Source organism: Papaver somniferum, chromosome 9 (genome assembly GCF_003573695.1).
Source record: "Papaver somniferum cultivar HN1 chromosome 9, ASM357369v1, whole genome shotgun sequence".
Lineage (NCBI taxonomy): Eukaryota > Viridiplantae > Streptophyta > Magnoliopsida > Ranunculales > Papaveraceae > Papaver > Papaver somniferum.
Genome location: NC_039366.1, coordinates 66780842 through 66852930, shown reverse-complemented (window position 1 = coordinate 66852930; position 72089 = coordinate 66780842). Strand labels below are relative to the sequence as shown.

The 72089-nt window shown below is 36.8% G+C and overlaps 3 protein-coding genes across 3 annotated transcripts; all 3 read right to left on the bottom strand.

Annotated features, from left to right (window-relative positions):
- Nucleotides 1-9503: 9503 nt before the first annotated feature.
- Nucleotides 9504-9987, bottom strand: LOC113307824 (17.1 kDa class II heat shock protein-like). Its single transcript, XM_026556279.1, has one exon. It carries the CDS (start codon nt 9985-9987, stop codon nt 9511-9513), a length of 477 nt encoding a protein of 158 aa, XP_026412064.1. The 3' UTR covers nt 9504-9510.
- A 36499-nt stretch (nt 9988-46486) lies between these two features.
- On the bottom strand, nt 46487-47533 carry LOC113312066. The gene has a single exon (XM_026560832.1). The coding sequence runs from the start codon at nt 47531-47533 to the stop codon at nt 46487-46489; it is 1047 nt and encodes a 348-aa protein (XP_026416617.1).
- Nucleotides 47534-60076: 12543 nt separating this feature from the next.
- Nucleotides 60077-60902, bottom strand: LOC113313345 (17.1 kDa class II heat shock protein-like). The gene has a single exon (XM_026562109.1). The coding sequence runs from the start codon at nt 60745-60747 to the stop codon at nt 60271-60273; it is 477 nt and encodes a 158-aa protein (XP_026417894.1). The 5' UTR covers nt 60748-60902; the 3' UTR covers nt 60077-60270.
- Between the last annotated feature and the right edge of the window lie 11187 nt (nt 60903-72089).

The following is a 72089-nucleotide window of genomic DNA, read 5'->3' as shown; positions in this document are numbered from 1 at the left end:
TTTTTATAATTTTCTATTAATAAGTTTGACTGGCATTATATCCGGAAACATTTGGCTAAAAAGAATGCCTTTTGCTTAATTCTTGATAAATTATAACAAACACCGGTACAACTTCTAAAAATAAGTAAAATCTATTTACGGTTGGCGAAAAATTTATGTCTCAAAATTATGCTCAATTTTACTATATTTAATCAAAACATATGCTAAATTTAAACAAAAATTATGCATACCTCCGATTGCATATCAGTGTAGCTTAATGTAAATACTGTCTATCAAAAAAGAATTGTAAATACTAATTGATATGAATTCCAAACTTTTCATAAGCTTAAAAAGAAGATTACATTATTTTTTAAAAAGAAGTTGTGTGTTTTTTTCCATAGTCAAACAGAAATGATTTTTTCCTTCGAAAACAATAAAAAATTGAAGCATAGGATCATAGAAATTGTGAGAGGTTAATAGAAATAAAAAAAAGTTTAAAGGAGAAAGCACCAGATTTGGAGCGGGTATTATGAGAATGACAATAGTAATCCTAACGCTCCTTATCAAATTCTCGTTTTCTCATTCTTACCTTAAACATTAATCCCACACCCTTTAACCTAAACTACGTCGAGTCAATTTCCACCAACATCCTACTATATATTTTTCGTTGGATAAATCAAGATCAGTTCAACGTAAAATCTTTGGTTAAACTTTTCTAAAGTAAGAGCAAATTATTTGCCCATTTATTTGCCCATTTATAGATGCATACAAATTGCACACCCATTCAAATCTAATCAGTTTTCTTCTCATCATTTATTCATTTATTTGACTTACGTTAACAAGGCCAAAGAAAGTATAATATGAATGATGTGATACAAATTCATACTTATGTTTCCCCATGGTCATAAACATCACGCTACGACTAGTTAGTTCAGATTTCTATTTGTTTCAACTTTGATCTTTGGGGGTCTGATACTGACATTTATGCACGAAGAAGGTGCAAGGCGCCTAAAACTGCTAAATGCTAACCCTTTGTTTTAGATGTTCTAGAATGGTGTTTGTTTTCGGACTGGAAGAAAAATGAAATTGATCCTACATCAGTGGAAGTTCATAACTTCATATGCTTCACAATTTTTTATTTATATAAGAAAAAAGAACCCGAAGGCAGTTACAAAATAGTGGAGATACTACGGGTCTCAGAGGACAGTTCCTGAGTTTCATAGTGTCGATCAGTGTTTTTTCCTTCCTCAACAGCTGCATACAAATCCCTCCTGATTTGTTGCATTAAGTTTTGGATCTTTGATCCTTCCTAGTATTTAAGATTACAGGTTGAACATAAAACTGCTAAATTTAAAGCTAAATAGTTTTGGGTGGAGTTGGTGGTACTCCACGCAGCTATTTCAAAATATGTAGAATTTTTAGAGTTTAATTTGAATTTCATGTGCCTTTGCTCAGCATGAAGTCTTCTTGTTAGCTTTATCAGGTTGCATGAGTGTGATTCCATCTCTATTCGGCTTCCCAATTCTGCTGCCCAATCAAACGTCATCTGAGCTTCCATCTGTTGAACCTCTAGATTGCTCCCTTGGAGGTGCCCGATCCCTCTTGCACCTGTGCACTCCCCTGTGAAATCAAAAAAGGATTAACCCAAGAAAACGATTCAGTTGGCTATTTAAATTAATTTTATTGAATTTAGAAAAAAGTATTCCCAACTCTACAGTAATATAAAAACATATTTATTTTGATCACATTTCCTAAAACCCCATGATTTATATGGGATAATACCACTCCTATTAGGGGTGATACCATTTAGTTGATCCAATGATCAGGAACACTCCAAATCTTTTTGTCATATATGGAATGGAATCCTCTAGTAGGAGTGGTACCAGCCCATATAAATCATGCTAAACCCAAACTAGATGGTGCACTTGTCATATTTTTGTAGGAATATAAATTACAATAAATATGACTAGAAATAGGTTTTTCCATGAATAATTTGTTGCTTGTACTTGTCGTACAACCTAAAAATAAAAATTATATTCCCTCCGCTTAGAGGTACTTTCATTTTTTTTTATTTTAGCGTTCAAATTGTAAAAGTAAAAATATCTTTTATTTTTAAAAATCGGAGGTGGTATTATCTTTTTATTTTGATTTATTTTGTTCTGTGTTTTTTCCAGAGCCAAACAAAAAATTACAATTTGTTTCTTTGTTAAGTCGAAGCATTTCGGGTGTAAACGGCAACTTGTTTGGTCAGGCTAATGAAGTCTCTAACTAGCTATGGCTCAAGGAAAGCTGTACCCTAATGACTTGGTGCTAATATGAGAATAGGTTTTACGATTTCGAACTTTGAAGTCTTTGTTACTTGTACTTAAATGCAATGTAATCGTGGATGGTGATATCCAATACACCTTACTTGTATTTTCTAAGATATTCTCAATATCTTTGAAAATAAAATGGTTTTTTGTTTTGGTTTGCCGCTATGACGGGGAAGTGTTCTGTATTGGATAAACACAATGGATGTTAGTTAGAGATGAAGAGACACCTTTAATAGGTGCGATGGTTCATAAAAAACACAACCATTCCCAATAGACACCTTATGTGTCTTTTGGAAGAGAAGAGGCATCTCCAACAGGCATAATTATCCCTATAAGTAGTGAATGTATTTTCCCATTCTATATACTCAATTCAACCTATTTTCTCTCCATCTAAAGCATCGTCAGAAATCTCTCTCGTGTGTTCTTGATTGGATCAAGGGGTACAAACCTTGAATCTAATTTCTCTGTTGTAGGGCTTTCATTGTATCCTGAAGGCATTATTTCGCATACCTGTTGCAATCGCTAATTGATATTGGGAGGGTAGAAATAATCGTCTAAAAAAATCTATTCGAGCCTTGAAAGTCACGAGTACAAAAATTTCTTTGTGTTTATTTCATCCTCCGTTTTTACCCAAATTTTCCAACAGTTTTAGACGATTAGTTTCTCGAACAATGGAGGATGAAACTTCAACCGGCTCACACTGTTAAACTTTCTAAGAACATGTACTTGCTGATGCTTGCAACAAAACGTTCCCTTATGTCATCGGTGTGATATATCTGGGAGATGATTAGTCTCAAGGAAATACGACAAGATTGGGTTTTCATGGAAGAAAAAGAATGTGAACAAGCACGTTACGGAAGACTTCGGCATGGTTGCGATCTGTAACCAAACAGATAAGTCTTTATCTTTCTCTTTCAGTGTTAAATTTTGATCCGTGATGCATGCATTCAAAATTTATTAAATGACTTAGTCTAGCATGCATGATGTATGCCGTTGCATACTATTGAATCTTCCATGAACGCATCCATGATTGAATATCTTTTTGAAATAAAAAATCATGATAACTCTGTATGATTTTGAGAAATTGCTCTTCCATGAGATGGTATGAATAGTAAGTACCAAAGGGGTGTCTAAATAGAAGAAAACCCTACAGGCCATAAAGATATATGTAACAATTGGGTTTTGTTGGACTCTAATCCAGTAACTGTTTCTATTCCGATGAAAATCTCTTCCTAAAGAGACAACAGAGGAAGATAATATTTTTTTTTTTAATTTCTTCTTTGCCTGAAAGGTAACAAGAAATTGAGATCTTCTTTGCCTGACGAGGTAACAAGAAAGATCAAAAAGGGTATCTTAGCGCCTTCCGGAATGAATCATGTTTACGATTTGCAAATTTAAAATGGTGTGTATGTTTTTACTAAAATGGAGAATAAGGGTTTTACTTTTTCTGAATCTAAAGATTGCCTAAGAAATCTTGAGGTAATTAGTGGCACTTAGATCATGTTTACAATTCTGCTCATATATAGTTTGCAGTTGATATCATCATGCATGAGTTACGAACATCATAACATGGGCATGTGATTTTGATTGATATCTGGTGTATGGATTATGTACTGAGATCTTTGGATAAAATTTATCAATAGAATAATTTAATGAGATCAACATATACATTTCTGTACAATCAGCAAATTGGCTAGAGGAAATCACGTTGTAACTGGTTCGTATACTAGATGTTTGCGTATATGTCTAAGGCAGCCCAATCCAAAGGTGGTACTATAATGGATTTGAAGATGCCTTTATGAGCATGATGCGATAGTACCCTTTGGGTGACTGACCGAGTCCTTATGGTTGCTTATACTTTTATTAGGGTAAATGATCGGTCATTGGGGTTTCTTGTTCTCTGTACAACATGATCACTATTAATTAATATTTATTTTACACAAACTTTGTCGAAGATTGCATGCATGATCTTATTGTCTTCACATGTGCAACTTACCATTTTTCCGTAAGTTGGATAACTTCTGATATTATGCGGTGTTAATTATCCATGGGATGTGGAGTATAAATACTTTTAGAGTTTTCTCTAACTGCGTAAATTAATTTTACCGGGATCATCATGGTCATTCCCTATGGATATATTGAAATTGAGAAGATGAGTAGGCTTAGTCTGTGATTTTTTCTGAGATAGAAATATTCTTGTGGGCATTTGATTCGGGCTTAGAAATCAAAATGGACAGACATTTTTTGGAAGGGCAGTATTCAGAAGAGAGCCAAGTCCAATATATAGGATTTGAAGATTTCTATTCAGAAATTTTGAGTGCACATGTTTGATACAAATCAAACAAGTATGCAAATCTGTAAAGGATCGTATTTCATGACATTGAGTTGCATTTTTGGCATTTGAAAATTGTCGTGAATCGGAGGGAATTTTTTTATGACAATGTCATAAACCTTTTAATTGTTTGGTTACTTTAAAACCAAAATCGTCATAATTGTTGAGACAACAACGGTATGGCATGAACATAATTCTTGCGATAAGAATTATAGGTTCCAAACATTGGAAAATGGGATGTCTTAAATGATTTCAAAAGGAATGGAATACCGGATAATATGTAACGTATTGGAAAACTGGGCGGCCGACCAAATTCCAACGATGAGGTGTTACGATATTACCGATGCATAAATTATGAACATTTTTCATCATACAATGTAAAATGTTAAATAGACATTGTCTATGTATTTGGGTATAAATTTGTAGAGAATTGGGCATGAGTAGAGGAGTTACTCATCGTGATAACGCGCTTGCTGAAATAGCAAGTAAGTTGCCTACAAATTTTCTATGCCTCTAGCGAATGGAAGTCTATAAGGACATCTTGTGAATTAACTGTGATTGTTAATTAACTGGGAATCAGGCTATGATCTATAACGTCTTTGGCGAGACTTATAATGAAAGTCAAGACATACAAGTCTTAGACATTGGATGGTAACACATTTACTCAATAAATGAGTAATTGCAGTTAACCATTGAAACAGAAAAGAACTTGGAAGACTATACATGGAGAGTCTCCCAAAAGAAATGTTTTCAATGAAGCATAAAGAAATGGGACTAAGGTCTGTGAAGGAAGATTGATCTCCCATAGCAGAAACCCAACCTATGTTTTGAAAAAGATAAACAAGGTTCAATGTGGTACCAACAAGTTATGGAAGAGATTATGGAGCACTAATATAAAACTTTTCATTTCTAATTAGTGTTGGTTTCTGCAAGAAAACAAGATGGATATAAATCCTTAATGAGTCTATAATTATTTACAGGTGTACCGCAGAAACATCTTGGAGACTTACCTATATGAGTATGGTAATCAGGCTGTTTCTTAAGAGAAGAAGACCGTTCTCTAAAGAAGACTCATGAATCCAGGATATAAGCGCATGGCCATTAACGTGCTAAGCTACATAACACATGATTTTATGAAATCAGTATGTGTGGAGATTCCGGTTTTATCACATGGGGTACTTGGTTCAAGACTGGTTTCACCACTGAACCACGATAAGGCTTTGAATTTCTTACACTAAATGAAGGTTCAAATCCAAAAGATACCTATCATTTATGTGTTGATTTCAATAATGATGCTTAGTCTCAATTTAGCTTGAACTACGTTGGCTTTTTCCCACTCGGGTACGTAGGCAGTCACTTCAGTGATGCAGCCACTCTGATTTAAAAGTTTTGTTTTATTTTTATTTTCATGTTTTAAGGTTATTGAAAATAGGGGGAGATTGTTGTATATTTTCAATATCTTAGAAAATAAAATGGTTTTCTGTTTTGGTTTGCCGCTATGAAGGGGAAGTGTTATGTATTGGATAAACACAATGGATGTTAGTTGGAGATGAAGAGACACCTTTAATAGGTGTGATGGTTCATAAAAAACACAACCATTCCCAATACACACCTTATGTGTCTTTTGGAAGAGAAGAGGCATCTTCAACATGCATAATTATCCCTATAAGTAGTGAAGGTATTCTCCCATTCTATATAATCAATTCAACCTGTTTTCTCTCCATCTAAAGCATCATCAGAAATCTCTCTCGTGTGTTCTTGATTGGGTCAAGGGGTGCAAACCTTGAATCCAATTTCTCTGTTGTAGGGCTTTTATTGTATCCTGAAGGCATTATTTCGCATACCTGTTGCAATCGCTAATTGATATTGGGAGGGTAAAAATAATCGTCTAAAAGAAATCTATTCGAGCCTTGAAAGTCACGAGTACAACAATTTCTTTGTATTTATTTCATCCTCCGTTTTTACCCAAATTTTCCAACAATATCAATGATCCGGAGATCAAATTCTTTCTCAATGACATTGTATAATTTAAAATTGGAAAAGAAAAGAACGGATAAATTTGTAATTTATATGATGTGAAGAATATAGTATAAGATATTATTTATCTTTAGAATGGTTGATGGTTACATTTTTCATACATGAAAAGTGAAAAATTACATAATTGCGTTATTTTTTAGTCCAATCAATTTTCTTTTGTTCTTTTTCAAAGCCAAACAAATGTCCATTTTTCATAAAATAATCAAACAACCAATTAGGGAACGATGAAAACGGTTAGCAGTTCATAAGAGAAAAATACAAAGGGGAAGCAACGAGGAGAATGGCGAGCAGCTTATAAGAGAAAAATACAGGAGGAAGCAACGATCCTGAAAATGAACATATAACTTTCAGAATCCCAATTCTTGGAGCAAAGAGGAACGACAAATGATCTTGGAGCCAAGAACTGCGTTTGCTCCAACAAAATGAATGATCCTTTTCCCACTTTTACTTATAATGTTACATTCTTTCCTCCTACCCCAACTAAAAGCAAAATAAAATCCCAATTCTAAATAGCTAACAAACCATCAGGCCAATCTCATACCCCATTTTCCAAAATTACCCGGAATCAATTTCCACCAACATCCTAGTCTTTAGTTAAGGCATAGATTCTCCAAAATTAATACTATGGTAACTGCTTCACCCATTTGTATGCGTACACAAATTATGCACCCATACCCATTCAAAGCTAACTAGTTCTCTTCTCACCACTTATTCATTTACTTGACACCCGTAAAGAATGTTACGAAGGAAAGATAATAATTCGAATGATACACAGGTTCGAATCATCCACCATCTCCAATCAATGATCTTTACAGGTTCTATGAAGATGTAGTTGAGTTACACTTGTCTGAATCCAATCAGTGGAACATCAGTTTACTCAACAGATTATTTGATACAGATACTTCTCTTAAAATTCAGTCTTTCTTCATAGACTGCAGCAAATAAGATGTTATGTTATGGATGCCCTCAAAAGATGGTACTTTTTCAGTCAAGAGCACATATAAAATGTTAACTCATAGCACCAGTGAAGTTCAAGTAAATGGAGCTAACATTGACTCTGTAATCTGGAAGAAACTGTGGAAAACACAAGCAGCAAACCGTGTCAAGCTTTTCATATGGAAGTGCATCAGAGGCATTAACTCTACCAAAAGTAGAAGAGCACAATATAATTCAGAGGTTGAAACATATTGTGACACCTGTGGTCATGGTCATGAAGATATGAAACATATCATTTTTGCTTGTAAACATGCAAGGGTTGTCTGGAGAGGCATAAATGTTAACATTGATGCAGTCAGAGAAAACTGTAGCTCAGTTACATAATGGATCATCAGCTGGTTCTCTTCCTCAAAATCAGATCAAGATCAAAGACGGTTGATTATCTTAATGGTTGGAATGTGGGTATTGTGGAAAGATAGGTGTGAAGTAGTTTTTCAGGGAGTTTCTCTAAACCCTCATAATACTGTGCATAACCACATTGCTTCACATTTCTCTAAACCCTCATAATACTGTGAAGCAATTACCACATTGCTTCACATATGCACTGCATTAACCCTATTCACTTTGCATTAACTACTGCTAGCATGAAAATCTCTAGCTGAAACCTCCCATTAATGATGTGGTTAAATTTAATGTGGATGGTTCTTATATTCAAGATTCTAACAGTTTTGGCACTGGTATTGTGTTGCGCAACCATACAGGTGCATGTCTTGGAATCAAAGGGAGCTATGGAGATGGAGCACTGAATCCAGAAGCAGTGGAATGTATGGCAGTCAGAGAAGCACTCTCTTGGGCCAAAGATTTGACGTTCTCAAAAATCCAGATCGAAGCTGATGCAAAACTAGTAATAGACACCATTAATGGGAATATCCTACTCATTCAATGGGAAAATAGATATATAATAAGGGAGATATAACACTTAATCTCTAGCTTTTCTTTTTATGAGTTTATTCATGTAAGCCGTGATGATAATCGAGTGGCAGATGCTGTTGCAAAACATGTTAGACAGTCAACATTGTCAATTTTATCGGATGGAAACTTTAATGTAGGTTTTTGTGATCTTCTGGCAAAAGATCACAATCCCTGTTAATCTCAATATATTTTCTCTTTATCAAAAGAAAAAAATTCGAATGATGCACATACTTATTCTCCGCACTCAGAAACTATCGAGTCACGACTAATTAGTTCGAGCTTATATTTGTTCAAACGCTTATGCAGAATGGATTTCATTCATACCGCGCGTTTTGGGGTTTTTGGTAGGTGCAAGCTTGGTTATTGGCCCTTAATCTTTTTACTCGGAAGAAAGGGAGACGGGCTAATGAATTTTATCAACAAAATTCTTCACCTTAGCTGATGTGAATTCTATGAGCCAAGGCGAAGGGAAATGGCAAAGCATAAGAGCTTAAAATTCGATGTTCTGAAATCACCAAGTGCGCAGCGTCACTGTGCCAGATGCAAGTTGTTCAGCCTCTTTCACGCCTAAAACGGCTGGTCTAGAGTTTCATTGGATGAGTGCCAAATCTCATAGTTTACAAACTCAATTTGAAAACCAAGCCTTCAATCACAAATAAATTGCAACAGAAATAAATCTTCATTTGCTTTGATTTTTTTGTCAAAAGAACTTTGCTAACTAAACCTGCTCATTGCCAGAGACAAATTACTTCTTAGCAGTTCAACCCAACTATAAAGAAAAAAACAGGACAGTCGTCCTCACACACACAAAAACAAGCCATCTCTTGACCACATCACAAAACGAAACATGCTTAAAAAACAAGAAGAAACATACACCGAAAGATACATTCATTTCGAACAGACGGACATGTCCTCCTTAGTGCATCATCACACGACATTTTGTTACCCAATTTGAACCTGAATAGTCCTAGGCTTCTTCGGTTCCGGTGGAGGCAATTTCTGAACAGTAATGGTGAGAACACCATCAACACAAACAGCTGAAATTGTGTCAAGATTAGCATTTTCAGGCAGTATAAATTTCCTCATAAATTTCCCAATTCTTCTTTCCATCCTCACGTATTTAACTTCTTTCTCCTTCTCGTCTTCCCTTTGGCGCATTCCCGTCACTACCAGAACATTATTGTCTTCAACTTGAACACTGATTTCCTCTGATTTCAACCCTGGCATGTCAAGCACAAACACATACGAATCTGGATACTCCTTGATATCAGCTGGTGTTGATGCCATTGCTTTGGCATCCCTTACATACTTCTTTGACGGTGTGTTCACAGATTTTTCAATATCATGATCAGATACATCGAACATGTTATGAAGACCTGAGAAAATTGGATCACTGAAATCAACTATTCTGAAAGCCATTGCAATAGTACGAGGAGTGGTGCTTCAATGCAGTTTGTGGAGATTTTGATTTTGGTTATCAAATCGTTGAAAAGTTTGATTGACGAGGAACCTATGCAATGGGTATTTATATAATATAGAGATGTTTGAATCTGTTTCTAAAGTTTGCAGTAGATGCTGCTGGATCCTTCTAGGTAAGTTTTTCTATCCACTCCAGAAGCTTGTCGAAGCGGAACTTACTGGAATATTCTAGGTTTGAGCATTGTTTTTGAACCATGATATTGGGCATACCAAAAACTTTCAAGGCATACAAAGGACTAGTCCTAACTTGGGTGATCTTATAAGGGGTACCTATGAGTGGTTTAATTACCTATATGCCCTTAAATCCTATAAATTACTAATCTATCTCTAACCTTAATACAAAAATCTATAATCATAAACCTAAAATCAGTTTCAACCCCTTCTTCTTCCTCCTCATCCTCCACAGCCGAACCCACCTTCTCCTTTTTTTTTCATCGTATCATCGCCGAAATTTAATCGTCGATTCGTGAAAATTTAGTCAACGATTAAACTCATCTAGATAATGGTTCGCCGCAAGACAGTATCTCGTTCTAATCGAGCGATTGAACAACCCATTGAAGAAGAAGAAGATTTAGAGAGTGAAGAAGAAACTCAAAATCAACCACAAAATCAACCGGAAGAAGAGATTGAAGAAGAACCAACTCCAGAAATGAGAATAAGAAGGTTAGTTTTACAAACCCATCTCGTATTTGATGTTTTTGATTGGTTTGATTGATTTAATTCGTCAAAATCATGTTTCTGCGGCGGTTACAGGGTATGGTTCGGCGCAAAACAAATCTTAGATGTGCGCCGAGCTGTTCTTGAAACTGAACCCTGAAAGTGCATATGAACGGCTCGGCGTATATCTGAAATCCGTTTTGAGCCGAACTTAGTGACACAGAGACTTATATTTAGGATCGTCTTATTCGATGGTGTTAGTTTTGTGCCGAATATGTTTTGTGAATTTCAGAAATTTTGCATGTGCGTAGGATCGGCTTGTATGGTAGTATTAGTTTTGTGCCGAATAATTGTTGTTTGAATTTCAAAATTTTTGCATGTGCTTAGGATCGTCTTGTATGGTTGTATTAGTTTTGCGCCGAATAAAGGTTTCAATTCATAAGTCTAGATTCGGCTTATTCGATAGTATTAGGGTTGCGCCGAATATCATTGTTAAAATTTCATAAACTTTACAAGTGTATAGGATCGGCTTATTTATATGATATCATGTTGCGCCGAATACATGTTTGAGTTCATAACCATAGACTCGGCTTATTCGACGATATCGGTTGTGAGCCGAATATATAGGATCGGCTTATAATTGTTTTGTGGTATGAGCCGATCCACTCTCTGTGTAAGCTAATAAAAATTTCAAGACATGATTCGGATCATATGTGTTATTTCAGGTAAGCCGAGCCTTCTTATTTTCTTACAAGTTTTTGGATTTCCAAATCTCTTTGTTGTTCGAATTAGTCTTATAACTTTCATACTTGTGTCAGTACCAATGCAGCTACAAAGAGGAAGAAGATGGAGGTAACACCTTCTACTTCTAAAACTCCCGATCCTAGAAGAGGAGGTAAGAAAAAATTTGGAGCGGGAGGTAGAGGAGGAATTTTAGAAGAAGAAGCTGAACAAGTAAGAATTGAAAGACAAGAAGAAGGAATAGCTGAAGATGAAGAAGTTGATGATAATCAAGAAGTTCATCAAGAAACACAACCCCAAGGAAAACCCAAGAAAGACAAGAAAGGTAAGAAGGTAGCAGAACCCGAGAAAGAGAAGAACAATGATGATCGACGGATCACTGGTTTACACATTCCTGATGAAGATGACGTAATTACACCTCGATCAGATGGTTTGCCTCATGGTCTTATGGAAGATGGAGGAAATGTGTTGATTGGTTATGCCGATTCTTGGGCGAAGAAAATTTATGAGACTCCTGATCACAACCGTGCAGTCCGAGTATTGAGACACCAGAGAGCAGCGGAATGGAGTCTTGATGAAGAGGTTCCTGAGGTGATTGCTTACGTACAACGCAGTGCTTTATGGCCTATCATAAATTATGGACATAAGGAATATGACAGTGTGTCGGCCTCTGCATTTACCGAGCGCTTTTGTCCAGAAACTTACACATTTCAATTACCTTTTGGAGAGATGGCAATCACTCCTGATGAGGCTAGTAAGATTACAGGCCTTAAAGCAAGGGGTGTAAGTGTGGATGCTGGTTTTTATGACATGAGTTGAGATGAGCTATACAATTTGTACCTGGAATGCCTTGGTTGGGGTTCACAGAAAACTGAGTTGGAGTTTTGTCGATCAGTTAAAGATGTCGATACCGTTTGCATACCAGGTGGCAGAAATAAGAAGAATAAGAAGATCAAGTTGACTAACTTGAAAAGGGAGTTTGAGAACACAAAGGAAATAGTCACACAAGGTTTGTTGATAATGGATCCCGTCAAAGTGAAGCAAACCGGAACTGCCTACTTGCTTTATACTCTTGGTAGAGACATCTTTCCCGACACTACCGGAAACAAGGTAAATGCTAATTATCTCCAATTGGTAAGGAATCTTGAAACTTGTAACAAGTTTGCTTGGGGAACGTCTACGCTCGCTTACCTGCTGGACCAACTTGCCACCGCGTCTAGGTTGACAAGTACAAACATCGAAGGGAACTTCACTTTGCTCCAGGTAACTTTTGGGAGTTCAGAGTATGGTTCGGCTTATAACCATAAAATCTTTTAAGCCGAAGTTTTTACTTACTTGGTTCGGCTTATAATACTTGATCCATATAAGCCGAACAGTTCTCTGAGTTTGCAAACTTTATTCTTACTTTGATGTTTCCATGTAAAACTTGTTTCTATCAATTCAATTCCTTTGATTTTTTAATGTGGTTTTTTGGATGTAGGTGTGGATATATGACCATTCCCAATTTTGAACTTGGCCAAAGTATTTGAGAAAGATGTCGATTATGTTGATATTGAGCCAACTGCAGCACGGTACGCGTACGAGGACTCCAAGAAAAGGAACAAAAAGAAGTTGGTGGCAAGTTTGAGAGAGACGTTATACCGTCTTGGTGTTGATGATGTCACTTTTCAACCATATGAGAAGGAAGATGAAGAAGATGAAGTTGTTGAAGATGAGGATATGCCGGTAGGTATGTATCATGGGCCATTGTGGTATCCCGGTGGTTATGTTATATACGATCCTAGGCGAGTACTCCGTCAATTAGGATGCGTCCAAAAGGTTCCTTTGTTTGACGTGAAATTCAGGTTGTTACCAAAGAGTGGTAAGGGAACTAAAAGCACCAATTCATCTTTGGAACCAAAGTATGATCCTGATCCCACCGTTGAGTTTTGGAATAATTTAGACAATCACACATTAGATGCGTCGAAGTTAACACCTTTACTTGATGATCCATGTGAAGAGGATCCGGGCTATATGGATTGGTATAACCAAATTTCTCATCCCTTCATTATCAATAAGAAAAGGAAAAAGATAGCTGATAAGGGGAAGGCGAAGCCAATCAAGATCACCAACAAGTCTACTTCCGAAGATGTAGTCAAGGCTTTCAAGATTATGGTAAGAATGACTTCACTTTATACTATTTTCATATATTAGTTATGGTAAAAATGTCTTCAACCTCATGGTTATAAGTTGTTGACAAATGAAAAAATAGGTTGCCGCGGGTAGGGAGATGTTGAAAAAAATGAAGGCCAAACTTGGTTGCAAAACACCAATGACCGTGGAAGAACAAAAATACCTCATCAACAAGTGGGATGCAATCATCAACAGAGGACAAGGACCCGAGGAACCCGAACAAAGGCCTACCACTAAGAGGTATCGACAAGTTGGTGAAGGTACAAGCCAAGGTGATGCTACCGTCCAACCCGGTAATGATGCGTCGGAAGATGAAGACCAAGGTGGAAGAAGAGGTGGTCGTGCAACTAAGAAGAGGGGTCGTGGTTAAATGCCCTTTTATGTACACTTTTATGGTACACTTTTATGGTACACTTTTTCTTAAGTTTTAAGTACACTTTTATGGTGTTGCAAACACCTTTGCTTTTAGGTGCTGAACTTTGTTTTTAATGGTGCTGGGATTGGGTTATGGACACCTTCAATTTCATGTTTTAATGAATAGCTTAACATTTATGCGCCGAATTTATAGAGTTAGGCTTATCCTCTAATGTTAGTTACGCGCCGAATCAGTTGTCCTTCAGGTTCGGTTTTTTCTATAATTTGAGTTATAAGCCGAGCCTTAAAAATCATTATTGGTGTAATCCAGTATTGGTGTTCCTCAAGCACGATCAGGTTGATGTTCCTCAATTTCATGTTTAGTGATCCTTGGTATCCTCGTGAATTATGTCTACTGGATCAGGTTGATTTTCCATGGGTCCAAGCACGATCTACAAAGAATAACACAAGGTTAAACACTAGAAAGGGAATATAATAACAAGGTTTGGCGCATTCGATAATCACATTATGTGCCGAACTATAAACATTTACAGGTTTCGGCTTATACGATATCCTCCATATGTGCCGAACCACGAACAATATTTTAACCCAAAAATTAACAAATTCATGTTCGGCTCAGACGATAATCATATTATGTGCCGAACCTTGAACATAAGAAGTTTCGGCTTATACGATATCCTCAATATGTGCCGAACCACGAACAATATTTTAACCCAAAAATTTAAAAATTCATGTTCGGCTCAGACGATAATCATATTATGTGTCGAACCTTGAACATAAGAGGTTTCGGCTGATACGATATTCTCCATATGTGCCGAACCAGTACAATATTTCAACCCAGAAATTAAAAAGTTATGTTCGGCACATACGATTTTGGATATGTAAGTCGAATTAGTAATGATTCTATTCCGGGCTATTCAGGATGTTGTTCGGCTTACTACGAAACTTTCATATAAGCCGAACTAGTGTCTAGCAAAAGGGTTGGAATTGGAAATTATAGGTTCGGCGCATGCAGTAAACAGATTCAGTAATCCGAACCGTTCATCAATTGGTAGATTCGGCTCATAGATGTGAGCCGAACCTCAACCTGTTTCGCCGAACCATGATTCAAAAAACCTAACTTTTGATAATTGAGAGCTATAAAAGTGAGATTAAGTATAGGATATAAGTGTACCTGTGTATTAGAAGCATTGGGTTCCTCATCAATGTCTTCATCATCAGGATTTGGCTCATAAAAATCATCATCTTGAGTTTGTGTTTGAGTTTGAGCTTGAGTTTGAGTGGGTGTAAAATCATTCTCATAATCTAAGAAATCATCCATTTCTGGATCATTGTTGTAGTTGATATGTATTTTCCTAGGTTTTTTATATGAATGATGACCCTCCTCATCCTCCATTGAATCAAGAATTAGAATTTTCTCACTTTCTCCTTCTCTTTCTCTCCTTCTTAACCAAACCAAAACTTTGATTTTTTTCCTCAAATTTTTCATCTAAACAACTCTTATAATTCTGAAAATTATTTTAATCACTAAACAAAATATTTAATCACTAATCAAGATTATTAACACTAATACGTAAAGGGCAGATTTGCCATTAAAAAAATTTTGGGTTAAAGGTTATCTGATTTTGCTATTTCACAACTTTTTTTGTCTTCATTCAGTATGCCTTGAAAGATTTTGGTATGCCCAATATTATGGTTCTTGTTTTTACGAAACTAACCTGGACTTTGGTTGGTGACGCTGTCGGCCCAACCCAAATTAAAGAACTAAGATCATGTGCTGTATGTATTTTCATTTTCAATTTCTTTTTCAGGGAAAATTTAAGAAGCTTAATAATTTTTCGCTGCCAAAAAGCTAAAATAAAAAAAGAAAAGATAATTTTTCGTGATACTGTTCGACACCCATAAAAATCATTACCATGGGGGTTTCGCAGTATGCACGTGGAAGGGCTGTTTCAAATCTAATGACACAGTATAGTTGTTGTTCACTGTATAGAAAACAGTGGAGAAGAACTTCATTATTCATAGATCCTTACAATGGAAAATAAACCTAAACTAGGAAACAATTAGAACATCAATCACTAATTAATTGGCTACCGTAATTTACATCAATCACTAATAAATTGTGATTTGTACAGAAAATAATATACATGAAAATCAAGGAGAAAATTAAGGGAGAAACTAAGAAAGGAAAATAAAAGATATGGCATATCACTAATGATATGCTTGACCCATTCACCGTATATTCCAATAGCCTGACACTTAAAATTTGATTGATTTAAACCTTGATCAAGAATCAAGAATTGAAAGAAAAAAAACTCCGGCTTTTTATTGTTTTGCAAGTGATACAGAAAAAAAATAGTGAATAAGTGATACACATAAAAATTCCCAATATATAGGAAGGTCCTGAAATCCGATACCTGCCTAGAATGAGAATTTTTAACTTTGGACGTTCGTTTTCAGATCTTCGCTATATTTTTGAATCTTGCTTCTCCATTTCCAGCGTGTCCTTTATTTTATTCGTCATAATTTTAATTTCATTATAGATACTAGCAATTTTAATAGTGAAAAATACTAGAACCCCCTATTATATGGGTTCAATATAGAGAAGTCCCACTAAATGGATCCTCCCCTATCAACTTCATACTTTCATTTTTTAATATTTCTAGGTCCAAAAATTTAGATTTCAGGGCTTGGTAATAAAGTTTAGGGTTTGGAAAAATTTCGTAATACCAAAAATGCCCTTTACTATATATACCTAATGAAATAGGCTATAGGCTTCATTTCCAGATTCATTTTCATTTTCACTTTTTCTCACTTCTCTCTCGTCTCTGCTCTGAAGAAAATTAGGGTTTTTTGATCATGCCGAAAGAAAACAATTGCAGAGAGCAAGAAAACAATTCTCGCTCCATCGATATCCGCTGATGACATTTAATTCAACGTTTCTTCTAGATTTATTGTATGATTTTGCAGTAGAATAAACGAATCCGAGAGAAGATTTCAATCAACTAATCTGCAGATTCAACTCAGATTCATCAAGAAGCTAATTATACAGGTAAGTATCCTCTTCTCTTTGTGATGATGCTTCGGTTTAGAGATTTTAGTTGATTTATTTTGGATTCAAATTTCAGAAAAGTATTTCAAAACCTAAATCTTCAGATGCTTTTCAATCGACTTATCTGAATCGAAATCAGATCTTAGATTCATAATCATCTACTTACTCTGGTTGTTTTGATGTAGAGTTTTCGAAGAAAAAAAATTGAACAAAAATTTCCGATCTGTTCATCGTCAAAATCGTTGTATACCTCTATTTCTGTCTTCGATCGAATAACTGATTTGAGATTCGATATCAGTGAATCATCCTCTCTATTACCCATAGATTTGATTTGAATTTTATTCACTTTTAGTTTTTGATTTTTCATTTATACATGATAGATTACATGAAATGGTGGTAGGAATTTAGTTGAGGTGAAGTATTTAGAGAAGGATTTTTGAGCTGGTGGTGGTGTTGGAGTTGTAGGTAGTATGAGTGGTGAAGAAATAAGTAAATTGAATCCAGGCACGATTTTGTTTGTTATTGTTGATGTTGTTATTTGTTGTTATTTTAGGTTCGATTTGTTTTTTTTACATTTCAATTTGAATATGTCTGTGAAATGAACTCATAATGCGATTTCAGCTATTCTTTGAGGCGATACAAACTTAAAACCTCTAGTTCAAGTATTTAGATATAAAATCTACTGGTAATATCACAAGATCGACTTTGATTACTTGTTTCTGACTCAGATTCGACTCATTATGCTGTGTTAGAAACTCAGTTGAATGAGAAACTGTTCAATGGCGATATTCGTAAGGGATTTGTGGTTCAATTGATTGATTACATGTGTCATACTATTCAGAATCGGAAGTAAGTTTCTCTGAATTTCGATCTAATTTTAGGTTTAATTTCAGTTTTTTGGTATTACGAATCTTTGAAATGATTCTCAGTTCAGATTATTAGTAGGTTTAATCTGATATTGGTGTTGGTTAAACTAGATATAATACTGTGTTATTGTGTTTATCAGCTAAGAATCTGATAGATTTTGTGGTGTGTGTGCCTGCCGTTTGATATAGATTGCTAAGCATTTATATCATTGAATACTATGTTGAATGCTTGGTGAACTATTAAGCAAGTTCCTGAGAAAACATGGAATGATATATTGAATGCCTGCGTTTGCTTATTGTTTTCAAGCAATAAAACAGCGAAGAAATGAAGATGTTACTACAGACTATTTTCGTGGGATATATATGAAGGGGATTACTGCAATGATAGTGTGTCTGAACGATTTTATGATTGTGTTTTGTGTTGGATGTGGAACTGTTGCAGGAAGATGATACAGAGAGGCTCAGAAATTACTGGAAAAGATGTTTCTCTTTCCAACTTATAGTTTGTTGTTTATATTGTTATTGTCATTAGAAAAATGTGTGCACTTATAGTTTTGGTTATTATTATATTTTGTAATCGAATGGACATCTGAGTTAACATGCCTTAATGATGTAGGTCAAACTTTGTATTGCTTTTTGATTTATATTGTTTATGATAATAATAGATAACTGCTAATTTTTTTTCCTCCCCTACCAGGAGAACATAAAACGATGTGTTTGCATCATATATGATCCAGCAAGGTCTAATCAAGGTGTTCTAGCTCTCAAGGCTATGAAGCTCACAGATTCTTTCATGGAACTTTATCACAATAAAAATTTTACTGGAGAGAAGTATGTAATAGCTCGTGTCTCGATAAAATTTTAATGAAGATGAATAATTGATCTAAATCTCATTATTATATCTCTTTTATTTTGTTCGATAGGTTGAGGGAGAAAAATCTTTCATGGGTCGATATCTTTGAATAAATTCCTGTACGATTTGAATGCCTTGTTTCTTTTTATAACAATAGGAAGAATTGTCCATTTTTACGAGTTTATTTATGCTTCTTTTATGTGCCTCTTAACAGATTAAAGTTTCAAATTCTGTCCTTATTAGTGCCTTCATGACAGAACGTGAAGCTGACACACCTGTAACCCAGGTTTGATATCTTACCTTTATTATTCATTCTTCGTGTCACTAAAAAAATAATACATATGGTAATATAATAATTTCTGAGAAGGACAACTTAATAAGATGAAAAATTCTGTTATGCAGTGTGACTATGACCGTCTGCAATTATCAACCAAACCACAGATGGAAAGAAATGTTGACTAAAGACATGGTTGTGTACATGAGTGCTCTCTCTTGGTGTCATTCAATATCAATACCAGTGATGTAGAGAGGTTTGCTTTATGTAGTAGTGCTAGATATTTTCTTCTGTATCAGTAGTAGAGTTGACCCAATAAATATATTAGTTGTATCTTTACGTACATAGTTTCAGAAGGAAATTCATTGTTGGATATTCTCCCATCTTTGACTCATAAGAGTTGTGTCCACTATATACTTCACTTCCGTCACTGTTTTTACTTCTTAGATTTTGCGAAATTTCTGTTTTTGTACAGATTAATACAGATGTATCATGTATGGTATTCACTGTAAAGCCTCTACCTATATTGTTTTCTGTTCTGCCATAATACTTATGTGTAACTGCGGCTTACACATGTCATATGCATGTGTAACTTCCTATTACACATGCCTGTGACATATGTAACTGCGACTTACACATGATATATGCATGTGGAACTCCAACTTACACATGCATTTTTATGTGTACTAGCTGATTCTCGTATTCTTGTTGGATGTTGGTCTTGTAGGTGGTGGACTCTACCAAAGAGCAACTACCTTTGGGTTGGCAGGTGAGACTTGTCATGGATGAACCGTTGTTTGTTTCTTTTCTTTTGTTATCATATATTGTTTTTCGTTTGTATAGTCTGAGTTATCTACCTGAGTTAAGGTTCTTGTCGCTATGTGGATGTTGTTGTGTAGAGCAGGTAGGTAAGATTTGGTAACATCAGTAGGAAAAAATTGAACCGTTATCGAACACGGATAATAGATTGTTAGTTTTTAGGTTAATTGTGACATTGCTAACTTATAGAAGAAAAAGAAGACATAGTACATTGTTTTTTTTAGGGAGAAGAGGATTTTATTTGGTTTTATTTCTTTCTTAAGATTCAACCTGGGCACTGATTTTCAAACATTGCAGACTCAGCCATAGAATATTCTTCTAGGTTCAGAAGATTGTCGTTAATTTTTTTTTTTTAAATAAATTTTGCCACTATAAGATACTGCATATAAATAGGTTCCTATTTATTATCATACAGTGGATAAACCTGCGGCTGGTGCTGAGATTTGTACTCAGTTAGTGTTGGTTGCAGTTGCAGGACATGGGTTCCGATGGAATGTGTAACTGCGGCATACACATATATGTATGTCTAACTGCTCATTACACATGCATATTGTATGTGTAACTTCTGCATACACATCTATATGGACGTGTAACTGATGATTACGCATGACGAATGCATGTGTAACTAGGAGTTACACAGGCTAAGATAGGTTATCATGTGTATTTTCTGTGATCTTTGTTCTATAATTTTTCCTTACAATTGTTCTATAATATTTTTTTGTTTTTCCTTTTTGTTCATCCAACCTAATCCCTGGATGTTTATTTCGTTGCAGATATGCAAGCATTTTGGAGGGGGAAGACAAGATGGAAAGGCAAAGATTTAAACTTCATAAAAGCATAAATCAGACGCATATGTAACTCTCAATTACACTAGATAGATGCATATGTAATTCTCAATTACACTAGACAGAAGCGTGTGTAACTTCTAGTTACACGTGCTAAGAAATTATTGTAAATGAATATTAAAGTAATACATGTATTTTTGTATGCGTTCTTTTTGATGTCTATTTTTTTGATGTGTAACTTTGCATTACACTTGACATAAGGATGTGTAACTTCTGGATACACATGCCATATGCATGTGTAACTTCTGTTTACACATTTACACTGCATTTTAATAATTGTGGGCCTAGATTTAATAATTTTGGGCTTAACTTTAAATTTTATTTAATTTGGGCCTTGACAATATATAAAAGGACATGAATGTCTTTTAATAACTCTGGGCCTAGATTTAAATTTCTTTTAATTAAGGGACTCATATTATGGGTTGGGCCTTAGCCTAATTTTCCCAATTCAATATCTGTTAGAATACGAGCATCCAACTCAAAACCGATTGGAAATGAGTGGAGAGGCCCTTAGATTATAAACCACAGGATCTTAGATAACCCATACAATGTGGGACTAATAATCTCAACACCCCAAACCACTGCTAAATATGTGGTCGGTGCCTGATGGAGTTAAACTTAAAATATTGAAAGAATCGTGCTTGGCATATTTATTTCGAAAACTTAATGAATTACCTACATGGATGCAAAGGATGAAATTTTGTTAAATGGGGGATCAAATCGTCCATCAGTGGTTGACCAAAGTCACATCAGAGGTTGACAATAAGTGAATAAACATATATGCTGCTCAGGAAGTTCTACCACCCCTGTTAGGATTCTAGACCTTGTCACTAGAATAAAATTGTAAAAGAACTTGAAAACAGGGGATAAAGCCCTTTGTTCTGGGGAGAGCAACCTCTACTTTGTGAAATAAACTGAACAAACTTCTTAATATTGATAAATGATGATGTTATAAGCTTAAGATTGAGCTATATATAGCTGAATAAACTTGATAAGCAAGCAAACTAAGGAAACCTTGTAAACTAGGAAACTGAATACTAAATACGTACAAAAATAAAATACTAGGCTAATAAGCTAACTCTAATAAAATAAGTAGGGGTTGCATCGCAACATCCCACCCGACCTGAAATAAGGCTTGTTCTCAAGCCTCTAACTCTGGAAAACACGCAATGAGATCATCAGCATCTTCCCATGTCGCATCATCTTTGGAGTGACCCTTCCATTTGATCAGCCACTTTGCACCATCTCGGTTTCCCTTCTTATACATTTGCATGTCCAAAATTTCCTCTGGTTCCCATTTGTCATAGTCAATAATGGTTGGTAATGTAGCTTCAACAGAAGTAGTAGGACCTATCTTCAGTTTTAACTGAGATACATGGAATACTAGGTGTATTCTACTAGTAATAGGCAGGTCCAGTTTATACGCCACAGTTCCAATCTTCTCAAGAACTTTAAAAGGGCCATAAAAACGAGGTGATAGCTTCGAAAAAGACTGATTAACAACTATTATCTGTCTGTATGGCTGAAGACGGAGATAAACAAAATCATCAACTGAAAACTGCCTTTCAGTTCTATGAGAATCAGTGTAATTCTTCATTCGAGCTTGTGCATCCGATAAGTGAGATTTTAACAGCTTGAGTGTGTGATCTCTGGCACGTAAGTTCAAATTCACATCATTCACATGAGTTGAACCAGGTAAATAAGCTGAAATTTATGGTGGAGGACGGCTGTAAATAGCTTCATATGGTGTCATCTTAATTGCAGAGTGGTAACTGGTATTATACCACCATTCGGCCCATGCTAACCATTTGAACCAATCTTTTGGTTTCATTCCTGCAAAGCATCGAAGATAACACTCAAGTGTGTGATTCGTGACTTCAGTTTGTCCGTCACTTTGTGGATGATAAGCTGAACTCTTGCATAATTGTGTATCTTGCATGTAAAGTAGGAGTCCCAAAAATTGCTCATGAATATATGATCTCTGTCACTTGTGATGGTCTTTGGCATCCCATGAAGTCGTACTACTTCTCGTACGAATATATCAGCAATTGTACTGGCAGAGTATGGATGAGACAAAGCAACAAAGTGCGCATATTTTGTGAGACGATCAACAACTAGTAATATTGAACTCTTACCATTAGAAATTGGAAATTCATCTATGAAATCCATAGAGATGTCAATCCACACATCTGAAGGTATTGGTAGTGGACTTAAAAGGCCAGGAGGAGCTACAACTTCTGTTTTATTACGTTGGCTAATCTCACAATGTAGAATATATTCCTTAATGGAATTCTTCATGCCAGACCAGTGAAAATTTTGCTGTAGTCTATTGAAAGTTCGCAAATAACCAGAATGTCCACCCAACGGAGTAAAGTGAAAATCATGAAGAAGTTTTCTACACCATTCCGAAGAAGAAACAACCATTATTCTTCCCTTATAGCGCAGCACTCCATTGACGTATGAGTAGTGACGTTTACTGTTAGGATCGAGATGCAACTGATCTATTAATGCACGTAAATTCGGATCATTATGACTTTCAGCAATGATGTCATTAACACCAAAGAAGATTGGTTCACTTATTGCCAACAATTGGGGGTTAATAAGTCGAGACAAAGCATCTGCAGCTTTGTTTGTCGATCCACTGCGATAAATGATTTCATAATCATAGCCTAATAATTTGGAAACCCACTTCTGCTGCTCAATCGAAGAAAGACGCTGCTCCAAGAAATACTTCAAACTTCTATGGTCTGTATAAATCTTAAAATGTCGACCAAGCAAATAGGGTCTCCATTTATTCACTACAGATATAATGGCAAGCATTTCTTTGTCATAAACAGATAAGTTAAGATTCTTACCAGATAAGGGTTTACTATAGAAAGCTATAGGTCTTGCAGATTGCATTAACACAGCACACCAATGCCACCAGCATCACACTCCAAATAGAATTCCTTTGAGAAATCAGGTAGTATTAAAACATGCGTAGAAGTTAAAGCTTGTTGAAGAAATTTGAAAGCAACAGTTGCCTCTTCAGTCCAGTTGAATGCGTTCTTTTTAAGCAGCTGAGTTAAAGGAGCACTGATTTTTCCAAAATCTTTCACGAATTTTCTATAGTAGCCGGCCAAGCCTAAAAATCCTCTAAGTTCTTTGACTGTTGAAGGAATCTTCCAAGAAAGAATGCATTGTATCTTCTCTGGTTCAACGGAAACTCCCTCAGATGAAATCAAATGTCCAAGGTAACCAATAGACTTTTGTGAAAAAGTACATTTGGATTCCTTAACGAATAATTTGTGTTTTCGCAAGATTCAAACAACATCTCTAGATGTTTGATATGAGCATCAAAATCCTTGCTATAGATCAGAATATCATCGAAGAAAACCAACACAAACTTACATAAGTAAGGCCTGAATATATCATTCATTAAACTCTGGAATGTTGCTGGTGCATTGGACAATCCAAAGGGCATGACCAAAAATTTGTAATGGCCATCATGTGTACGGAAAGCTGTCTTTAGAATGTCTGCTTCATGTACACGAATCTGGTAATAACCAGATCGTAAGTCTATCTTGGTAAAGATATATGCACCATGCAATTCATCCAATAATTCGTCTACCACTGGAATTGGATAACGATCTTTTATGGTTATCGTATTAAGAGCACGGTAGTCTACACACATGCGCCACGAGCCGTCTTTCTTTCGAACCATAAGAATAGGGGAAGAAAAAGGACTAGAACTAGGCCTTATAAACCCATATTGTTTCAACTCATCCACTATTTTCTCAACTTCGTCTTTTTGAAAGTGTGGGTATATATAAGGGCATACATTCACAGGTGCAGTCTCTGGCAGTAAGGAAATTTTATGATCTTGTATACGTTCTGAAGGAAGTGTTGTTGGAGTAGAAAAAATGTCACTAAAAATTGAGAGCAGCTGTTTAATTTCAGGTAACAATTCTGAATGCTTCGCGGCAGAAGTAGTTAATGCAACTAGTTCCAATAAAATTCCATAGTTTTCTGTAGATAATAAACGTTGCATAGGAGAAACATCCATAATCATTACAACTGATGATTGGTTACCAGCAAGGTAATTAATATCGCGTATCGGTATCGTATTGGTCGGGTCCTATACACCTAATACAAATGATAATATTTGTTTTTAACAGGCGATACATCATTTAATATAAAATTTCAAATAATTATAAAACCATAGTAAAAAATAATACGAAACATACACATATCTCAAATTTCCAAAATACAAGGTGGTTTATTAGAGCTTATCCAATGGTCATTGTGTGTGTTTCCTATGTGGAAACACAAATAAGACATCCTCAATCTATTTTTCCTTAAAATTAGGAAGAGAAAAAAATCCATCTCCAACAGTATTGCATGTAACATCTTCTTTTAATTAGTATAAATTTTATTTTCCATAATTAAGATTTTATTAGAGCTAAAAGTAGTTAGTTAATATATTAAAGTCAATTCGATTAAGTAAAAGCTGACTAGGATGGTAGACAATGTCAACGGGAATGTCTAAAACTAGACATTCACCTTGAAAATGTCTACCCAAAGTCATTTATACATTGTTTTAAGACATCAGGGTTGGAGAATGATTTTAGAAAAAATGGATGTGTATCCTAGGTGGATTTTGACATTTATCTCCGCACATATGCCATTGGAGAAGCTCTTAGACAACGTTGTGATTGTTGTCCCATTATTCTAGTGAATATTTTTTGTTATCCTTCATATTTATATTTTATATTTCTCTGCCTTGCAATCGAAATATGATTTCCATCTTACATCCTACCATATAGTCATTGGTTTTATTATATTATAAATATATTACGGCTTTTTACCTTCTCCAATTGACATTATACTTGTCTGTAAAGACTAGACGCATGTTGATGAAAAATTTATTCACGAAACCGATATTATCGGTATACAAGTAAAACCGATATATCGGTCTGTACCGGCCTGTACAACCGATTATATCATTTCGTCTTTGTATCGCCGATATTTTCGATATCGTATAAGTATTTTCCGATATCCGATAAAAACCTGTAATATCGGCATGTACAACCGATATTGATTATCTTGGTTACTAGTTAATGTGACGGATGTGTCTTGAATGCTAAATTGCATAGTCAACTTCTCAAAATCCCAAGCAATTTCTCCCAACGTGCGTAGCCATTGGATTCCCAATACCGCATCACAACCACTAATCTCCAGCAGATGAAAATCAATATTAAAAATTGTACCTTGTAATTGAATAGGGACATCGCAAGATCCTTTAGTGTTTAAATGACCACCATTACCCACAGTTACACGTAAAACAGGATCAGAAGATGAAACTGCAAAGCCACATTGCTTGGTTATGATGGGATGCAAGAAATTATGTGTAGACCCTGAATCTATGAGAATTGTGAGAGGTCAAGCCTTGGTATATGTAACGATCCTCAAACTCGTCAACGCTATTTGACTGGTCTCGCGATGATCAAGAGACGACTAAGCCGTTTATGACTCTATTAATTAGGGACGAACATTAATCAATAGAAATTAATCTAAAAACAATCTAGATACGAAAATAGTATCACTAGATAGATCTCTAAAAGTTATGCACAATAGGCTACTCAAACGTGTCATTCAGACACCAGACGACGAGGAAAATATCAAACTCGTAAGAAGGAACTAGTCTTTCTGCGCCCATATTATTTGGCTGGGTGCCTTTATCATTTTTCTTTGGCCTTATCACCAAAACGTGTCGAATAGAAATCTATTTCTATTTTTCTTTCTTCTCTCTTCTTCTTCCTTCTTCTTCTTTCCTCTCGTTTTTCCTGTTCTTCGGCTGTGATTGTTTTGAGAATCAAAAACTGAAGATTTTGAGTTTGAATTAAGAGAAGTAAGATCAATAGAGGAAATCTGCTGGTGGTGGTGTTAATTCGAGTTACGAATTCAAACTCCATTGAAAAAGGTAAATCAAGGGTTTAATTAGGGCTTCTAATTTGTTAAAATTTCTTTATGAAATTGTTGTTATTTGTTAGATTGTGGATGGGTTTGTGTTTGATTGAAGTATAGATGATTCTATAGGGTTTAATTTAAGTTTCTCAGTTAATTGAATTAGATTTAGGGGTTAGGGTTTCTCAGAGGATTGAATTCGAGTTCGGTTCAAGTGATGATTCAGATGAATATGATGGTGATTGAAGTTGAGTTATTAATTTAGGGTTTTGCTGAGAAGAAGAGTTGTGTGTATGATGTTAGGATTTGAGTTTGAGATAATAGGAATTGGGAATTAAAATGAATTTGATAGAGATGTGTGAAGCTGGGATTGCAGGTGGTGTTTGGTTATTGAGTATATGGCTTTGAGGTGATGATGAAATTGTTATGTTGATGAAATGGATTATGGCAGTAGAATAATTAAGGTGAGAATTCAATTTGTGTTAGATGTTATTGGAGGATGGGGTCAGAAGAAGAAGTTAATGGAAGTGAAATCAGTGATGAGCTTAAGAAGATAATGAAGATTGATTGGCGGTCTTGGCTTGAGGCTGTGAAGGGGATACGTTTTGATTCAGCTGAATTGGTTGAAGATAGAAGATAAACTATGGATTTTTGTTAGTGTTTATTATACAGAGAAGATGAACCTGATTCTAAGATTGTTAGTAGCTTATTGGGAATAAGGTTGGGAATGTATTTCAAGTAGATTTAAAGACTGTGAGATGTTATTGTTGCTGCAGCTATAGAGATAGTGGTGCTGAATTAGTGAGGCTGAAGTGTGGTGGTATCGTGGTGTTTTAGATGAATAGTGGCGGTCTTAACTAGGGTTGAGGGTCTAATGAAGAATGAGCTGTAACTGGGTTATGCAGTGGGTAATTATGAAATTGCCAGTATTTATGTTTTTTCTTAGGTGATTGAGTATAGGAGATACAATTACAGATGGTGTGAAGCTGCATGCTAATGAAGTTGGTCATACTGCAATATTGATAAAGCTGGTAGATGATTCCGGAGAATGGTAAAGGAAGTTTGGTTTTCACAGTTAAGAGTGAGGGTATATACAGGGAAAGCTTAGATGGTTGAGGTGTTTTGTGTTTGGTTGTGTTGAAGATAAATGTTGAGATGTATACTAAGATTTGGAGTGGTAGCTAAAGATGGTGGTGTTGTTTGTGTAGTGGAGTGGAGTTGTTGAATTGGATTGTTGTAGCATGATAGAGTAGAAATATAAGGTGATGTTATTGCTACCGATTAATGTTTGAGTGAAATTGGGGATTAAGGGTTGTATATTGCATCATGTTTGTGAATTAGGAGTTTTGTCCAGTGCAATGGCCTTGGCCAGTTTATTTTCAGCTCAGCTGACTCGTCTTAGTGTTCTGACTCAGTCAATCTGACTGAGTTAAATGTGACTCTGACACACCTGAATCAGTCTTGTGGACTGAGTTAACTCAATGAGTTTCCTTATCTTGACCGAGTTAACCCAGACTGATTCCTCTTGACTTGTTGAACATTGGACCAGTTAACTTACCTTGACCTTTGAATCTGGACTTGACGTAGAGCGTTAGTTGACGCCATTGACCGTTAGTTGACCCAGTTGGGCCAGACCTTATGTAATGGGCCAGGCCGGAGTAAGCCCACGTATCATGGGCTTGGGCTTATGATCATAACTTATACATTTTGGATCTCTTGTAGTCTGAATTGACCTTTGGTTCCTTCTGCAAAGTTGTAGATAATTACAAAACATATACAATGGACTATAGAGTCAACCTAATTGAATTAGTAAACCTTAACTATGGTAAAGATAGATAATGAAAGGGTGTAGAACCATAGATGGGCTTAGAACCATTAGATAGTTCATTTAGCCTATAACTAGAGATTTGTATGAGATTATGTTATGAGCCTTGTATGAGCCTTTTGGGTAATTCTTCGAGTGCTTGTATGATTAACAGTTAGTATTTATTAACAACGATCGATTCAAAGGATGAACCAGTGGATTGAGAATCTTGAGGTAGGCGAGGCTTGTCTTTAAAACAGGTGGGAACTCTTGTAACTCTCTTGTAATCATTAAATTGCTTAAAACGGCGAGCATGATGTGTCTTATTATTTTCGAGCATGTTGAATGTAACTATATGTTCTTATGCAATGCATGTTTTGAGTGCAATTGGATGAGTATGTTTCATATATGCATTGGTTAGTCTCCTCGCGAGGATTCTCTGTGTTCTCCACGGATTCTCGCTAAGCGTTTATAGGTGGAGAAGGCCACGCACTAGTACATAGGTGAAGATCGGTACCCAATATTACTATAGGTCAAAGCAACCTATAGATTACATAGACCCTAGAAGTTGTTTGGTGGCAACTGTGGGTTGATATTACTATTTTATACCTATTTTACTATAGGGGAAATGACTCTCTGCCTTGAGGGTACCTGCAGGACACATCAGGGTATCACTAGGTAGTAGAGAATAATAAGCCCCCAGCTATCGAATATATGTGGGGAGATTGGTCTATTGCATATTATGCTTGATTGTTCAGTCTTAGCAGTATGACTGGGTTACTATGATCTCGACTCAGGAAGAAATTCTAGGTTCCTGTTAGGATGGGACCAATTGGGAACCTGCTGTGCGGGGTCTAGTCATAGTAATCAAATTTTCTTATATTCTAGACTTAGATGGTGGCGTATGAATTTATGAGGAGTACGCTTTCCATGAAAACATCATATGGTACCTGGATTCATGTTATCATTTGAGACTGGAGTTATTCTAGCATCTTCTCCTTCATCAAGTGAGAAGAGGTTAGGATGACATATGTTTAGGTTGCTGTATTTCATCTCTATAGATCCGTCCGGTGGTGGATATTTTATAGATATTGTTCATGGACACAATATCTGGGGAGGAGAGTTGGAGGAATCTTCTGCTTTGTGTTGTGTGTATCAGATGTGCAATCATTTTTCTATTGTAGAACTGTGAAGTATGCTAGTGACTGCCTGATTGTTATAAAGGTATCCACTGAGCCTCCTTTTGCGATGATGTGCTCACTCGTTCCCACTTCAGTTTTTCAGTTACCAGAAGTTATGGTGTACGCGAAGATATTCGTTTCCGTCATTTAAAGATTTTAGAGTTATTGCGAATTATTTTAGGTTTGTACATTATTTTTGTAATCACAAACACACTATTTAATTTATATAACTTAAGAGATTTTTCATTTATAATTGTTCGAGTGGTGGGTTTAGCTTTGGGTTAAGCTTTGTATAAGATTTTCTATTTGGAAGTTAAGATATATGGTTGAGATCTTTAATGCCTCATTTGGTAGTTAATCACTTGGGTTAATAAGTAGCTTAATTTTTGGGGCGCTACAACCTTGGTATCAGAGCTCACTATTAGATCTTTCATGGAAAATAATAGATAATAGCCAGTGCCAGATAGATTATTAGATTAGTTTAAGATTGGGTTGGGTTTGTGAGATAAAGCTTAACCATTAAAAAAAACAATAACTAAAAGACTTTTGAATTGATTGATCCCGATTGATTTATATAAAATGATGGATTGCTTACTATTTATTTTGTGTATGTATTTTTTGATTTACTTTTATAAATTATGAAGTAAAAATTGTAGGTTGAAACCAATTACATTATAATTTAGAAATTTCAATAGAGAATTATAGATTGATTGTATCAATTATTCAACATTTAGATAATCCAACACTAGGGAATAGTGAGGCTTGTAGTACAAGTGTGTTCTTGTGATATTTGTTATGTAGGTAGGTATTGTCAGGTGTCACGAACCTAGACAGGACAATTACATGCATTCTTGTATTGCTAGACATAAAAGGAAAACTTGTTCTTTTAGTTAACCGATAGATCCCAAATCTTACTTAAAAACTAATAGAATACCTTTCCTCGTAATTAAAATCATTAATCTGTTAAATTAGAAATGAAGTTAAGTTGTAAGAGTAGTTAAGATAATAGTTCGACCATTAATGTTAATAATAATAATAAATAAATGATAATAAGATCAATAATAATCATAGCAAAATTAATATTAACACTATTCAAATAGTATTATATTGAACTTTATCTAATTAAAATCTTATTAGTAAATATGTAGCGATAAAAGTAATAATTAGGATCAAGTAGCTACGCAAAATTATTAACAATTATCTACGGTCAGATTTTGTAAATTAAATAAAATTAGAAATACGTTCATTTTCGTAGATAGTTACTATAAGACTTATTAGGTTAAGATTTAAGAACATGCGGATATATATTGCATAAAGAAAGACTAAATTTCTTAGTAATCTTATACTCAAATTTTCATTAGTCCAATAACTGATTTTGTGAAACATTAAAATTAAACAAATACACGTGAAGAAATAATAATAGTATTTAGGTGCTTAGAACAAAAATAGATTTGAAAGAAAATAAATTTATATATTAATAGAATACCTTACCTTAAAGACTATTAGGATATATTAAAATTTTATGCGGACTTAAAATTGAAATAAGATTAAGTTGCCAACACTAATATTTGACAAGAAATATAGTATATAGACTCGTTATGAATAACTAAAATCAATTATATCAATCTTTACGTGAATGTAGAATCATATTTAAAGTTTAAGACTTAGTGTACCAACTGAACTATCAATAAATCAATAACGATAATAATTAAGATGGTGAGAATAATAACACATCCGATAATAGTATTTCATTAATTATGTTAATAGCATATTTAAGGTATATAATAATGTTTGGAAAATTTATATATTGTATAACAGTAAAATTAAAATAGCGGATATTATAGATTTACGTGAAATCAAATTTGAATTAGTTATATGGATAAACTACATCAAATTAATAAATTATTAAGTATTAGACTATCAATTCTAGCGCGGAGAACTTAGACATACCTATCTATTAGAATATAAATTTTTGTAGCTGAACCTAGAGCTACAAATTATAGATTTTAGTTGTAGAAAACCCTTTAGGTTTGTGTTTCATTTCTTGTTGTTTCGAACTCATTTAAGATGAGTTAATTTTCTTTCACGCGTTTCTAAGTAGGAGCAATACTTACATTCGGTTCAGAGATAGTTTGTCTCTATAAGGTGGGGAGTTTTGCAGTCCAGAAGAGCGGTTCCATTTTCGAGGACGAAAATGAATAAAGTGGGGAGAATGTAACGATCCTCAAACTCGTCAACGCTATTTGACTGGTCTAGCGATGATCAAAAGACGACTAAACCGTTTATGACTCGACTAATTAGAGACGAACATTAATCAATAGAAATTAATCTAACAACGATCTAGATACGAAACTAGTATCACTAGATAGATCTCGAAAAGTTATGCACAATAGGCTACTCAAACGTGTCATTCAGACACCGGAAGATGAGGAAAATATCAAACTCGTAAGAAGGAACTAGCCTTTCTGCTCCCATATCATTTGGCTGGGTTCCTTTATCATTTTTCTTTGGCCTTATCACCAAAACGTGTCGAAGAGAAATCTATTTCTCTTTCTCTTTCTTCTTTCTTCTTCTTCATTCTTCTTCTTTCCTTTCGTTTTTCCTGTTCTTTGGCTGTGATTGTTTTGAGAATAAAAAACTGAATATTTTGAGTTTGAATTAAGAGAAGTAAGATCGATAGAGAAAATCTGCTGGTGGTGGTGTTAATTCGAGTTACGAATTCAAACTCCATTGGAAAAGGCAAATCAGGGGTTTAATTAGGATTTCTAATTTATTGAAATTTCTTTATGAAATTGTTGTTTATTTGTTAGATTATGGATGGGTTTGTGTTTGATTGAAGTATAGATGATTATATAGGGTTTAATTTAAGTTTTCAGTTAATTGAATTAGAGTTAGGGTTTCTCAGAGGATTGAATCCAAGTTCGGTTCAAGTGATGATTAAGATGAATATCATGGTGATTGAAGTTGAGTTATTAATTTAGGGTTTTGCTGAGAAGAAGAGTTGTGTGTATGATGTTAGGATTTGAGTTTGAGATAATAGGAATTGGGAATTGAAATGAATTTGATAGAGATGTGCGAAGCCGGGATTGCAGGTGGTGTTTGGTTATTGAGTATATGGCTTGGAGGTGATGATGGAATTGTTATGTTGATGAAATGGATTGTGGCAGTAGAATAATTAAGGTGAGAATCGAATTTGTGTTAGATGTTATTGGAGGATGGGGTCAGAAGAAGAAGTTAATGGAAGTGAAATCAGTGATGAGCTTAAGAAGATAATGAAGATTGATTGGCGGTCTTGGCTTGAGGCTGTGAAGGGGATACGTTTTGATTCAGCTGAATTGGTTGAAGATAGAAGATAAACTATGGATTTATGTTAGTGTTTATTATACAGAGAAGATGAACCTGATTCTAAGATTGTTAGTAGCTTATTGGGAATAAGGTTGGGAATGTATTTCAAGTAGATTTAAAGACTGTGAGATGTTATTGTTGCTGCAGCTATAGAGATAGTGGTGCTGAATTAGTGAGGCTGAAGTGTGGTGGTCTCGTGGTGTTTTAGATGAATATTAGGTTTTGGCGAGAAAGATATTAATGAAGAAGTTTTATGGATAGTGGCGGTCTTAACTAGGGTTGAGGGTCTAATGAAGCTTAGTAGCCAGGAACGTCAAAGGAAGTCTGGTATCTCCCGCAGATCTGCGTATCTGCATTCCCAAGTGAGAAACGTGTTAGGAGCGCGTTCCTAGTATGCAAAAAACGCGTTCCCAGCATTAAGAACCGTGTGATTTCAACTTCCGTCCAATTCTTAATTCCCACAACTAGTTCCAAAAACTTAATTCCCATACCTAAATCCCGACATGAAACTTAATTCTCATCTGTTTCCAACAATTAAGTTCTTGGAATCAGCCGTGAAACTTAATTCTCATGCCTAATTCCAACATGAAACAAAAATCTCACCTATTTCCAACTTCAGACCTAGAAACTAAAGAGACGTGATAAATCTTTATAAGGCCTTCAATTCCATACCTTCAGCAACAAACACAAATCATCAAATCATTTTTCTTCTTAATCATTTCTTCTTCCATGGATACATCTTCAAACCCAGTAATAAATTTAGAAGAGGATGATGGTGACCAAGCTGAAGAATCAACCTCAACTCCTCTTTGGAAGTACGTTGAAAAGATTGATAAGAAAACTGGAGATAAAGGAGGAGGTGGTGGTGGGAAGAAATTCATATGCAATTTCGGGTGCCAAGTGAAACCCTGTATGGGATCTTATACAAGGGTGCGTCAACACTTGATTGGTATTTTACTGGGCTTCATACCTCAGGGTATAAACCTGTGTTCTAAAGTTTCAAAAGAGATGAGAGAAATTTAAAAAAAAAAGAAGTTGATGCAAGAGTCATGTTCGGTGATAGTGCCAAAGTAAAAAAACTTGCATTACCAAATGCTAGTACAAGTCAGATTTTCTAAATATTTATGTACTTGTTTTATTTCTGCACTTAAGTCACATTTTCTAAATATTTATGTACTTGTTGTATTTATGCACTTAAGTCACATTTTCTAAATATTTATGTACTTGTTTTATTTCTTGATTACAATATTGGAAAATTGGTAGTATAACTAATATTTTTGGAAAAATGTAATTCGCGCTCCCAACTCGCTTCCGATATCTCATTTTTTGAAAATGTTGTGTTCCCCGCTTCCGTCCTCGCTCCCGCTCCCGATATCGTTCCCGTTCCTGGCTACTAAGTAATGAAGAATGAGTTGTATCTGGGTTATGCAGTGGGTAATTCTGAAATTTCCAGTGTTTATGTTGTTTCTTAGGTGATTGAGTATAGGAGATACAATTACATATGGTGTGAAGATGCATGATAATGAAGTTGGTTATACTGCAATATTGATGGAGCTGGTGGATGATTCCGGAGAATGGTAAAGGAAGTTTGGTTGTCGCAGTTAAGAGTGAGAGTATATGCAGGGAAAGCTTAGATAATTGAAGTGTTGTGTGTTTGGTTGTGTTGAAGATAAATGTTGAGATGAATACTAAGATTTGGAGTGGTAGCTAAAGATGGTGGTGTTGTTTGTGTAGTGGAGATTATAAGTGGAGTTGTTGAATGTGATTGTTGTAGCATGATAGAGTATAAATCGTAAGGTGATGATATTGCTACAGATTAATGTTTGAGTGAAATTGGAGGTTAAGGGTTGTATATTGCATCATGTTTGTGCATTAGGAGTCTTGGCTAGTGCAATGGCCTTGGCCAGTTTATTTTCAGCTCAGCTGACTCATCTTAGTGTTCTGACTCAGTCAATCTGAGTGAGTTAAATGTGACTCTGACACACCTGAATCAGTCTTGTGGACTGAGTTAACTCAACGAGTTTCCTTATCTTGACCGAGTTAACCCTGACCGATTCCTCTTGACTCGTTGAACATTGGACCAGTTGACTTACCTTGACCTTTGACTCCGGACTTGACGTAGAGCGTTGGTTGACGCCATTGACCGTTAGTTGATCCAGTTGGGCCAGACCTTGTGTAATGGGCCAGGCCGGAGTAAGCCCACGGGTCATGGGCTTGGGCTTATGATTAGTTTTCATAATTAGACATTTTAGACCTCTTGTGGTCTGAATTGACCTTTGGTTCCTTCTGCAAAGTTGTAGATAATTATAAAACATATACAATGGACTATAGAGTCAACCTAATTGAATTAGTAAACCTTAACTATGGTAAATATAGATAATGAAAGGGTGTATAACCATAAATGGTCTTAGAACCATTAGATAGTTCATTTAGCCTATAACTAGAGATTTGTATGAGATTATGTTATGAGGCTTGTATGAGCCTTTTGGCTAATTCTTCGAGTGCTTGTATGATTAACAGTTAGTCTTTATTAACAAGGATCGATTCAAAGGATGAACCAGTGGATTGAGAATCTTGAGGTAGGCGAGGCTTGTCTTTTAAACAGGTCGGAACTCTTGTAACTCTCTTGTAATCATTAAGTTACTTAAAACGACGAGCATGATGTGTGTTATTATTTTTGAGCATGTTGAATGTAACTATATGTTCTTATGCAATGCATGTTTTGAGTGCGCATATATGCATTGGTTAGCCTCCTCGCGAGGATTGTTTGTGTTCTCCACGGATTCTCGCTAAGCGTTTATAGGTGGGGAAGGCCACGCACTAGTACATAGGTGAAGATCAGTACCCAATATTACTATCGGTCAAAGCAACCTATAGATTACATAGACCCTAGAAGTTGTCTGGTGGCAGCTGTGGGTTGATATTACTATTTTATACCTATTTTACTATAGGGGGAAATGACTCTCTGCCTTGAGGGTACCTGCGGGACACATCAGGGTATCACTGGGTAGCGGAGAATAATAAGCCACCCAGCTATCGAATATATGTGGGGAGATTGGTCGTTTGCATATTATGCTTGATTGTCCAGTCTTAGCAGTATGACTGGGTTACTATGATCTTGACTCAGGAAGAAATTCCAGGTTCCTGGTAGGATGGGACCTATTGGGAACCTGCTGTGCGGGGTCGAGTCATAGTAATCAAATTTTCTTATATTCTAGACTTAGATGGTGGCATATGAATTTATGAGGAGTACGCATTCCATGAAAACATCATATGGTACCTGGATTCATGCTATCATTTGAGACTGGAGTTATTCTAGCATCTTCTCCTTCATCAAGTGAGACGAGGTTAGGATGACATATGTTTAGGTTGATGTATTTCATCTCTGTAGATCCGTCCGATGGTGGATCTTTTATAGATATTGTTCATGGACACAATATTTGAGGTGGAAAGTTGGAGCAATCTTCTGCTTTGTGTTGTGTGCATCAGACGTGCAATCAGTTTTCTTTTGTAGAACTGTGAAGTATGTTAGTGATTACCAGATTGTTATAAAGGTATCCACTGAGCCCCCCTTTTGGGATGATATGCTCACTCGTTCCCACTTCAGTTTTTCAGTTACCAGAAGTTATGGTGTACGCGAAGATATTCGCTTCCATCTTTTAAAGATTTTAGAGTTGTTGCGAATTATTTTAGGTTTGTACATTATTTTTGTAATCACAAACACACTATTTAATTTATATAACTTGAGATATTTTTCATTTATAATTGTTCGAGTGGTGGGTTTAGCTTTGGGTTAAGTTTTGTATAAGATTTTCTATTTGGAAGTTAAGATATATGGTTGAGATCTTTAATGCCTCATTAGGTAGTTAATCACTTAGGTTAATAAGTAGCTTAATTTTTGGGGCGCTACAGTATAACCAGTGATACGCACTGTGTTAGGAAACGTAGAATCCAAAAGTGAGTTAAGAAAGATACTTGGGGTTGATACCAGAACAACAACATCGTCATTAACTTGTTGTTCTTCAGTGGTATGCTCAGTCTCAGTGATGCCTTCAGTAGAATGAGGATCCATCTCTAAAAGCAAGTAGCCCGGCAAACATGTCCAGATTTAAATGGCTCATCACAATTAAAAAAAAGACCCTGCTCACGTCTTTCTTTCATCTCCTCCCATGATAACTTCTTATAACCAGTAAGAAGTGCAAGCTTCTTGATTGGAGTATTAGTAGGAGATGCTGCAGCTCGAAGTGGAGGGGGACGATAAGGTTGGTAGGAACCTTATTGACTGTTGCATAAGCTTCTTCTTGATGAATTTCCTTTGTAAAGGATTCATTCAAAGTTTGTGGTGCAAGTAATTTGACCACACTACCAATGTGAGGTTTGAGAGATCGAATGAAGCAGCTGATCAAGTAGTCATCTGGAAAGTAAACAAAATTTAATAACTTCTCAAAAAAAGGTATGTGTTCTCTTACTGTGCCTACCTGATTAATTGTACTAATAGCCAGACGAGCATCAACAAATTTCTCAGGTGCAAAACGCGCACGAACATGAGCACAGAACTCCAACCAGGTCACAATTGTGACTTTAGTTTGCTTCCATCGATACCACACATTAGCATCCCTTTCAGACTAGAAGCAACAATAGTTATTTTAAGGGCATCATCAGCTTGATGCAAACTGAAGTACCGATCAGCATTAAAAATCCACCCATCAGGATCCTCTCCATCAAAGGTAGGAAATTTAAGATTGATTGCATTGGCTCTGGCATTAGGTGGAGGTGGGGGTGGAGGTGGAGGAGGAGGTGGAGGAGGAGGATCATAAACACCACCAGTATTAGGGACCACCTGAGGCAGAAATTCAGCAAAAATTGCACGAAGCGAAGTGGCTAGTTGGGTGTTGATAACTGTTGTAGTTTGCGTAAGCTGAGTGTTGAGAGCAGTCGTTAAGGCTGTAGTCATGCTAGTGGTAATAGTATTTTCTAGAACTGTGTTGTTCTCAGTTGTTTCCAGTTTACGAGCAACTTTTTCTTCTTCTCTCTGTTGACGTTTTTCAAAAGCCTTGTTCTTGATCCTCTCTTGTTCTTCAAGCTGTTGTTTTGCCATAGCAGTAATTAGGGTATCAACATTTTTAAACACATCAGCCATGCTATCGTGTACCAGTTTCAGATTTTCTGTATAATCATGACCCATTGGAAAAAAAAATTGTTTGAAAATTGAAAGTGAATCGACCTGGCTATGTACCAGATGTTAGGATACTAGACCTTGTCACTAGAATAAAATTGTAAAAGAACTTGAAAACAGGAGATAAAGCCCTTTGTTCTGGGGCGAGCAGACTCTGCCTTGTGAAATAAATTGAACAAACTTCTTAATATTGATAACTGATGATGTTACAAGATTAAGATTGAGCTATATATAGCTGAATAAACTTGTTAAGCAAGCAAACTAACTAAGAAAACCTTGTAAACTGAATACTAAATACGTACAAAAATCAAATACTAGACTAATAAGCTAACTCTAATAAAAGAAGTAGGGGTTGCATCGCAACAACCCCAGACCTCTCCGACTCCATCCTAAATCTTTTTGTTCATCCCAACAAATGTACCTGAGTTTACTAGAACTAGACTCTCCACGTAAATCTAGGAATACTTTGATGGTTGGTGCCTGGTGGAGTTAAATACTGACAGAATCGTGCTTGGTGTCTTTATTTCCAAAACTTACCTAGATCCAGATGGCTACTTTAGGATGAATTTTTGTTAAATAGAGGATCAAATCGGTCGCTGTCCAATTAGATGTTGACAATAATTAAACGAACGCATATGCTGCTCTGGAAGTTCTACAAACCCGAACCTCTCCAACTCCGTCATAATTTTTTTTCATCCACGACAAACAAATGTACATGAGTTAACTGAAACTAGACTCTCCACACAAGCGCCTATCCATAAGATATTCTTCATGTACTCGTACCTTCTTCTACCACGGCGTCTATTCATTTCTTCCAAGTGGATTTTCACAACTGATATGCTTTACGCTTCTTATTCATTACCTCTAATAGGATTTCACCATTTCTTAAAGACACAACTCTCGTTACGTAATCCCTAACTGAGAGTGGACATCTACACTTCTTCTTTTATTTACTTTTCGTTATTTAGTTGTGAGGCAGCGGGGATACTTTCTTTTGGGTAGACTTCATTACTATTTTTTTCTTTGGTTAGATCGACGTTATTTAAGGATGGATTATATTGTTGAAGTCAAGAACATCATAATTACTCGACATCGTTATTTTTGTTAAGAAATAAAATTCCTTTCTGCATATTCAATTGTAATAGAACTGTGTTCCTAGTTTTCTGTGGGTTATGTACCCCTTTGCAGGAAGTTGACGACGTACTTTCTATTTAATCATCGGTCGGGGTTATATGAAAAGTAGGGTTGTTACAGTTGGTATCGAATACCCTTTGTCATCCGTTGCTGCCAGTCAGTTCTGAACACTTTAGACCAACTCTCTCCCACTCCGTAATCTTTCATCTCCCATATCTCAAAACTAACCTCAGAAACACTACAAAGCAAGCAAAGGCAATCTCTTAGCGCGTCAACAAATATATAAGGCAATCTCTTAGCGCGTCAACAAATATATAATCGAAATCATCCATGTGTTTAGGTAGTGGTATTTCTTTGAATACCCCGTTTTCCAAATCGATAGAAACTAAACTTAGCTGCCTAGACTTGTTACTTTTATGCAAATACGCTAGCCAATGGAGAGCTCTTTTTAGAAACACCCCAGTTTCTCCTCTAGAAAACTCATAGTTGATGCAAGAATTATATGCTTTCCATGAATCTGAACCTAAAGAATATATCTCAACTTCAGAAACATCTGTATATGGTCTATGAAAAATTATTACGAATTTATAATCACAAGTTTTGGGGTCATAACCAAATCCAGTAACGATGATGTGTTTTCGTGAACAACCATCACCCCTGGTTCGTAATATTACTTTGTACTCTGCAGTGAATGGATTCCAAATGTAAAAAATGTAACCAAACTGGCTTGCACAAACCAAACCATTACAACTACCCACAATTTGAATAATTTTTTTTTGCTCGGTAAATAAAAGTTTAATATTGAAATAGTAAGCACATAGTACAAACACCAAAAGGAAAATGTTTCTTACATTGGATACGGAAGAAACCCTACAGGCTAAATGATTCACCTAGATTGAAGGCTGTTTTTAGGCATGCCTAAATCTTTCTAGGCATACAAAATAATAGTCCCATCTTGGGTGACCTTATAAGGAGTACCTTATGGGTAGTTCAATTACCTATATACCCTTAATACAAAAATCTAAAATCAGTTTTTTAAAAAGTCAAAATAAATTTCCCTTAACATCTCTTCTTCTTCCCTCCTCTAGCCGAACTCTTCCCTTCCCGCGAAAAAAATCGTCATCGTGATTAATTGTCGATTCGTAAAAATTTGATCGTCGATTAAACTCAACCACATAATGACTCGTACAAAGAAAAGAAGGTACTAGGCAAACCAAATCGTCTTCTAACCCATCAATTGAAGAAGAAGAACCAATTGAAGATGAAGGTGTAGAAACTGAAAATCAACCACCAATTGAACCAGAAATTGAACCAACAGCATCTCCAACTCCGGAAATGAGAATAAGAAAGTAAGTTTTACAAACCCAATCTCCTATTTGCTGTTTTTCATCGATTAAATGACAGTTACGGTGTTCGGTTCGGCTCAAAATTGAGTTGTGTTTTTAGCCGACTGTTCTTCACAAAAGCTTCCTGCAAGTGTATATGAACAGTTCGGCATGAAATTTCATGAAATTTCAAGCCGAACCTAGTCATAGATAGAGATGCATAGGGGTTCGGCAAATTCGATAATCATAATATGTGCCGAACCTAGCACATTTACGAGGTTCGGCTATTATGATATTCACATTATGTGTCGAACCAATACAAAATTCTTACCCCAACAATTATCAGGAATATAAATGATCAGGTTCGGCTTATATAATACTTATGTAAATAGCCGAACCATGTACTACCAAAAGGTTCAGCGTTTACGATTTTCTCAATATAAGCCGAACCTCACATAACTTTTCTTTCAGATCACACAGGATTAGGTTCGGCTCATTATGACATTTTTAAACAAGCCGAACTAGGGGCTACGAAGTGGGTTCGGTTCATAATAATAATACTTACAGCTTGCCGAACTGTTCATTAGTTGTCAATATCCAGGTGGGTTCGGCTGATATATTAAGCCGAACATATTCCAGACTCGCCAAACTTTAGTGAAAAAACATAAATTTTTTATGATTTTAAGCTACAAAGTGAGATTAAACATAAGATAAAAGTGTACCCTCCTCATCCATTGAATCAAATACAAGATTTTTTTCTCATTTTCCCCTTCTCCTTCTCCAAAAAAATTTAACTTTTTTTTTCTTACTCAAAAATTTTTATCTACACAAATTTATAACTAAATACTCTTAAAACTAATCACTAATCATTAATCACTAATCACTAATCAGAATTATTTTAACTAATCATTAGTATTAACACTAATCCTAAAAAGGCAGATTTGTCATTAAAAAAAATTGGTTAAGGGGGCTTCTGATTTTGTTATTTCACATCTTTTTTTTTGTCTTTATTAGGTATTCCTAATAAGATTCATGTATGCCCAAAAACAGCCTTCCCTTGAATTGAAAACCTCACATCTAACCCTAACTTCACAATGTTCACATAGACTTCACCCATCTGCAGCCGCCGGAAACCCTGTAAAGAGTCTACCTCCGCCATCTTCCATGACCAAGCCATCGAACTGAAATCGTCGCCACTTCTTTCATGAGAACATGTACCTTAATATGAAATTAGTGATCTCGTTTGATGTTGATCGAAAAAGATGTAGAAGGATCAAAGGAAAACATGTACCCACAATTTGAATACCTCCACCTTCAACGGGCTTCGGGTACACAATCTCTACAGCATCCTCATTAGATATCAATGACTTCGATTCTACGTTGTACACGTAACCATGATATTTTACTAGTTCTTTTTTGGTTACAAGTAGTCTAAAATTTTCATGCTCCATGTCATACTTAAGTTTCCTATTAAGAAAATCAGTATCGATTAACTGAAACCACGATCTGCATACGCACCTGAACCTTCCAACAGAATTTAGCGGTAGGCATATAAGAATTTCAGTGATCAAATCTTCTGTAAGGTTTGCCACTGATCTTCACATTTTTTGACTTTTGGTTTTCATCCTAGATCGCAAACAAGACGTTTTGTTTATGGTTTTAGTTTACGTGTGTGTAGACATAAGGAGGGTTTTGTGTGAGAACACTGAGAAGAAATATGAACTTTGGAGTCTCCTTATATCGGGAACAAATAATCTCTGCAGTTACCTAATTTGAATCAGCATTCTAAAAATAAAGAATTCTGCTCCAAGAAGGGCTCCTAGCCTCCTCCTACACAGGTACACTAATTGGAAGTAAACAACATATAAACCAAAAATAAAACCAACAAAACATAAAACATCTGTCCAATTCTTCACATGGTTTCTTCTTCCTCGGTATGCATCTCTTGAACTCCCCCAAGCACATTCAATCAAAGTGGATGAAAGTGTCGGTGATTATTCTTATTCCATAAACTCATATAAATAGTATTACAGGAAATCTGGGAGACTTCATTGCATATCGTATATTCTCCCAGATAAATAAGGTAACAGAATTATATTATCTATTACACCCCCTTAGTCGTAACGGGAGAGGAGCACACGTTAAGACTAGAACGAAAACGAACAAACAATACCCGTGGAAGGCCCTTGGTGAAGATGTCTGCATATTGACTGTCAGAAGGAACGTGCAAAACATGAATCTCACCGATACGTACACGCTCTCGTACAAAATGAATATCAATCTCCACATGTTTAGTGCGTTGGTGCTGGACAGGATCCCCTGACATGTAAATTACACTAGTGTTATCGCAGTAGACAACTGTTGCACGACGTAGAGGGATGTGAAGCTCGAGAAGTAAGTTGCGTAACCAAGTAGTCTCAGCAACGGCATTGGCAACTCCTCGGTATTCGGCTTCCGCACTGGAACGAGATACAGTAGCTTGTCGTTTGGATGACCAAGAAATCAGGTTGTCTCCAAGAAAGATGCAGTAGCCAGATGTCGACCGACGAGAGTCCGGGCAACCCGCCCAGTCAGCATCAGAGTATGCAGTCAAGCCTGTGATAGGGGAAGCAGAGAGAAATAAGCCGTGATCAAGAGTGCCTTGAAGATACCTGAGAATGCGCTTAATAGCTTGCATGTGTATCTCCATGGGATCATACATGAATAAACAAACCTGCTGCGCGGCATATGAAATATCAGGGCGGGTGAACGTCAGGTATTGAAGAGTCCCGGCCAGACTTCTGTATAAAGTCGGATCCTCGAGTGGAGGGCCAGATGTAGTACTGAGCTTCGGTTGTGTATCAACAGGAGTAGTGACTGGGTTGCAGTTCGCCATTGATGCACGAGCAATAATATCTTGTGCATATGAGGACTTTGATAGAAATAATCCTGACACTACAACAAAACACACGTTTAGTGGCAAAAAAGTTTGTCAGGAAATCCCTTGTTTTTGTCTCAAAATATTTTCTGAGATGGATTTTTTTTTGTCGCGAAGTTGTCTCAAATACCCTGTCTGGGAAAGTATTTCGTGACAAAATTATGAATGGTCACGAGAAAACTTAATTAACAACTAAAAATTTATTGTCAATAAAAGTCTCTTTCACCAACGAAATAAAGTTGTCTGCGAAAGATATTTTAATGACCAAAAAATTGGCCACCGAAAAGCAATTTTTTGGTCGCAAAAATGTAAATTCAAGGACAAACTAATTTGTCTTTAATGATTACTATTTAAGACCAATTAAATTGTCTCAAAATCGAAAGTTTTGTGTCAATTTAATTTGTCCTTAATGATAATTGTTTAAGACCAATAAGATTGTCTCAAAAACGAAAGTTTTGTGTCTATTTAATTTGTCTTTAATGATAAATATTTAAAACCAAAAAAATTGTCCCAAAAATGTAATTTTCGTGTCAATTTAATTTGTCTTTAATAGTTATTATCAAAAACCAAAAAAATTGTCTCTAATTAATTTAATTAGAGACAATATAAATAGCCCCTGAATATCAAATTTTTGGAGACTAACTTGTTCGCCTCCAAAAAAAAAATTTAGTGACCAAATTCCTTGCCTTAAAAAGAATTTTTGGAGACAAATTCGTCCTCTCCAAAACTTTTTATTTTGTCTCTAAATTATTTATTAAAGACAATTCATTTTGCCTTTAAAACGAACTTTCAAATACAATTTTTTTTGCCTCCAAAAGCAACATGTTTTGTCCCAAAATATTCCATAAATGACAACTCAGTTTGCCTAGAAATGCTTTATTCAAAGACGAATACTTTCCGTCCAAAAAATCGCCTCTAAATATCATAAAAATGACAATTAATTTTGCCTTAGAAAATGAATTTCTCAGACAACTTTCTTCTTCGTCCCTGAGTACTTTATTAAGGACTACTTGTTTTGCTTAGAAGAGAATTTAAAAGACAAAATTATTCGTCTCTACAAGCTTTTTTATAAACCGCAAACTAATATAATTAAAAAAAAATTAATTTAATTTTCGTGATTCGTTTTTTTTATTTCAATTAGAAAATCATAACATATGTTGAGCATAAGATATTTATGTTTTATTAAATAAAATATTTAACTATGAGATTAACATTACTTTGGCAAATTGCCTAAAAACAATATATAAATTGAAATTCATCTAGTTCTAAACACTAAAAACTTGAAACCGTGTATTCATAAATTATTCATCAAGATTCAACATTTGAATCGATATCTCTAGTTTGAATAATTCAGAATCTGCTTGTATCTTCCAGATTTTATTTTCTAGGTTTTCAATTAAACCTTCAAAAGACAAAATGGTCATGTCTCTTCTTTTAAATCTTCTTCCAGAAACCTCATTGTAAATATCATCTCTTTGCTCTCCTTCAATGATGCTTTCTTTACAAACCTCAAAAAGTTTGGGTTCTTCTGAATTTTTTTTCTGTTCCATGTCAAAGAGAGACTCATAAGTTGTAAGCAAAAGTATGAATTACAAGTGATAGAGTAATTTTTTTTGAATAGTATAGTAAAAGATATATACCATTTTGTGGTGTTTAATGAATGACCTCGACCCTGTGTAAACTTTTTGGCCCCTATTTGAGAGAGTTACCTGTCGTTTCTACAACAATGATAAAATCATTAGCCCATACCTAAAACAAGTATAATTATAATAACTAGTAATAGTTATGCTAGTAATACCTTAGAAGTCATTCTTCAGTTCCTTCTTTTCCTTGAAAACGACCCTTAAAAAATCCGATGGAAGTTTTAGAATCATAGACCTCCCTAAGATATATACTATATCTAAAATCAGGTAAAATCTTATAACCCTATTAGATTTCTATAAAAAAAAAGATTTATAGTAAATCAACTAAAACCCATTGATAATAATTAACGAGATTTGATAAAACAAGTATAATTGAAAAGAAATATAAAACGAGAAGAGGGAAGATTTATTACTTGAGCAGTAGAAGGTTGAACTTCAAAACTTGAGAAACAATGGAGAAAAAAATTGTGTAGAGATTTTGGAGATTTCTTATACTTTATATAAGGCGATAGATCATGAATTTTGAGGGAACTTAAATTGAAACACCATATAAAAGCGGGAATTTCCTCCCAAATCTTTCTTCATTTTTGTTCCTCTTATCTGTATTTTTCTCTCTTATTGCAACTTACAAACATATCTTCTTATTAGTATCTTTATAATTCCTGAGTTTTAGAATAGTATATGTAAACTAATACTGAGTTGTTTCCGTGTTTTTTGAGGAACAAATTTATCTCCTAATAAATTAGGTGAGTTGTTTCCGTGTATTTTGAGAAACAAATTTATCTCCTAATAAATTAGGTGAATTTTTTTCCGTGTATTTTTAGGAACAAATTTATCTCCAAATAAATAGTGGAGCGACATGTATGGAAAGTGGACGAAATCTCTCTTTTAAAAGAGAGATAAAATATCTTGCAAATCTCTTTTATTTTTGGAGAGAATATCGTGTAAAATTTGTTTGTTGATTATAAAACTTAAAATGGGTCACACTACTAATAATAAGACTTTTAAAGTTTTTGCGGTACACTGTTCTGGTCAGTTTAAAATAAACGATGGAAAGGACTTGGACTGGTATGGCATTCTTCAGATTGGGCAAACGGGACAGTGGACCTATCCACCTGGACCTATCATTAAATTTAGTAAAACAAAAACCACCGGCGCTCAAGACTAACTCATAAAGTGTCAAAATGAAGAAAAAAAAAACACTAAAATCTGCATATCATAAAGTGTCAAATTGAAACCAGTAGACCTATATTTAAATGTCGTAAAATAAAAACCACCTGCTTAAAAAAAACTCAAATGCCAAGAACACTGTGATCACTCTATATCACTGTCTTCACCATTCACCACTATCTCGTCGGCATCCAAAATGTCATTATTGTATTCATTCAATGTCTCATCATCTTCGTCATCAAAATCCTTCCACGCTTCCGCATCAGCTGGATGTCTTAACAAATCCGGTGTTGTTTTATCGCGTTGGTCTTCATGCCACCTCATGTCAGCAGTTGTGTGTCTACTAGCAAACAACCTCATCAGTATAGTCTTTAAGGGAAAATATCGCAATACCTTGTGCGGGATATTGGTACCCTTCCCGTCATCGTGTTTGTACCTAGGATCATTACATACTGGACAGTCCTCCCTATCTTTATGCTCTTTCCAAAACAAAGCACAGTCGTACTGACATGCATGAATTGCTTCATAACCCATTCCCAAGCCACCCAACAGTTTCTTAGCTTCATAATATGAAGATGGAATCCTATTCTCCTTCGGAAAAGCTTCTTTGAGCAACTCCAGTTGCATTTCAAATGCTTTATTGCTCATCTGGTCGAGTACCTTAATATGCATCAACTCTACGAGAAAAGTCAGCGCCGAAAAATCTTTACAACCAGGATACAACTCGTGTTCAGCTTCATCTAACAATTTAGCGAACTTTCCAGAATTTGATTCACCCAGACCTTCCGTTTCACCACCAGCAAAGGCTCCTTGACTATCATATGTATTTGGTAAGCGGACGTCATTCAGTATTTCAATAGTTGCCTCGTTTCTGTCTTCATTATCAGATCCTTCATTGGTTGCCATATCATCATCAAGACTAGATACAAACTGGTTTTGCGGAGGCATGGCTACTTCTCCATGATGTACCCATATTCTGTAACTAGCTGCAATGCCATATCGAGCCAAATGCACGGCAACATCTTCTAACGGGACAGGCGGTCTTGCATTTAAACAGTCTCTGCATGGACAGCGACACTTGTCCGCTAGTATGCTGGCAAGGTGATCTCGTGCCATGCCGAGAAATGAATTGATGCCTGCCACATACGTAAGACTTGATCTATTACGCTCTTCCATCCAACTTTTTTCCATCCTGAATTCAAGAATAAAACTATATATATGCATTAGTACTGGAAAATAAAAAAACACTACCGCATATAAATTGCACTACAGGATTATTGTGATGGCTAAGAATAATAAATAATTGACAAGGAGTGTTGACAACTGTTGTATTTATACAAAACAATGAATCAATGTACTGTGATCTGTCGATAAGCTAAATCAACTTATCCCGAACATTTTAGTAAATGGCCAAAGTTGTACTAAAAGACAGTGACGCAGGACAGTCGAAAACAACAGTCTAACTTCTTTTTATATAAGCATAACTCACGAAGCTCCTTGGAATATGATAAAGCTCTAACATGATTAAGTCAAGCCTTTGCAACAAAAAATCGAAACCATCATTAAAGAAAAATACTAAGATGGATCTCTGCAACATAAACCATGGGAAAACAAGCATTTGTTTGAACAAAACAGGACAACACCCAAAAATAAAACCACCTAAGAACTGAGATTAAACTGGTGGTTAGACAACAAACTCACCTCTACCATCTTTACAATAAATCTAATGTCTAGAAACACAATACCGGGAGAAAAAGCAAACAAAAAATTGAACTTTTTTTTTTGCTAGAAAAAAAAGCGAATCGATAATCAGGATGTTTTTAAATTATCAATGATAGCTCAACTTAACAAGTTTGGTGTTAGGAATTAGGTCAAATAGAAACATGCAATTAACCAAAACCCAATTAGGTTAATTCAAATTTTAAATTTTAACCAAAACTAAACATGCAATTACATTGATAACAATATCAATTAGGGGATTTGTACCTTAGATCGCTAATCCAAATTTCCAAGAACACCACACACGAATTTCTTCTCTTAGCTTTATCTTCAAACACCACCAATTACTGCTTATGAATAGAGGAAGGAAAAACAGCTTCCCAACCTTTAATTTGTCACCGGATACTATTGATTACTTCAATTCATAAGCAATAATTGGTGAATAGAACTGTGATTCCTTTATAAACTGATCCATCATCGACATGCAAACTTGGGAAGAGTCTAATTAGAGAATAGAACTGTGATTCCTTTGTAATTGTTTCTTCTATTCCCGAGTAGTCTATTTAGAGAATTTCTGATGAAATTACTTTCTTGCCCTCATGAATATCAAACCAAATGCCCGGTCCTCAAGGGTGGTTTCGTCATCGCAGTGTTGTCTTTAATTTTTTTTCTTTTAATTTTCCTTATTCGGGTGTTGTTTATTTTCCAAGTTTTTGAGAATGTCTTTAATGAACAGATTGCCGTGCTAACCTCCTAGATCGCATGAAACTTCGGGGAACAAAGATGACCAGCTGAGCTATTGGCTCGGTTTTAAAAAATAGTTATTAATTAATAAAGATATAAAGTAATTTACATATGAACGATTGTGAGCCTCGTAATATAATTATCACTATTAATATTTTTTTATTAATTTATTTTTAACTGTTATGTAGTTATGAAAGAATAACTAATTTGTTTGTTTTTTTCTTTTTTGTTTTTTTGGTACACAAAAGATTTTTTTTATTATTAATAATAAAGAGTAACTAGTTTGTTTGTTTTTTATTCTTTTGCTTTTTGTTTTTTTAATACACAAAAGAAAAATTGTGAGAAAAAATATATAAAAAGAACTAATTAGGTGGTTTCAATTCAAAAAGAAACAATATCGGCTGGGAGCTAGTACTTTTCCACATATCTTGGACTTTCTGAGAGAAGGCATAATCCGCTAGGGAGTGGAATGCAATGTTGTCCGATTTTGGGACATGCTTACAATAGGTCATACTATGCTTGAGCTAAATCTATCTGTTAGACACTTGACGACCAACTGATAATATCCTTCAATGATGATACGATGTAGAAAAATGGCTACATTGAAATATGTTGTTGGGACCATAAAATCTGAACAACTCTTGTTTACAAATATATTTGGGCCTTGCCGAACTCTATTTTTTCCTTTTAAACAAGGTTGTTCAGATGTAGAAAAGTGGCTACATCGAAATATGCTATTGAGGAATTTTCAATTGCATGGAAACCTTGAAAGAGTTAAATCCAACAAAATTCCGTCCTAGATTGTAGACGATATTGAACAATTCTGGCGATGTTCCCGATAAGTTTCCGTCTCGGCGCACAAAGGATATGAAGCATGATGAAATTTAGTAATTATTAAGGGCCAAAAACACCATACTAAGCTAAACGAATATTATGACATACTTCATGGCCCATGCCATAACTGGAAAGTTGTAACTTATTGTAATGGAGGTGCTTACTGTACACGCGTAACATCCCACGAGTAAAGCAAGGGACGTGCTTGTCTCTAATTGGCTGTCATGGAGGTGTGTCTGATTGTATAAGGTATGTGCGACTTTCTTGAGATATTTTTTCATGGATATCTTCGTTTACTCAGTTCTTTCCTTTCTTCCATCTTCCCAAACCATAAGATTTTTTCCAGATTGGGAATGAAATCTTCCATATCAAGAAATTTTGGTATCTTCCTGTGCTATAGATTTCACTAATAATCTCCGATTCTCGTAAATCAAGAAACAAATTTGCGTGGAAAATTGAGGTTTTAGTTCTTTTGGCGGGATGTTTCGCGCTAATTGTTTTTTAGGTTTCAAATTTTATCCAAAATTCAGGCTATATAAACCCTAAGGCATCGATGGAACATTTACATCTCATCTTCTCAGAAATTTATCTCAAATTAAATCCTAAGGTATATTATATTTTTTATTTTACATTAGATTTTTACATTTTTTCCTTGAATCTTATTTTTTTGGTACTTTGATTGTGAGAAATAAAATCAATTCAATGCTAATATGTGATTATGGTTGTTGATGGGTTCCTCTTCCATGGAATTAAATCAATTCCAATTCTTTGTTTTTGGGTATGGTTGTTGATGGGTTCCTCTTCCATGGAATCAAGTCAATTCCAATTACTTACATCTGTTTTTTTGTTTTTGAGTACGGTTGTTGTTATATTCCTAATCCATGGATTCAAATAAATCCCAATTACTCACATCTGTAATTCCCTATGAAGATGCTGCTTGTTATGATGTTCCTAATGGTGCTTGTAAGTAGGAAGGAAGGATTCAATATGGTCACTATAAACTGTAGCATTATACTTTCTTGTCTACTTTTATTAATCAACAATTAGGTTAAATCTTTAAGCTAAAACTAGCTGAGAGGCAACACTACTATGGGATAGTGCATCTTGGTGGATTTCCTTGGCCATTTGTCATGTTGCTGTCTTTTTATTTCCACAAGAATGTTTAGACTTTGATAATCTTGAAGCATCCTTGGTTTTTTATTTTACTTACACTTCTATACTTTTCTTTCAGTTTGTTCTATTACAAATGGCGCCCCAAAGCACTGCTTCCACGGGTATGAAAAATCACAAATATTGTTGAAATATCAAATACTGCTGTTATGTTATGTTTGTTTGTTTTGTGAGTATTCAATATTGACATTTTCAACATGTTTTGTTTTTTTGTTTCAAGAATCAACTTCCAAAAAACGAAACACAAGGGGGATAAGTCGGGGAGTCGGGCTTGAGAGACTACTAGCGATGACGACGGATCGAAAATTGCCCGTGAAGTTTAAAGAGTCTGCAGGTGAGGCGGTGTGCTTCAACCGAAGCAAACTGGCCACAGAATCTGGGGTCATTGTCAGGTCTTTTGCTCCCTTGGAATACAAATCATGGATTAAAATTCCATTGCATGACAGAGAAGCCTTAATGGAAAGGGTTAAGGTATGTTTAATAGTGTACAATATTTTACTTGTAAACTACGGGTTGACTTGAGATCCTAACTTTTATCTTGTTGCAGGACAAGTTCTGGGTGGACCTCAACGTCCCCTTTATCTGGGATTACCTACACCGATCAATGGGAAAGAAGTATAACAGTCATAGGAGTTTGATGTGCTCCTATTTCAAGAGTTTGGTCGATTCCTATCATTCCATCGAACAAATAAAAGCTAATCCATACAAAGATGTGCCCCATGATAAGTGGGAGTGGCTTTGCAACCACTTCTCTTCACCTGAATTTAAGGTATTACACTGATTTAGATTTGGTGGCTATAAAATTGCTTTACTAATGTATGTACTGATAATTTAAATAAAATTACAGAAACGGTCGTTAGCTGGATCCAAAAACAGGGAAAAGGTTCAGTACAACCATTGCAGTGGTTCCATGGCATTTGTTGTGCGTCATGAGCAGGTACTCATTTGTACTATTAACTACCGATTTCTGGTTAGTTGAATAGTACGATCTATTGTAACACATGAAATTGCTGAAATTTTTTTGATCTTATTCTTCATGAAACAGAGTATGGAATCGGAAAATCACTCCCCTATCCAAGTGTTCCATGACACACACTCGCGTGATTGATAAAACGACTAACAATCGAATCTGGCTGAGCGACAAGGCACGCAGCCAATATGTAAGTTATCATCATGTGAATAAAGGTGTCAAATGTTAAGTTACACTGTTTTTTTTTCATCTGGAACTATATCCTTGCATCATCCATGAAACATAAATGTCTTTTTTCCGGGATCTGTTTAGCGTGCCTCTGTATCTAAATCTGTATATTTAGGTTCTTATTACTTACACATGATCTTTGTGTAGGATCAAATGATCGCTATCAGAGAACAAAGCATGGAAGAAGGATCGGAACCTAGATATGAAGACGACATCTGTGTTGAGGTCCTGGGGAAGAAAAAAGCAAGAAGACGTGTAGCTGTTATGCAGTCGAATCAAGAAACTGAAGAACTGCGTGAAAAAGTCCGAAGACAAGAAGAAGAAATTCGGAAAATCAAAGAAGACCAGGCATTATTCCAACAGGATGTGCTGAATCGTTTAGGTCTGAATGTCACAGTTACAGACACTCATGATCAGTAGTCTAAGTTAAATTTGGTTTTACTGTTTTAGTTTGTCACTTACGAGACTCATGCTCAGCAGTCTAAATTTGGTTTCGTTCCTGCTTTGTATTACCTTCATTTGATGAGAAATAAAATTAATCTTTTAGATTCTCTAAGTTTTCAATCTTCTTCTCTATATCATATCAGTCAATTATGTGGTTATTAGCTTTGATTTTTTTAAGTCTTGGGAAGCCATATGCTGATGCAGGTAAGTTTTTCATTAGTTTTCATGTGCTTTTAGATTCATGATACATAGTCTCTTTCCCTCTCCCTCAAATTCTAACAAGTTATCTTTTTTGATTGCAGATTGAAAATGATTATGGAACTATCGATAAGGCTTACAGGCTGCTGCTAAATCTTACAGGCCTGTGAAGCAGCATTGATAGCAACTGATTCTAAGGAAATTAAGCTTGGTGTCAACTTACAGATATGGAGAGTTGCATCTGTGTTTCTTCCCATGATGATGGAGCCGAGCTGCGCAAGCTTCCTTGCTGACACCATTTTTATTGTGCCTGCATTATAGTCATGCTGTTATTACAGTGAGTATTCTGTATCAGTGTTTTTTTTTTGAAGTTGAAGCAGCTAGGTCTACTGTGGACTCTTCACATGCTGCAGCAGTCAATCAAGTACATCATCTGGTTAGTTTAATTTCTCCTGTGGTAGACACTATTTTTTTGTTACTTCCATCCCTCTCCTTAACCATTTGGTCCAGATTGATACATATTGGACTTAAGATGGAAACTGATGTAACGATCAATAACATGCCAACTAAAAAATTCTGTGTTGATAATAGTCAACATGTGGACCACTACCTGTGTAGGATTTTTCTTGCTGATGCAAGTATAAAACAAAGGATCGGACAATAGTTCAAAGCTGCAAGAGCCAGTTCCTTTGAGGATAATAGTTCAAAGCTGCAAGACCCAGTAGGTAGTCATCTTTGAGGATAAATATGTTACTAGAAACATGTGTTTTAATATGGGAACTGAAGTTAGTCCTGTCAGTTCTGTACATAGTTGTGACAGTGATATGGATGCTTAGAATTTTTCTCGAGATAATATTTTTTTTGTATCTTGACAGGAAATTTGAATGGAAGATTTTACAATTCATGGGTCTTTTGCATTAAATAACTGGAATTGAAACATTGAACATAAACAGAGCATTGATAGAACAAATCAAATCAGTGAAATTAGGGTTTGATTTTTACCTAATTTTGACGTGACAAATCACTCAAGAAGGTCGACCCATTTCTTCTCTTCTTCTCCTGGTCCATTCCCATGCCTCAATTGATCTTCTAGCTCGACCTAATTCATTGATTTTCTCATCTAGGGTTTCAGAGAGAAAAGAGGGGAAATCGATGAATTAAGTGGGTAGAGTGGTAGGGAAATGATGGGAAAGGAGATGGGTTGTAGCCATCATGGCGTTTGGTGGAAGTTGGTGGCGTCAGGAAGTGGTGAAGGTGGCTGTGGCAGTGGCAGGGCGTGGTGGTGATGGAGTTGCAGACGGAGGTAAGGGAGGAAAGATCGATGGAAAAGAGAAGGGGGTTGTTTGGTTTGGGTATAGATATTTAGTGCTCGGGTGTTGGTCGGTTTCAGAAAATTGGATGAACAACGAGGATGAGCCGTGGGATTTGGAGATGATGGATCGATCTAACGACGAGATAGAAGGAAACGAGGAGAGACCGTTGGATGCGGAAGTACAACGAAACTGACGGCTCAAGATGGAGTTAGGTGCTATAGTATTTGACAGGAGCTTCAGATTTTGATGCACTATGATGAAGCCACCGTAGGATGCTGAGATGATCCAATCTGACGGCTGAAGATGAAGGCGGGCATGGATATTGGAAATGGGTTTGGGTGAGGGTTTTGGGCCTTGGGTATGCCAAACCCATATCTTCTTTAAGAACAATTCTTCCTCTTCAAGCCCAGTTCTAGCCTTTTGGTCTTGCGCACAACATTCTTCGCGGCTTCCTTGTGTGATTCCTCTTGGCTTCCACCACTTTTCTGCTCTTTTTGCTCCGTGATTCATCCAAACTTTATTTACAACCTAAAAATGCAAAATTAATTAATAAAAATATTTATTCTTGAAAACATTAAAAATACAGAATATGGGATAAAATGTAGAATTAATGCACAAAAGATGAGTTAAATGCTAATAAAAAGGGATAAATATAAACAATATTTGGCACTCATCAGCAGTCGTGAAGTTCAAGCTTCCGTTAATGAAAATGATTATGGAACTATCGATGAGGTTTACAGACTGTTGCTAAATCTTACAGGTCTGTGAAGCAGCATTGATAGCAACTTATTTTAAGGAAATTAAGTTTGGTAATAACTTATGGTTTCAAAACTGGCTTTTAAACTGTAATGTACAAAACTGGTTTGATTACAGGTTTTGTGGATCTATCTTTTAAACTATAGCTTGAAAATCTTTATTTCCTCTTATCAGAGACTTAAAAGGCTTAAAATCCAGTAGGGAGCAATGATCAGATACAATCATCAGATTTGCGTCACTAGCAGTCAGCGATTATTCTGTAAAGGGTCATAGTTTGAGTCGCGGAATATTAGGATTTGCAGACCACAATTTGTCTTGCCACTAACAAAGTTTTAACGGAAAAATTTCAGATTTTCTTCGTATTCATTTAGATGATGAATTAATTTTTATCTGCATAAATAGGTATAGGAACAAAAGTCACACGTCGCCAGCAATAGTTTTTCGGACGAATTAAATTTTGTCCGCAAAAATAGATATAGGGATAAAAGTTACACGTTGTCATCAATACTTTTTTTGGAGACCAATATTTTTTCTGTCAGTATAAAACATTCCATTTGCGACAACAATTTGTTTGGATATTAATAGTTCTAACGGCAAAATCCTTGTTTGACAGGCATTCATTTCGACAACAAACTAATTTTGTCGGTGTAAGATACATTCAGGGACAAAAGTCTTGGATTGTTAGCAATAATATGTTTGGAGACTATAATTTTTCTTCGTCGCTAGAAACCAATTTCTTGACCGAAATAATTCGTCACAAAGAAGTATTTAGAGACGGAGACAGAATTGGTCACTATATTTGGTCACAAAAGAAATATTTAGAGACAGAGATAAAATTGGTCACCAGCAAGTTGTCACAAAAATTTTCAGCGACAACTTTTAAGACAAAATTTACCTTTTGTCGCGTAAAAAATATATATGGTGACCAAAAAAATATTCCTCCCTAAACACTAGATTTGTAGACAAAATTTTACTGGTCACATAAAATTTTGTCACTAAACGTGTGTTTTGTTGTAGTGTGAATCTGAGCGAGTCACAGTAATACCCAGAAATTGATGTAACGCGCCAAGATCAGTCATAGCAAATTCACATTTCATCAACCCAATGAAACGCTTTAAAAGTGCATCATTAGAAGCGGTTAAGACAATATCATCCACATACAGTAATAAGTATGCAGTGTCCGAACCAGAGTGATAGACAAAAAGTGACGGATCAGAAACACTTCCACGAAAACCGCAACCAGTAATAAATTGTGCAAACCGCTGAAACCATGCTCGAGGGGCCTGTTTAAGGCCATAAAGAGACCTACGGAGGCGACAAACATAATCAGGATGAGCGGAATCAACAAAACCTGGTGGTTGATGCATATATACTGTTTCAGCCAGGTCGCCGTGAAGAAAGGCATTTTTGACGTCTAGTTGACGAATGCCCCAAGAACGAGATGTTGCGATACTGAGTACAGTGCGTATAGTCGCTGGTTTAACAACTGGACTAAACGTCTCAAAGCAATCAACTCCAACATGTTGAGATTTGCCATTGGCCACTAGTCGAGCCTTGTAACGTTGCAAAGTTCCGTCAGCGTGAAACTTGTGACGGAAAAGCCACATTGACCGAATGATATGAGCGTTACTAGGGCGAGGAACCAGCTCCCAAGTGTTGGTCATAATCATAGCATTATATTCGTTCTTCATGGCAGCATTCCAGTTGGGGTCCCTAAGTGCATAAAGATGAGAACGGGGAAGAGGGGAAATGGGAATTGTGGATTGGACATGAAGATTGAGTTTTTGGATGGGACGGAAGATGCCCCGGGAGGCCCTGGTGGTTGGGCGAGATGCCGCTCGAAGCTGTGGGCAGGAAGGTGTGGCTGGATGAAGTGGGCTGGAAGAGACAGGCACAGAGATGGGCTGAGTTTGGGAGGTTGTTGGAGTGTCGAGAGAGATGGGATGTGAATTGGAAATGGGATGAGAAGAGATGGGCTGAATAGAAATGGGCAGAAGAGAAGTGGGTTGAGTGGAAATGGGCTGAGTAGAAGTGGGCTGAGTAGAAGTGGGTTGAGTAGAAATGGGCTGAGAGGGATAAGCTAGCCTGCGGTGTGGAGGAGTGTACAAGGGCGAAGGAGATGGGCCTTGTTCAGGAGGTGGAGCGGAAGTGAGCGTGGGTACAGACTCAACAAAATTTGAAGGCACAGGTGATGGATAGGTGGAGGAATCTAGAAATGAATAGAGAGGATGGGTTTGTGGGTCGTGATTATGGGAAGATCCTGGACAAGAGAAAATAGAAAAGGGAAATACGTTCTCATCAAACGTGACATGTCTCGAAATAATGATTTTGTTTGTGGAAATGTCAAGACAACGATAACCACGATGATTGGGCGGAAAACCAAGAAAAACACACCTAGTGGAGCGAGGAGCAAGTTTGTGTGGTGTGGTGGAGGAGAGATTAGGGTAGCAAAGACAACCAAAAATGCGAAGATGAGTATATGTGGGTTGGCGTCTATATAAGGTGGACATTGGGGATTTGAAATTGAGGAGTCTAGTAGGAAGAATGTTGTGGAGGTAGACAGCCATAAGAAGAGAATAAACCCAATATTTGGGAGGAACGGAGGCATGAGACATTAGAGTACGAGTGATATCATTGATTCGGAGAATCATGCGCTCAGCCTTACCATTTTGAGATGATGTGTGAGGACACGAGAAGCGAAAAACCAGGCCGTTTTTACTAGCAAAGTTGTGAAAAGTGGAATTGTCAAATTCGCGACTCATGTCGCATTGGAATGATTTAATTTGGCGTTCGAATTGAGTTTGAACAAAAGATTGGAATTGCAAAAATTTGGTGAAGACTTGGGATTTTAATTTTAGTGGAAAAACCCATAAATAATTGGTGAAATCATCCAAAAATAGAAGATAATAACGAAATCCCGTATCTATATTCAACGGAGACGTCCATAAATCACTATGAATTATATCAAAAGGAGCAATACTAGTATACTGAGAGTCATAAAAGGGAAGACGAACATGTTTGCTAATTTGACAAGAATGACAAAGATTGGGAGAATTATCCTTATTACATTGAATAAAAAATTTTGTGTGTAAAGCATCGAGGACAGCTTTGCCAGGGTGGCCGAGGCGACTATGCCAAACGGTAGGTGAGCATACGGCAAGATAATATTGGTGAGGTGGTGGCGAAAAAGAGGATTGCACGGCTGAGGTGGTGATGGGATAGAGCTCCCCAGAACTATCACATCGGAGAATAGTCTTCCTCGAACTCAAGTCCTTCACAGAAAAACCATAAGGATCAAATTCAACAGACACATGATTATCAGTGGTAAATTTTCGAACAGAGATTAAGTTTTTGATGATGAAAGGAACGACAAGGGTGTCGTTGAGGTGAAGAGTGTGAGTTGGAAGATTTATGTACTTAGAGCCACTAGCAGTTACCGGAATGCTATTGCCATTTCCCACCAAGATAGAACGAACATTACTAGAATTAAAAATAATTTGTAATGTACCTGGATCCGAGGTGATGTGTGAGGTTGCTCCGGTGTCCACATAGAAATCATCATAGGGTGTCCGAATGCTCATAGAGCTGTAGGCTTCGGCGATATCTGACGGTTGTAGATAGTCTATGGTGGGAGCAATGTAGGCTTGCGGTGATCGGCCGGCTGTTGGATGGCGGCCACGACCCCGTCCTCTACCACGGTTCTGGCGGCCTCGTCTGCAGTTGGCAGGTGGAGCAGCATTCCAGGGAGAAGCCCAGTAGGGAGCAGCCGGATATGGGCCAGGTGCAGCAACGTTCCAAGGAGAAGCCCAGTGTGGGTAAGGAGGAAATGGGCTTGCTGGGTTGGGAAGTAGTGGGCTTCTGTTCAATCCAGTAGTGGGCTGCTGGTGAGAAAGCAGTGGGCCTGTTGGGTTGGGAAGCAATGGCGCTGTGCGATCCAGACTTTGTTGATGACGTTGTGCAGCAACAGGAAGGTGATGGGAGGTGTGCGATGTTTCGGCAGCAAGGGCAGCATGAGTATTTGATGTGGATTAATGTTCACGGCGAATCTCTTCAGTGCGTAGTTGAGATCGAGCAGTGTCAAACGATGGCATCGATTGTTGAATGAAGGAAGCAACAATATTATATTCCTCCGGAAGTCCATTGACAAGCTGGATAACTAGTCGTTTTTCATCCATTGGAAACTCGAGGTCACTCAATCGATTGGAGAGTTCCTGTAGCTTATTTCAATAATCATCAACGTTGTTACAGTCAATAAATTTTAGATTTACAAACTTACTTTCAAGGCTGACAGCGCTGTTTCCTTTGTTGTCTTGGAAGAGACGTTTGAGATGGTTCCATAAATCCTTCGCAGTTTTTCCAGTTTTGAGAACAGTCAGCATCAGATCTTTGGTCATGGTGGAGAACATCCATTGACGACATAGGGCGTCAAGTTGTAGAATGGTGGCAGCGTCAAGATCTGGTGTGGGAGAAGAACTATCTGTAAGAAAAAGGAGGTTGTGCGCTTGAAGATGAAGTTGAAATAGGAGAACCCATGAAGAGTATTCGTCTTGTTTGATATCTAGTGTAACAGGGATCAAAACTTTGATGTTGGAAACGACGAAAGCCGGATGTATGGTGTTTTTATTACTCTGTATGGATCGATTATTTGTCATTGATGATTATTGGTGTTTTTGGTGTTTTTAGAGGAAGAAGAAGGAGGACCGTTTTTGGCCGCGTGATACCATGTTGGATGTTAATCAATCCGTTGATTATTCTTATTCCATAAACTCATATAAATAGTATTACAGGAAATCTGGGAGACTTCATTGCATATCGTATATTCTCCCAGATAAATAAGGTAACAGAATTATATTGTCTACTAAAAAGACCAAAGATGCATATCAATGAGTGAAATACCAAGTAGGTCGATTTGATTGGATATTATTGTTCACTGAGCTTTTTGTGGTTTTTAGTAGGTGCAAGCTTGGTTGCTGGACCTTAATTTTTCTGGAAAAGTGGGGAACCCGGGTTAATGAATTTATCAACACAAGTCCTTCACCCTAATTGAGGTGATCTGAATTCTGTAGGCCGAGCCAAAAGGAAATGGCAAAGCACAAGGGACATCATCAAGCGCGCCCAACTGTTGAATCAGTGTCAGGTGGTATAGCTCCTTAATTCAGGAATTTTTGTTTAAAACAATTGACAGAAAAAGATAGAAAAAGAAAAAATGAATAAAATACGGATTGTTCGACTGGAGATGATCATTTGTTGAAACTTGCCTAAAACTGATTTTGTTCTGTCTTGTTAGGAGCTTAAATTCAAGTAGTTTCTAGGTGAAATTGAAACACAAATAAAGTGCTCACAGAATAGAAAGACAAATTATATCGAAAATCTTTCAAATTTGTTTACTTGAGATAAAACTCAGACCCACAAAAAGAACAGGACACACACAGAACCAAAGTCTCATTTGACGCCTACATGAGATTAAACATTCACAAAAAGAAACATTCGTTTCAGACAGACACCTTGTTTAGACCCAAGCTAGTAGGTGCAGCATGACCCCAATGTTTATTTTACCCAATCTGAACCTGAATAGTCCTAGGCTTCTTAGGCTCAGGCGGAGGCAATTTCTGGACAGTAATGGTAAGGACACCATCTACACAAACCGCATAAATTGCATCAATATTAGCATTCTCAGGGAGAATAAATTTCCTCATGAATTTCCCAATTCTTCTTTCCATCCTAACGTATTTGACCTCTTTCTCCTTCTCGTCTTCCCTTTGTCGCATTCCCGTCACTACAAGAACGTTGTTATCCTCCACTTGAACATTAATTTCATCTGATTTCAACCCTGGCATATCAAGAACAAACACATACGAATCTGGATACTCCTTGATATCAGCTGGTGTTGCTGCCATTGCCTTAGCATCTCTTACATACTTCTTAGACGGTGTGTTCCCTGATTTTTCAACTTCATGATCAAATACATCCAACATGTCTTGAAGACCTGAGAAAATTGGATCATTAAAACCAATTACTCTGAAAGCCATTTGTGTTGCTCTAATACGAGGATTGTGCTTGATTGAATTGATTGTACCTTGTGGAGATTTTGATTTATAATTTTGATCTTCGATGGATAGCAATCAAATGCAGGTGGGTTTTATGTACAGATGATATATTGTTGGTGTTTCTAGATGGTTTTGTTGATCCCTTTTCCCATCGAGTCTAGAAGCTGGTAGAAGGTTGAAATAAAACGCTTGGGATACGGATTTTGGAACTTACTAGAAAATGCTGGATGATTAAACTGGGCTTTGGTCGGTGAGCCTGGCGGGCCTAAGCGAAAACATTCGGGTGTAGACGGTAACTTGTTTGGTTAGGCACTTAGGCTAATGAAGTCTCTAATAAGCCATGGCTCAAGCTTAAACACGTTGATGACTTGAAGCTAAATACTAGAATAAGTTTTACGAACTCGAATTCCGAAGTCTGTTTCACTTGTAGTTAAACGCAGCATGGTCATTGATAGTGATATCTATGATCTGAAACTCAAATTTCTTCACAGTAACACTGTATGATTTAGGGATGGAAAAAAAAAAGAAGGTGTAGATTTGCATTTTATATACTGTGAAGAAAAGATATAAAATTATTTATCTATAGCACATAGAATTTTAGTTGTATTTTTTGGGCCGAGCGAGGCGAGGGAGAATCTTTATATGGCTATTTTTTTTGTAAATTGTAAATCACCAGTTGACTCAAAAAATTTGGATTTGGTGTCCATGGTTGGTCTTTTCACTTGATACAATTATCTCTCTATTTTAGTCCAATTACTATAACTTCTTAGAGCAACTGCAATGGTGCGACCATACTATAACTAAACTAAAGACTAAAAACTAAAAGAATTTGGTTACACTCGTGATTGCACGCTACGGTTATGGAGTAAAATTTAGTCAAACGTAACTTCAAGTTACGCCTCAATTCAAACGTAAAATAAAGTTACGCCCCAATTCAAACGTAACTTAAAGCTACGCGCCAACCCCAATCCAGACGCAACTTAAACCTACGTCCCAACTCAAACGTAATTTAAAGTTACTCCCCGCCATAATTCAAACGTAATTTCATGTTACGCCCAATTCAAACGTAATTTCAAGTTGCGCCCCAGCTCAAACGTAATTTTAATTTTCGCCCGGTACAAGACGTACTTTGAAGTTGCGCTCGACTATAACCAAACTAAAGACCAAATATGGTTTGGTTTTTGGTTTTTGGTTTTAGTCTAGTTTTTGATCTTTACTCCGTTCGACTGTGGTTGATTTCTAGACCAAATATTTGGTTTTGGTCGTCGACTGTGGTTGCTCTTATGTATCCTATTTTTAGGGGTATAATTGGAAAGCAAACTTTAAAATAGCACATCCAAAATTCCGTGTCTTGAAATTTTACAAATTTTATCTCGTTGTAAAGGTTATTAAAAAATTTACGCAATGAGTACAAACAACAATATCAAATTTAGAGTTTTTACGAAAAAATTGGAGATATTTATCATTTTAGGCACAATTTTAGAAAATTAAATGTACATCCATTATGCAAACCACCCCAAAGGATACATAATACTTTATGTCGCCATATTTTGGTTTATGCATCAACTAATTTTCCTTTGCAACTAATAAAACGATGTACTCCATCTATTTCAAGAAAAGTGATACTTTCACTTTAGGCACAACTCTCGAAAATTGAATGCATAGCCAATATGCAAACCACCACAAAGGATGCATAACACATCATGCAACCGTATTTTGGTTTATGGATCGACTAATTTTCCGTTTTTAAAAAAGTGATATTTTTACATCCCGTTTCAGGAAAAATGATACTTTCACTCCGTTTCGGGAAAAGTGATATTTTCCTCTGTTTCAGGAAAAGTGGTGAAAGTATCACTTTTTCTCAAACCGGGTGAAAGTATCACTTTTCTGAAATGGGGTGAAAGTATCACATTTTCTGATACGGGGAGAAAGTATCACTCTTTATGAAACGACGCGAAAGTATCACTTTTTCCGAAACAGGATGAAAGTATCACTTTTCCTGAAAAAGGGACGAAAGTATCACTTTTTCTGAAACCGGGTGAAAGTATCACTTTTCTGAAACGGGGTGAAAGTATCACACTTTCTGAAACGGTGCGAAAGTATCACTCTTTATGAAACGACGCGAAAGTATCACTTTATCTGAAACGGCACGAAAGTATCGCTTTTTCTAAAACGGGCGAAAATATCACTTTTTCTGATTCGGGACGAAAATATCATTTTTCTGGAACGGGGATGAAAATATCACTTTTTTCTGAAACGGGACGAAAATAATCGCATACAAACCCATCTTCAAATTCTTGTTCGGTCGGTCCTTCTATCGTGGTAACCGTTGTACTAGTCATACATGAAAATTTAAAAAATTACGTAACTACATTGTTTTTTACTTCAGTTTTTCTTTTTGTCTTTTTTTAAAGCAAAATAAATGACCGCTTCTTTATTAAACAATCAAACTAAAAATTAATGGCGAAATGATTAGCAGATCATAAGAGAAAAATATTGGGAGAAATAATGATCTTGTAGCTACTACTCTGAAAATAAACTTATAACCTTCCAAATCACATCCTTGTTTCCCACTTTTTCTTTCAATGTCACATTCTTTCCTTGTATCCCAACTAATAGCAAGATAAAATTTCTATTTTATATAGGTAACAAAGCATCAGAAAAACAAAATCAAAGCAAAAGAACTATTTTATTAATTGAAGTTCAAGGTTACATTGGATTTAAAATGAAAAATTAGAAAATACAAAGTAGCAAGAATATGCCATACAAGTACAATACCGAAAACTCCAACAAGAGAAAGAGAAGAACTACCGGAACATGACGAATACAAACATGAATAAGAACCGAAAAGAGAAAGAGAAGATTAATTGGTTTTCTCCGAATTAAATTCCAACCATTTTGTTTGTTTTTTTCTTCATAAAGACATGCTCTTAAAAGTGGAGAGATTTGCTCAAATCTCTTAAAACTTGTGATGAAATTTTCGCTGTCAAGAATACCATTAATAAAGATTAAGATGAAGATTCCATCGCCAGATCATCCAAAAATAAAGATTTCGTTGCTGGAGGAAAAAATGATAAAATTCCATCGTTGGAAGACATCTCAAGTGACCTTAAAGCCCATAGAAACCGATAACGGTCATTAAAAGCCGAGATAAACCTCTCTAATAGAGGAGATAAAACCTCCATAAAGGTGTACAAAACTTAAAATATAAACATAAATAAACCTAGCTAATATAAATACTTAGTTAAAAATAAGAAAGAGAAACGGAAATTCCGCTTAGATGCGGCCCAAAACGGACCACATCTGAGCAGGCGAATATTGCTGGCAGGGGTCTTCTTTTCTCTGTTGAGGGAAGTGGGAGAGGGGGGAGAAAGTTGGAAATAAACTTGTAAGAATACGGAGTTAACAAACCATCATTCATTGTCTAATCTCACACCCCATTTTCCTAAATTATCTGGGGTCAATTTTCATCACCATCATAGTATGAAATTAACGCACTGATTCCCAAAAATTAGTTCTATGTAAAGGCTTGATTTGATATTTTTTGGTAAGTGCCAATTGTTCACCCATTTGTATATCGTATGCAAATTGTATACCATTCGAAGCTGATTAGTTTTTTTCTCATCACTTATTCATTCATTTGGCATATTTAAAGAATGTCCCAAAGAAAAAATGATAATTAGAATGATACACATGCTTATTTTTCTCCACACGTAAAAAAACGAGACTCACGACAAGTCAGTTCGAGCTTAAAGATGTGGATGAACTTATAGTGCTTGTTAAGCGAGATGTAGTTTTTTAATCTTGTGATGAGGATTTGTGTAAGCATATAAATGCTACTAATATTTTGATGAATCAGATGTTCTTCATTTATATTAATATAATGATTAATTGATAATTTCGAATTGCTTATTTCCGATAAAACTCATAAATTATTTAAATTATGCCTACTTGATCACTTAAATTATAGGTACATGATCGTAGATTACATTATAAATCATTTAAATTTGCTTATTTCTGATAAAACTCAAACCCACAAAAACAAACATGACACGTATAACAAACGTCATTCCATGCCTACATGATGACTAGACAAGACATTCACTAACATATACATTCATATTAAAACACAAACATTTCTTTAATTAGACCCAAGCTAGTAAGAGCTCCACCAGAAATTTGAAGCTGGATAGTCCTAGGCTTCTTAAGTTCAGGTGGAGGTAATTTCTGAACAGTAATAGTAAGAACACCAACTGCACAAACAACTGAAACTGTGTCAACATTAGCATTCTAAGGGCGTATAAATTTCCTCATAGACTTCTTCCTAATTGTTCTTTCCATCATCACGTATTTAACCTCTTTATCGTTCTCGTATTCCCTTTGTCGCATTCTTGTCATAACAAGCACACTGTTATCTTCCATTTGAACATTGATTTCCTTTGATATCAACCCTGTCATGTCAGGTACAAACACATATGAGTTTGAATATTGTTGAGATCATATTAGTTCTGTGAACACATAAATCACGAACCCATCCACGTGTTCACAAACAATATTCGCATACAATCTAATTCTAGAATTGTACGTTGTATGTGTAAGGGGATGATTATATCGATTCATCGACTCGAAGCCTTCGAACTTGTCATTGTCTGGTCGAATATTATCATAAATAATGTTCGTATAAAGGAATAAACAGAGAATCAAGTATAAATGTAAAACACATGAAGTTCAACGCTGAATGTAAGGTGATGAAATGTAAATAAGACAAAGATTTACGTGGTTCGGCACTAAGGCCTATATCCACGGGGCTGGTATTTCACTATGTATTGAATGATTATAAAGATAGTCGAATGACTTTAGAGTATACATAGGTCTGCGGAAGTAGGGGATTACTTACTCTTCCTATTTCTCTCTCCTATATTCTCCTATAATTGCTCTGGATTGGTCGACCCCTTCTCTCTTAGTGGAGAGGGGTATTTATAGGGTTGGAACGTGGGTCCTACTTCTGAGGTGCCGTTGTAATCTTATCTTCTTGTGCTTTGTTCCCATTACGCAGATGTCTTCGGCATATGTTGCGTCCTGACCTTGAATACGAAGGGTTATCCTCGCCTCTTCCACGAGCTAATTGACACGTGTATATCTGTTTGGTATTTAATGCGGGTAGATGGATATCTGCTCGTGTCAGGCAAGTGTCTCTTTGTATGGTCACATCTGTGTCAGTCAAACTTCCTCTCAGCCGTTGATCTGGGATCTTCCTCGGGATTGGGTGTATTAACACCCAAGGGGTATTATCTGGTGCTCCTCTGAGCCATCATACCTCTGTGATTCTCTGTCCCTGACCGTCGGATCTGCTGACCGGCGGCATCTTCTGATAAGATGCTTGCTATCATGTTTTGATATCTTGTTTTGCATGCCTTCCACGTGTCTCTTTCTGTACACGTGGTGGATGATGAAAGGTGTACATACAATTTGCCCCTCTTCTTCTGACTTGGGCGTATTTTTCAATTTAGAAGAAGAAAGGTCGTCCGACACGTTTCCCACTTTGCATTAACTTTCCCCATAACTGCTCCTTGGTACGAGGAACAGTTATTGTCTTCTCTAGCTTCATAAATAGGAAAGAGAATGTGAAAAAAAAAAACTTTTATCCTCTTCTTGTTTTCTATTCTTGTTCTTTAGTCATTTATTATCGTCATTCTTGTGAGGAAGATAACAACATTCAATTTTCTGTCTCTTTCGCTCTCGGTTGTTGTTGCCCCTGTGTCGCAGACAACTAGCTTTTGATATCTCCGATCCTCCTTTCTTCGACTGTGGTTGGTGCTTGTCGTCCTCTTCTATACAGGTATGGGGTTTTTCATTAGCTGCTCATCATCGATTTATCTATGTATCTACCCATTTGTTTCCTGCTGCTGTATTGTTGGCTTTGTGATGAAGAACACACATGTCGAAGCATATATGCTTACCCCTGTTCTTTGTTACAAAGTCTGTGAGTCTGTATCTAAGTATTATCCCTGGAGTTGGATGGAGTATTTCTGGTTATTTTTAGTTCTTAGGTTTTTTAATGTTTATCCGGATGAACCATCAATTATGGGTTTTTGATCTTTAGTGATCTCCTCATTTTCTTCTCTAAACTGTTTTTGTGTTTCCTTGTAGATATGTCTGATCGTCCGCGGGCTCCTTACCAAACCCCGCCGTCTAGTCCGCCAAGATCCCCTCCGCGTCGATATTCTGACAGATCTCCACTTGGGGAAGGTCCTTACAAGTCTTCGCAATCGGATCCTCGGGGTCATAGGGTTTCATCTTCCTCTGGTGCGAAGGTTGTGCCTACTAAGAAAGGGGATGTGCCGAAGGGTCCTTCTGGATCTAGGTATGATGTTAACCGCGCCCCTTCTCGTCCTCGTGAAGATTATAGGAGTACGCAGGCTCCTCCTCGTGATGACTCTAGGAGTACGCGGGCTCCTCCTCCTCGTACTGAAACACTGGATGTTCCGCCCCTTCGTTCAATGGCTCCTCCTTCAGTGCCTCTGCAGAAATCTTTGCCGCCTCCTCCCGCGGTTTCTTTCAAAGGGAAGTACTCCAAGGGTACTATGTCAAGAGCTGATCCGTCTAAAAATCTTCCTTCTAAAAGGAAAGCTTCGGAATTGAGTCCTACTTCTGATTCCGCAGACGAAGAAGAAACTGTCCCCGTGATACACAGTATTTCAGTTGGTAAGAAGAAAGTCACTTTCAAGCATATTGATCTTGAGATATTCAAGGAAAAACATGAACTTCAAGCTTTTGAGGTTTGTTTCTATGCCCCTGACGATGATATCACTTACAAGCTCCTTGCTAAGTATCAGTTTGACGAGTTTCATCCGTTGACTACGGTTGGAGCCTTCGAGGCGGGTCTCATGTTGCCCCTATATAAGTCGGGTGACTCCTTTTATTATGACGTGTTGGATAGTCGCGAAGGCTCTTCCACGAACACTCATAATCGTTCCGTGTCACAACTATCTGGGAATTATCTTCGTTCACTGAAGGAATGTTACCCGCGAAGCAAGGGAGAGACTATGATGACCTGCTATGTTCTAAATCCTGCTGAGAGAGTGGTACACTCCTCAGAATTTTAACAGTTCTTTTGGGGATTATGTCAACAGTAGAAACCGTAAGCCGTGGAGTGTTAGCCTTCGTAATATTGCTGCTCCCCGTGGTGAAATTCGTCTTTTGAGTGAGGTGAGTGATGCCAAGCTGAAGTATGTTCCTGGTACTGAGGGATCTGCTAAACGGAAACTCTTTACTGCTCGTGAAAGGATTAAGCGTGACCATGATTATGAATGGCATGCTACTGTATTGAGGTAGTTGGTCCTTGGGATTATGGTTGGATTCCGGGTCCGCGCGGTTGGCGTCCTTCTGAAAAGAGCAAGCCTCGTGAAACTCCTCCTTCTCGTTATGGAGATTTCTGTCCTTGGCGTCCGAATTTCGCGGGCATGAATTTTCCTTACGCTCTTGATATCGTTGATGGAGATGAGGAGGAGGGTTCTGGTGCTACCCATCCAACGAAGAGTGCTGCTGCTGCCAAGGTATAGTTTCTTCTTATATTTTCTATTCTATTTGCCCCTTTTTCCTTGCTTGAAATAATTTTCATTTTTGAAGTGAGGGAAAAAATGAGCCTTTGTGGGGATGTGTACTGGTTTGTAGGTGTCGAAGAAGAAGAAACTTGGACCCAAACAATCTTCTACTGTGGTTACAGGTGAGGCTGAGGTTTATGAGGAGGTTACGAGTCCTGTAAACGAAGGGTATGCTGAGGATGAAGAAATGTCCGATGGAGAAGAGCGTACCGACACTTCTCACCCTGATGACGAAGGTGGTAATGGTGAAGAAGAAGTTGCTGCGGGTGGTGATGGTGAAGAAGGAATTGCCGCGGGTGGTGATGGTGAGTCTGAGGGAAATATTACCGTTGGTGGTACTGGTGGGGGTGGATATGCCCCTGTTGGCGATAATATTGTTGGTGTGGGTACTCTGTCCGTTATTTCCCCTGAATTTTCTTTCGGTAGGATATATTCCGTGGGGGAATCCTTTGATGTGAATACTGCCATGGGTCTTGCCGAAGACTTCTCATTGCTTTCCCCAAATGATGATTGGGATGTGCTTGGGGATATTGGTAAAGAAGATGCCACCGGTCAGCAGGCTGAAAACGCCGGTGGTCATACTGAGGCTGGTGATGTCGAGACTTGCGCGAGTGAGGGGAGAACAGCCAAAGGGAAGTCTGCGGTTGAATCTCCTTCAGAGGATTTCCCTTACTCGCTAATGCCTGAAGGCAAAGATGTCATTTTGGCTTGGCTTAAGAAGAAAAATCTGATGTTCGTCCCCAACCCTGCCCCAGTGGTCCCCGGTGAGAAGAATTCTGACGCTTATAATCGTTAGATGATGCAAGTATCTTCTGAAGTCCGCGTTGCTGAGATGTGGGAGAAGCATCTGAGAGCTTCAGAAGCTAGTGGTTGACCCTCCCTCATCTGTTGCTGATATGATGGCCATAGATGATGGCTATCAATACGGTTTTCCCCAACAGCGTGTCTTAGAGGTAAGTCCTTGTACTGATTCCCTCATAATATACGAACATTGTATTCTTCGCGATATCCGATCCCTTGGGTATAATAATGTTTGTCGTTTGTGACATAGATGATGAGGAGCGAACATTGTAACCATGTTCTATACCAATTCTTTAAAGCAAAGTCTTTAAAGTTGGAGGCTAAGCTTCGTCATAGAGAAGAAGAACTATCTGCGGCCGAGATGGAAATAAGTGAACTGAAGGGTCTCCTGAAGAAAAAGGAGCGGCTGGGTAATGCCGAGGAGAGTCTCCGTTCGGAACTTGCTATAGTCCGCAACGAATTGGAGTAAGCTCGCAGAAATGTATCGTCCCTCACATGTTCGTATTTTTTTATTGGTCTTTTACTCCTCGTGATTCCCTATTTGTACTCTGGTGTTCTGTCTCAGTCTCCCCACCCTATCTTCAGTGGGTGGAGTCCCCGAGCTCATATGGCTTCGGAAAGAAAGGGAACGACAGAAATCCCGCATTGCAGAGTTGGTGGGTAAGTTGAAAAGCGAAGCCGTAAAGTGGAATGCTCGTGCTGATGAGCACAACGCCTTAGCAACTGAGTGGCGTGAAAAGCGAACACTGATGGTTGACATGCAAAATAAGTACAATCATGACCGTTGTCTGTTTAATGGTACGCTGCTATTGACGCGTGACAACCTGCGTGATGCTCGAGGACATGCTTCGGACTTAGAGGCTAGAGTGCGCTTTTTGGAAGGAGAGTTACAACATGCTCGTTCTTTTTTAGGCCCCGGGGTTAGGGATAGTATGCTGCATCTTTCCGAGGAAAGATATAATGCTAGGGCTGAGGTTGGTGATCTTAGTAAAGCCCTAGCAGCGTCTCGAGCTGATGTTGCTCGCCAAGTGGAATCTGAAAGAGATGTTGAAGTGAATGTGTATCGACTCCATAAAAGGATGGGGGAGATGAATGACGAAGTCAACCATCTTCGTCACTTGGATTCAATGAAGCAGGTAGACTTAGACGCGAGTCAATTTGCTCTTACGAACCTTCACACGGATTATAAGAAACTATCCGACGAATATGACTTTCTTGATGAGGCTCGGAACGCAGTTGTTAATGAGTATGAAGAGGATTCGGCTAATGTAGAAGGTATAACCTCGTTTTATCGAGTGTGATTATGTTATTTCTTCATTTTAACCCCTTGGTATTTCTTGTTTTCAGCACTCGAGGGACAGCTTCACGCAGCAAATGATGAGCTTAAAAAACTCAATCTTCCTTAGTGCAGCAGGAAGGACAAGCCAACTATTTCAAAGGGTTGGCCGCGTCTCGTGAGGAAGCAGCGGAGATTGCCTCCAAAGAGGCGGAACGCCTATCTGCATTGATGTCTCAGGCCAATCAGTGGACCGCTGTTATCACTTATAAAGCTCGATGTCAGTTGGATGAGGAGACCAACAAAGTCCTAGATAAGATTGAACTTGATCTTAAAGTCGAACATGGTCTTGTCAAGAATTATCCGCGTCGTCCCCTTCCCGCGCCCTTGCCTGGTTCTTCTGGGCCTTCTTCAGGTGGTAGCGTACCTTCATCTCGCAGAGACAACCTTGTTGATGGAGCTGTATCGTCCACGTAGATTTCTTTCATTAGTCATAGAAAGTTGATCCTTGTTGATTATATAATTTCGGATCATTTTTTGATGTGTTTTATGCTTTATCTTATTTGCTGAACTTGTAATCAACTCTTTATGAAATGGATCATCCTTTTGGCATACCTGCGTTATCAATTCATCTTTATTTTAAGTATTGTGAAGTGTTAAACTAGAAATAACTTGCTTTGTAAAAAGTTGAGAGTGTTTGGGTGCGATACTGAAGGTAAATACCTTCATTATCGTCTTGAGACCTGTCACCCCGCTGGCGAATCCTGAGCCAGAGGATTCCCAAACGGTGGGGGCCGAGGCAGCGTTCTAGGATATGGAATGCTTATTTGAAATATTTACATGCACCCATTCCGTCGACCCGCTGCCTTAAAATTGGTTGGGTATCTCTTTCTGCTGGGTGCCTTCCCCCTGGTCTTACACTCATAGACACTGATAGGGGAGCCCTGAGAGATTGTAGATTAACTACTTTCCCCAATATTGTTAATTTGTTATGTAATGTACATGTGTTCACCCAGCGGGCCTTTTGACCATTTCGTTTGCTTGAAGATTTCCCAAAAAGTTTGTTTGATTGATAGGTTGAGGCCTTCTACTCCTCGTCCAGAGATAGAAACATGTAAAGCGGTTACGCTTCCTTCTTCTTCTGGTATTCTTCACGCAGATGCAAAGCTGCGATGTTCCTATGGGTAGTACGGTTTGAGCCATTTAGCATTCCAAGGGTGCCGGAGGACCTCGCCTTTCAGATTGCGAAGATAGTAAGAACCGTTTCCCGCAATGTCGTGTATTATAAAAGGTCCTCCCCATGTAGGTGCTAACTTTCCCCATTTGTTCTCTCGTTGATACTGCGGGATTGTTCTTAGCACATACTGCCCTTCTACAAAATTTCGAAGCTTAACCTTTTTGTTGTACTCTCTCGCAGTCTCCGTTGATAATTTTCCATCTTTTGCAATGTTGTTTCCCTCCTTTCTTCTAGGTCGTCCAGTATCTCTAACATCATGTCTGTTGTGAGATTTTTCTCCCATGCTTCGGTCTTTATGGTTGCCATGAGGATCTCTGTTGGGATGACTGCTTCTGCTCCATAAGTGAGGAGAAATGGGGACTCCCCAGTGGCAGATCTTTGTGTTGTCCTGTATGCCCATAATACA

Excerpts from the sequence above, each read along its gene's own strand:
- LOC113313345 (XM_026562109.1), bottom strand. The coding sequence starts at position 60,747 with ATGGCTTTCAGAGTAATTGGTTTTAATGATCCAATTTTCTCAGGTCTT.
- LOC113307824 (XM_026556279.1), bottom strand. The coding sequence starts at position 9,987 with ATGGCTTTCAGAATAGTTGATTTCAGTGATCCAATTTTCTCAGGTCTT.
- LOC113312066 (XM_026560832.1), bottom strand. The coding sequence starts at position 47,533 with ATGGAAAAAAGTTGGATGGAAGAGCGTAATAGATCAAGTCTTACGTAT.